The sequence below is a fragment of the Pelobates fuscus genome, chromosome 4, assembly GCF_036172605.1.
Source record: "Pelobates fuscus isolate aPelFus1 chromosome 4, aPelFus1.pri, whole genome shotgun sequence".
Taxonomy (NCBI): Eukaryota; Metazoa; Chordata; class Amphibia; order Anura; family Pelobatidae; genus Pelobates; species Pelobates fuscus.
In genome coordinates this window covers 107,050,776-107,122,864 of record NC_086320.1, presented here as the reverse complement: position 1 = coordinate 107,122,864, position 72,089 = coordinate 107,050,776, and positions in this window count along the sequence as shown.

Here is a 72,089-nt window from a genome sequence, read left to right as displayed (position 1 = left end):
ACCTTTTTTCTTTGAAAAAGCACGCTATAGAGACACCAGATATGAGTGGCAATTGTCAAAGTACGCTGGCAGGGTTGTGCAGGGCACACGCTGAAGGAAGGCCTGACAGAGCCGCTTGAAGGACACTGACTGGCTGCTATTAGCTTACACTGGAAACCTTTTTTCTTTGTAAAAGCACGCTATAGAGACACCAGATATGAGTGGCAATTGTCAAAGTACGCTGGCAGGGTTGTGCAGGGCACACGCTGAAAGAAGGCCTGACAGAGCCGCTTGAAGGACACTGACTGGCTGCTATTAGCTTATACTGGAAACCTTTTTTCTCTGTAAAAGCACGCTAAAGAGACACCAGATATGATTGGCAACTGTCAAAGCACGCTGGCACAGGTCTGCAGAGCACACGCTGAAGTAGGCCTGACACCCAGACGCTTGCAGACAACTAACTGATCTTCTATTACAGTGAAAAAAAATGATTTCTTTAAAATCTAAAGCTTAAGCTATTGTTAAAACAGATATGAGTGGTGGCACTGACTGTGAAAATGGGCAAGGCATCCAACCTGACACAGAAGCTGGCAGGCAGGCAACTGCTCTTCTATTACAGTGAAAAAAAATGATTTCTTTAAAATCTAAAGCTTAAGCTATTGTTAAAACAGATATGAGTGGTGGCACTGACTGTGCAAATGGGCAAGGCATCCAACCTGACACAGAAGCTGGCAGGCAGGCAACTGCTCTTCTATTACAGTGAAAAAAAAATGATTTCTTTAAAATCTAAAGCTTAAGCTATTGTTAAAACAGATATGAGTGGTGGCACTGACTGTGCAAATGGGCAAGGCATCCAACCTGACACAGAAGCTGGCAGGCAGGCAACTGCTCTTCTATTACAGTGAACAAAAATGATTTATTTAAAATCTAAAGCTTAAGCTATTGTTAAAACAGATATGAGTGGTGGCACTGACTGTGCAAATGGGCAAGGCATCCAACCTGACACAGAAGCTGGCAGGCAGGCAACTGCTCTTCTATTACAGTGAAAAAAAATGATTTCTTTAAAATCTAAAGCTTAAGCTATTGTTAAAACAGATATGAGTGGTGGCACTGACTGTGCAAATGGGCAAGGCATCCAACCTGACACAGAAGCTGACAGGCAGGCAACTGCTCTTCTATTACAGTGAAAACAAATTATTTATTTAAAATCTAAAGCTTAACCAATTGTTAAAACAGATATGAGTGGTGGCACTGGGTAAGTAGGCACAGTATCCAATGTGAACCTCACACAGAAGCTGGCAGGCAGGCACCTGCAATTACATTACACAGGAAAAAAAAAAAAAAAAGCAGCCTGATGTTATAGCCCTAAAAAGAGAGATCAGATGAGTCCTTCAGGATTGTAGTGGACACTGAATACCCTAGCCTAGCTATCAATTTCCCTATCTAATCAGCAGCAGCTAAACTTTCCCTCCTCTCACTAAGCATGCAGCTTCAGAATTAATCGAAAATGGATGCTGGGAGGGAGGTTGGAGGGTGTGGAAGGGAGTGCTGCTGATTGGCTGGAATGTGTCTGCTGACCGAGAGGCACAGGGTCAAAGTTTGCCCAATGATGACGAATAGGGGGCGGATCGAACCGCCCATGTGTTCGCCCGCGGCGGCGAACGCGAACACGCTAAGTTCGCCGGGAACTGTTCGCCGGCGGACAGTTCGGTACATCACTAATGATGGCTATTACTGAATAACTATCTTTAGATGTTTATAATAATACTAATTTTGTTATCATATAATACGGGCAGAATGTGCATTCTATTTTTTCCATTTACTATTTATTTATCCTGCAGTTATGTATATTTTTTATAAAATAAATTTTCACTTGCTATGCATTAGCATTTAACCTTTGATCTTCACATGTTAAAAACTCTGGGAACATAAACCTTCATTTTGGCTATTCAAGTAAAAAAAAAATCTGTGCATAAATAATAGATTTGGCCCTTACTAAATGCATATTTTATATTAATAAATTTAAAGGGGAACTGTCACTTCTATGGAAATTTCTAATAAAATTCCTAACTGACATACAGATTCTATTAAAAGATCTATGAGATTTGCTGGTCTGAATGTATTAATATTGGAAATAAGCAGAAATGTACAACTCAAGTGTAATAAAGCATATAGAAATGCCAGAGTAGACCTATGATAATTAAAGGGAATGGACAATCCTCGATTCCTCCTTTACTAAATTATACATGCCTTACCAATAAGCAAATTAAAAGGTTTAGCGAAAATTGTTGAAGCCATACATTAAGTTCATCCCATGCTGAATAATGTAAACTGATAGCTACTGGTTTTTTTTGGCGCTACAAAGGATTTTAAAGGAGCTCATCAAGCACCATAGCCACTATTGTGCTTTGTAGTATTGCAATAAGTACCCTTGTGCTCCCCCCAATGTAAGTGTCAGAATTACAAGTTGATCCAACACGCAGTACTGTATCACACCTAGGACTAAGGATAACGTATAACCGGACCTTAGAATGGCCGGATTTAACATCTCCAAGAATAGTCAAAATACTAGCCAAGGTCAGGGACACAAATCACACAAAAACATGAGGGAAAGCCAAAAGTCAAGGATACCAGATATCAAGTCAAAACAAAGCCAAAGTGAAATACCAGAAAAATCAAGATCAAGAGAAGAACTGGGCCTAAATACCCCTCCTGTGGATCTGATAGGCTATAATCGGCCTTTGACCCCAAATGCAATTACCAGGTTTCCATTTGCATGATTGCTGCTCAGCACAAACCCTCCTGTGGATTTGGATGCTGTCCGGCACAACTTTTCCTGTCAGGACAGTAATGTTGCTCAGCACAACCTTTCCTGTCAGGACAGTAATGTTGCTCGGCATAACTTTTCCTGTCAGAACAGTAATGCTGCTTAGCACAACTTTTCCTGTCAGGACAGTAAATGCCATTAACCACATTTTTATGTGTGGATGAATACGTGACAGTAAGCAGTCAAACTGTTTAACAGTTTACTTTCTTACCTGGGGTCCATTGGGTGCCCTACCTGTTTTTTCCCTTACAGTGAAAGCTGAAAGTTTTAGGCCCAGCTCTTTGAACCAGTACTTAGTATCACAACAGAAGAATCATATCAGGTGCCCGGTGGACCCCAGGTAAGATGTCAATAATTAACAAATGGCTTAAATATTTACATTGTGGGGCCTAGGGCCTTAAACATTTTAAGAAACAGTGAGCAAACTTGGATCCAATTAGATACTATATTTGTAGATAATTTGCACTAGATAGTGCCCTGTATAATTTATATTTTACATGCTTTCTGGCTGCCTGCTAGAGTGAAAACAGTGAAGGAAACACAAAGGACTGATTCCATTAAAAGAGACAGGATGTACAAACCTGCAAATGGTGCTAAGTTATGCAGTTTTGGGGCTTTTCTTCCTAAGATTGGTCAGATAGCCAATATTTTATTTTTATTAATAGGGTTAAGAGGGGTTTAAAGGGACATGCATTAATTGACTTTTTTTTTTTTAAACTAACAAGCAAACACTTTTAAACATATATACAAAGCAAAATAAAGCAAGAAAACATTTATAAAGAATGTAATAAACAAATGTAAACTTCAGATTGCATTGTTGGAAAAATGTTCTCAGCTAGGGGATGACTTTACCCCTGTTTTCCACTTTCTGCCTCTACACACTGCTTACTGTGTCACTGTGAACCTTATCTCCTGGAAAGATTATAGAAAAGTTAACTGGTAACTTCTTACTTCTAAACACTTTGTGTTTATTTTGTAGTGCACCTATCACTAACATATGTGCTGCCTTTCTGGCTGGTTACTTGCAGGGAGCATGACCAATCATGAGCAGGACCTCCTTATTTAAATAGAGCTCTCTGATTACTCTGGGCCCAGAGGATGATCAGCAAGATGAGAGTAAGCAGTCCTAACAAGACAAAGAATGAAACAGTAGAGGTACTGCTCCAAAGACTGATTAGAACATTTGGTGGCACCATTAGTCTGGGGTTGATACGCAGATGAGAAGGAGAGACTGATACCCATCCCATCACAAAAGCTCTTCTAAAAACAAGACATGAACTAACTTCCTCTGTCGAAGACAATTTCAGAGGGCAACTTGTGGAGCCTAATAACCTATTTGGAAAAGATTTGAGCAAGCTCAGCAGCAGAAGGAAACTTGGACAACAGAATAAAGTATGCTATGTCTGACATCATGACCTCCTGCCATGGAGTTCACCAGGAGCAATGCTAGTCATAATTTCTCAGGGCACACTTCATTCCATTGGCAGCCAGTTCATGTCTCGTTTCTGGAAGAGCTTTTATCATGGGTTGGTTATCAGTCTTTCCTTCTCATCTGCGCATCACCCCAGACTAATGGTGGTGCCAAATATTCCAACCAGTCTCTGGAGCAGTACCTCTGCTGTTTCATTCTTTGCCTTGTTAGGATTGTTGACTCACATCTTGCTGAGGATACTCTAACCAACCCTGAAAGGCAGTTTAGTCTTATACAACCTTCTCAGTTTCAGACCAGAATAAACAAACAGGGCATCATTCTGCAGCAGGAGATAGAAATCCAGCACCAGAGCTTGCCCTGCATGAACCACATTCCCTATCTTCTCCCCTTGTCAGGTTGTTGATAAATGAAGATATATTCCTTCTGCACATATGTAGATCTGTCAGGCATGCCCAATGCACTTTTCTAGAATTTCCTAAGGAGAGGACACTGATTGGTTAGATCAATGTCTCTCCTGGAGTGGGTGTGAAAAGCAAAAGAAAGAAGAAGGTAAATGGTAAAAACAAAATCATATTTACAAGCTTTTTTTCAATCTTTTTAATCTACTTGATAAAGCCTTGCAAGGCGAAACGCGTTGTAGATATATTTTTTTTACTTGTACCAATACAGAATGTTTTAATATCTTTTAATCCTGGCATCCTGATTCTACTATTTCAAGAAAGGACCAAAAGAATCCTAGGTGGGGTATATACCACTAGCGCCCTATCCATCAAGCAGTGATTCTGCTCAGAAAAATGTGAGTACAATTCCTCAATTTTTTAAGTATTTTAATATTATCTGCTACAGAGAGCACTATTTTTGCCATTTCTTTATCTTTCCGGTTTTGTAATTACCATAATTGAAAATATCTGTGGAAAATTACATACTACATATATCCTAGAAGTGAGGCTAATTTCACTTCACGCTATACACACCAGAGCTGGATTAAGCTCTGTTAAATGTGGGTAGTATATATTCCATCTATTTTCATATTCATCTCTGTATTATTTACTACACCATTGGAGTTCCCTTGTTTTCCCTTGTGTCTTGCATATACCGCTGGAACGATAAGAAACCCTTCAGGAACGCTTTTATCACATCAAGATTGGCTGTTCCTTGCAAAGACTTTTTTATTACCTTCTATCTGTTTCTTATACATTTACTGGATATTTTATTATTTATTTGACATATTTTTGTATATTTTACATATTTTGGGTGCAACCTTATTCTCTTTCTCTTTTTTCAACTTGCAGACTGAGCTAAAGCTTTTAAATTAGACAGTTTTCTCAAAGTGAGGCCTATCCCTCTAAAAGGGAACCAACACTGCATTATTGATGTATTAATTTATTCATAATTTATTTGTTTGTTTGTTTATTTATTCATTTACATATTTATTTATTTACAGCCTCCAGGAATATAGCCACTGTGGAACTTTATAACGTTTTTAAAACTCATAATACCTTTGGGGCAATGCAAGTAGTTCACCAACAGATATTTTATTAAGCTTTCAATTTTTCTTTCAGCATATACATACATTCGAGAAAAAGGTGACACAAATAGATGAATGTTGAGTTTATGTAAGCAACAAGCTTATTGTATAACCACTTTCATTTTACCTGAATTTAGATTTTTAATCTAAAAAGTGAATAGCAAAACAACAAACGAATAGAAAGTCGGTGCTACACGGATGTTTATCATACTGAACTGTTCTCTGTATCCTTTCTGTCTATTTGTAATTCTTTATTTGAATGTCATGTTCAGAATCAGAATTTCAAGGTCTTCAAAACTGTATATCTTTGAGACAGACATTTGTTAATCTGACACCAATTTTTATTGATATACAGAAGACATGAAAGTGGTTTTATTTGATGTACAAAACAGATAGAAATCAGGGTAGGTTTCATATTAAAATGTTATCACTTAAGGATTTCTTACAGGCATGACAGCAACATTGATTAGAATTTCTCTCTATAGTAACTGCATTCATCTTTTTCTTTTATAAACGTATAATAAGCCAATACCATCAATACATGATTCAGTTTCTAATACATCCTTTCATGTGTATATTTCTTGGATAAGATTCTTAATTAATCATGAGTAGAACATTTTAGAGAATAAAAAATGATCATCGGTATACTGTTTTATTAATTCTTTTTGAATATTTAGTGATCAATAATCTTTAAAAAAAAATGCACGAATAAGCTGAGCGAAATTGCAAGCTAGATCCTCTCCCTTCACTATGTGTTAATTAACCCATTCACAATCATGTCTATTTACAAATGACAGATATTACGTAAGTCGAACACTTATGTTTTTCATTTAACCAAATCTAATTTTCACATTTCTCATGGAGTGTTAGGCAAAATTTCACACTGCTTCTTTTCATCCTACTTGTCAGCCTTGGATCCTGATAATTAAAAATCATTTATAAATGTAACTACTTCATTTGGAAAAGAACTGCATTCGAAGCCTATCATTTATTCCACATACAAACTCTTCAATGTTAGTTGCTAAAATACAATGGTAGGATTTTGACTGACATGCACATAATGCAGTAGTCACCCTTTCTAATTCTGCAGATGTGTTTGTTAAAGCTGTACTTGTTCTTAAATCATTAAAGAGATCTGTCTGTTAAAATGTCTGGTAAAAAAGTACACAATAGCATTAGTAGAATACTGAGCCCACACCAATATAAAACTCTACTATGAAATATAAAATTATGATGATTAATAGTTTGGAGTGTGTCTGAACACAGAGCTGCAGCTCTGACCATATATGGGGCAAATCTTGCCCATGTACTTTGTACTACAAGTAATGGCAATAGAAAGTAAGACTTTATGACTTTGCATGCTAAGACTTCCTTGGGGCCCCAATAACAACCTCTGAATTACTACAGAGACAAATTCAGACAGAGATCTTAGGGATTCCTAATCTAATATGGTGCCATGTGCACCATCTCCTATGACCTTGATTGTGGCACTAGACTCCTCCCCCATGGAGCCATGTCTTTTTTCTAAAATTACTGGGGACCTGAACTTCAATCCACTGACACATATGTATTTAATTCTTAGAAACATAGAAACATAGAATGTGATAAGAACCATTCTGCCCATTTTTTTCTCTTTACAAGACACGTTGTGCCTGGGATAATCTCTCCAAGTTATTAAGTTATCACTTGTGTTGTTATTATTTAATATCATAATGATATTTGTTGTGTAAAGTATATAACATATGTAGCCACTCACCATTTATTTAAATAAAATAATGCCTTTGGGATGATACTACTGGGAGACCCTCCGCTTGCGGTCCTTTCATCACTAATTATTATTATTGTTTTTCATGAAGATGTCTACTGTGGTTTCCCTGAATATCAGGGGGCTTAATGTCCCAGAGAGCTAACATCTTATATTTTCTAACTTAAATTGGATGGAGGTCAACAGAGCAATGCTGCAGGAAACTTACTACTGCAAGTAAATGGTAAGGTTAGAGGGGTAGCAATTTTGTTCACTTTGTACATTCTTTTCACTCTCTCCGTTCAAATGACTAATTCCCAATATAGATGTTGTTTTTGTCAGAGGGATGATAGGATCCCTAGAATGTCCATTTGCAAGCATATATATATATACCACAAACTTGAAGCAAGGCTTTTTCTTAACCCCTTAAGGACACATGACATGTGTGACATGTCATGATTCCCTTTTATTCCAGAAGTTTGGTCCTTAAGGGGTTAAAGAAAACTTTGTCCAACTTATTTGGACTTGCTAGTGGAAATATAATTAAGAGGAGACTTGTGTTCATCTGGATTCCTTTCTGCAACAAAACCTGGCTTCGGTCCAGACTATCTCTGTTCAGATAAATCATTATTGAAAGGGACATGCATTATTTGACATTTTTTTAAACGAGCAAGCACTTTTAAACTGTGGCAGACCACCCGGTCAACAAGTACATGGCTCCCAGTCACCACCTCCTCCCAACCGGACTATTGTCACACTTAATCCCCCTCCAGACCATAGCTTCAAGCTCAGTGCTCTTATCCAGTTGCCCAGAGAACATCGGAGACTGGTGGGCAACTCAAAGAGGCATGGCATCCTGACCGTGAGCAAACCACAAACCTTCTGAAACTCCAGATTGCAGAGTTGTCAAAATCCATTAAAATTTCCTTGAGGTCGCTCTCGATCTCAGGACCTGAAAAAAGAACACTAGTTAGAGGTGTGATAGAGGAGGTGGTGAGGCATCAAAGGACACCAAGAACCCGAGGGTGTTCAATATACCGATGGAAAGCACAGTTGTCGAAAGTGATCAGGGCTTTCCACCCAGCATTCTAGAACTCTCCACAGGATAGGAGACTACTCACAGCCAGGTCAAAACTCAGCATCCAGACTGTGTGGGCTATGCACCTCCAATCCGAGTGCTTTTTGGACTAGATTTCTGTCTTGGGAGGGCTATGTGAGGTGGCACTGTTTCTGGGATGTAGACATGGGAACTCAGGTTTTCAGGGTAGAATATTCTTCAGCCCAAAGGTGCTGTTAATAAAATTAGCCTGTCAGGTACATATACTTAGGTGCCAGGTGTTGAACAATGCCATTGTTCTCCTGGTGATCCCCTGTTGGTGATCCAGGCATAAAAATAAGCCACCACATATATACAAACCAAAATAAAGCAAAAAAAAAAACTTTGAAAGTATGTATTAATGTATATCACACTATATACTTGGTCAGATTGCATTGTTGGGGACACCTTTCAGCTAGAGGAGTTCATCAGCCTCTCCCTACCTCCCTCTTATGCACCCACTATTCTTGACCAGGCAATGCCACTAATGATAGAAACAGGAATTCCAATAACCAGACTCCCTCTCTTCTCCCCTGTCAGGATTGAAGTTAAGAGACCTTCCAATTGCACATGTGTGACTCTGACAGGCGTGCCCAATGCACTTTTGAAGCATTACTAGGGATAGGAGAAGGGATAGGATTGGTTAGATCAGTTTCCTCCCTGAAGTGGGTGTGGAAAGTATAACAAAGAAGAAGGTAAATAATAAACAAAACATTATATTTACCAGTTCTTGTGAAGCCTGCAGAGTGAGGCAACCATAATCTGAACCAATCATGCTCCGGTTAGTGTATATATCTCTACCCACATTGCCATAAGGAGACTGAAACTGAAAACTAAATCCCATTTTCAATTATCAGACTGTTAATATGCAAGAAGGGATTACTACTTATTTTAATGATATCCCCCTCCCCCCCCCCCCCCCCCCTCAGATACTTCTATCTTGAATACTGGGAGATTCATAAATATATTATAAGATTTTTTTTTTCTAATTAGCTGGGTTCTCATCTTTAGAGAAATAGAGATAAAAAAAGTAAAACAATCTATATAGTCTGTAATTGATGACCTATAAACAATGCAAAAAAGCTGATCACAGTGCTACAACTCTTCAACAGTGTAGCCAACGTAGAACAGAGTTATCACACTTATTAGAATACAAGGTGAGGCGGATATTGTTGCTCACTCAACACTCCTTCATTGCACATTATATTAAAAATGGTACACTCCTAATTAGAACCCTTAAGCAGAGATTACAAAAACCACACAAAGCAAAAATTAGGGATGGGGAGAATAGGTTTAGTCTTCTAACTGCTTTCACAGGTGATTAATTTTGACAATATTACTCCACACTTTATGGTTTCTCTGCCTTCTTTGTTTCAAATGAAGACTTTAATATTTAAGCTGATTTCTTACATAAAGCCTTACCACTGATGCAAGAGCTAGTTTGGATGAACCATTAACAAGGTTTTCTTCCCTCAATTAGCCACACACATAACTTAACTCTTTTCACTTCATTTCCTCTGATATTTTTAATTCCCAAACAAAATAAAGAACACACTTTTTGTGGACGTTACAGACCTATATCATTGATATTAAGATATTCTTGCCACCCTGATCAGGCCAGATTTCTTTCACATAAAAAATGCATAAGACAACACCAATAAAGTGATGCTATACATACACTTTTATATGTAGAACTCATGTTCATCATAGTCCTACTCTTTTGAATAGCATTGATGCAGAAAAGGCATTTGAAAGGGTGGACTAGCCCCTGCCTTTTGATACTCTACTCATTTTGGGTTTTGGATCTAGTTGCTTGCATGGGCAAGAGCTCTGTATTCACACTCAAGCTAGAATATGAGTAAATGACAACAATATCCAGTGCATATTAAAATGAGGCAGGGGTATCTGCTTTCACGGCTCCTATTCATACCTTTCTTAAAGCACTTTATAAATGCCATTTAATGAATCATGAGATAAAAAGGAGTTATCCTCACACTTGAAAACTTTAGCAGACTCTAATGATTTCCTATTTTTCATTATGGACCCTTACTGCATTTGATGACTGAATTTACTACATGTTCCAAATTGTCCAATTTTAGTGTTAATTATAAGAGTGACATTCTCCCTCGGTAACCATTCCATTACTCTACATCTTAAAATCTTCTTTCTCCTTTAAATTTGCCACTTTACTGTGAGGTTTAATATGAAACTTACTAACACTCCATCCCTAAAAGAGTTAATGTGAAACTGGGTTAACTTTTTTTGGGCTGAACCATAACACTTACAGCCTTGTACATTGCAAGGGCGTACGTAGTTTAGCCCATAACCACGTAGCAATGTCGCATACATAATCATGGCACATGACTACCTTTAATTTCTCCTAACCTAAAAAACCCTACCTCTATATTCTCCTATTATAAGAAAATCCCACCTAGAAAAGTTTAATATCAATTAATTGTTGTATGCTTTTATCATGTTATTTGCACACACTTTACATGCTATTATTTAATAATGAGACTGCCCCTTAGTAAAATTACTTAAAACCTTTGTAATGTCTAATAAACAATGAACATTCTTTGCATTTACCATCAGATATGGTAGGAGACCTCAATTTGATTTCCACATTTTAACCAAACCATAACAGATAATAATGAGCCACACTGTTCATTGGAGTTAAATCTTGGTGTGGAGGAAATGCTGGCAAGCTGTGGTTGGCTCTAGAACAGGGTTAGGTCGCAGTTCCCTTCACTTTATTCCTTGGCAGCCTGGCCCATTACATTAGTGATGTTCTTCACCCTGTTATAACTCCATTGCGTCAATTGTAGAGGAAATGTGCTCCCAAGTAGGCCCTCCCACTTTCACTGGTGTTCCACCATCCCTCTTTTTCTCCAGGATATGTGGGCTGGCATTGACCTATTAAAATACAACATTACTTTCAAGTCTACCACTAGGCTTGAAGGCATGTGTTTGCTTAGTGTACATTTAAGTCTCTTGCTATATTCTTTGCTGAAATAAAGAAAACATTGGGGATACAGGTGATAATCCACAAAAAATGAGAGCAATAGAATGTGTAATACAGTATAATATAATAATAGACTGCACAGATAGAGATATACTCACAAAATAAATGATAATATCACCTCTGGGCCTTCCTCTTAAATATCTGAAGGGTAAATACTTCCTGCACCTAACGTTGAACTCCTCACCAAGGATGATTTCCAGGACTCAGGATGGTGTGTAAAATACGGCTTTATTTATACACTGCTGAAAAAAATAAAGGGAACACTTAAACAACACAATGTAACTCCAAGTCAATCACACTTCTGTGAAATCAAACTGTTCACTTAGGAAGCAACACTGAGTGACAATCAATTTCACATGCTGCTGTGCAAATGGGATAGACAACAGGTGTAAATTATAGGCAATTAGCAAGACACCCCCAATAAAGGAGTGGTTCTGCAGGTGGTGACCACAGACCACTTCTCAGTTCCTATGCTTCCTGGCTAATGTTTTGGTCACTTTTGAATGCTGGCGGTGCTTTCACTCTAGTGGTAGCATGAGACGGAGTCTACAACCCACACAAGTGGCTCAGGTAGTGCAGCTCATCCAGGATGGCACATCAATGCGAGCTGTGGCAAGAAGGTTTGCTGTGTCTGTCAGAGTAGTGTCCAGAGCATGGAGGCGCTACCAGGAGACAGGCCAGTACATCAGGAGATGTGGAGGAGGCCGTAGGAGGGCAACAACCCAGCAGCAGGACCGCTGCCTCCACCTTTGTGCAAGGAGGAACAGGAGGAGCACTGCCAGAGCCCTGCAAAATGACCTTCAGCAGGCCACAAATGTGCATGTGTCTGCTCAAACGGTCAGAAACAGACTCCATGGTATGAGGGCCCGACGTCCAGATGAGATCCTCAGACCCCTTGTGAGATCATATGCTGGTGCGGTTGGCCCTGGGTTCCTCCTAATGCAAGACAATGCTAGACCTCATGTGTCTGGAGTATGTCAGCAGTTCCTGCAAGATGAAGGCATTGATGCTATGGACTGGCCCGTCCGTTCCCTAGACCTGAATCCAATTGAGCACATCTGGGACATCATGTCTCGCTCCATCCACCTACGTCACGTTGCATCACAGACTGTCCAGGAGTTGGCAGATGCTTTAGTCCAGGTCTGGGAGGAGATCCCTCAGGAGACCATCCGCCACCTCATCAGGAGCATGCACAGGCATTGTAGGGAGGTGATACAGGCACGTGGAGGCCACACACACACTACTGAGCTTCCTTTTGACTTGTTTTAAGGATATTACATCAAATTTGGATCAGTCTGTAGTGTGTTTTTCAACTTTAATTTTGAGTGTGACTCCAAATCCAGACCTCCATGGGTTGAAAAATTTGATTTCCATTTTAAATATTTTATGTAATTTTGTTGACAGCACATTCAACTATGTAAAGAACAAAGTATATCAGAAACATATTTAATTCATTCAGATCTAAGATGTGTTATTTTTGTGTTCCCTTTATTTTTTTGAGCAGTGTATAGTGTAATCTAATACACATAGTGTTGAAATTTCTAAAGTTCAATCTCCCAAATATTTTTCTGATTTTTTTTTTCCAACCCTCCCTTAAGTTTAAAAGAAAATATGCATATTTCATAGAATTTCATTTACTTTAGACTATTAAACCACTTGTCCTCAGTATTTGTGCATAACTGTCTCTCTTTTGGGATGGGTTTCTACAGTTGAGCAGATTAGATCCGCGGAGGGAATTAGATACTCCCTAAACAACCACTGTGCGGATTATATGCAACTGTGGAATCCATGTATACTGCATCTTCATAGATTATCCCAGACACCCTACATAACTCTGGCAATTTGTAGTATTTTTTTATTGTTTCTATTATTTTGCAAGGTTAAGTACTTTCAGCGTGATTAGTTTTGACTTACTGTTTTAGTTCAATATTATTCATTACCTTCTGTTAACCCAACACTGCTTATACTAGACAGTGTCATTGTACGTATTCCAATATGGACCATCACAGTCTCTGACTATAAATCTTTAGAGCCGAGTATGATGCATGCTGTTTAATGATGTATGTTTAAAAAACATAATAAGAATGTAAAATTATTTTTAAAAAGATATGAAAGAATAAAAGCCAAAATGTAGTATAAATGGAAGTTTGTCTTGTACAGTTTTGATGAACAATTGATACAGTATGAATATAGTTATGAAAAAGATAAGCTACTATCATTATTCTTATTACATAGTTTACTTTTTTTTTAAGTATCATGGTGAAGTAATCACATCATTTCAGAATGTTGCTTCCACGTTTAATTTTCATGAAACCTAATACAGTAGGCACCTAGCCATTATATTGTTTTATTGTAATTCACAAATTTAGAATGGACCTACACGATTTAATGTGCAGGATGTGAGTCATAGCAAACTGTAGACTTATCTAATGATATAGGCAAATGTGACGAAACGCCTTTGTCACCGGATTTTCCCCTGGCTGTTGGAGGAGCCTGATTGCCAGCCTCCTGCCTCATGACTATGGCCCTGGGTTTTATGGGCCTTTACAAACATTCTTTGGGCTAATGGATTTAGGGGAGGGATTGTATGTTGGTGCTGGGTGTGTTTTACGGTTTGAATGTAAATGATTGGTTGTACTGTGTCCCACCCTGTGGGATGTCCCCTTGCATGGGGACTTGCATAAAAGCCAGTGCATGGTCATTAAAAGTTCAGATCATCTTGGACCTTCATGAAGTTTTGGCTCATGTTTGGGGGATTGGAGAACTACACTCTGGGGATTGCTATAATCACTATACTCCCCAGGGTATAATCACTAAGCTCTGCTAAGAGCTTGTTTTTGTTCCTTCTCTCTGGAATTCGGAGAGGTCCACCTACTGGAAGCTGGACCCTGGTCTTGGGCCCAGAGTGGGTGGAGACGGCGAGACCCCAACCAAGCTGCGGCGTTTTGTGGGGTCTGCAGTGGTTATGGTGTCGGGCAGAGTGCTTGGAGACCTCGGAAAGCACTAGGCGCATCCGTCAGCGGAAGGTACCCGGTCGGGGTGCCAGCTGTTCCGTTACAGCAAATCATTGCCTTCATTCTTTTAATAATATATCAGCTGAAATTTTATGATATCCTTTGATGACTACTAATGTAGATCATATAAAACAAATAGATGTGTTATATTAGCTAAGGAATGAGCCAAGCTCATAAAGGGGAGTTAGCACATAAAGTCAAATTTTCCCTTTGCACACAACAGAGAAAACATGTAAAATGACTTCATTTAGTGCATCTTCATCTCTGCAGAGAGACTGAAATAACAGCATTTCTGCTGCTATCCATTGTAGATCTGATTTGCAGATAGATATCTAGTGCTCCTGGCAACAATTGTACAATTTATTTTGTTTTTGTCAAACTGATTATTTTGCCTAATAGAGCAGAATATTGTTGAAGGCCAGCATTTGCTTGTGCTATTCAGAGATACGTCTGCTTAGATTCTCATTTTAAATCATTCTCACATGGGTTTTATCATTTGCCCATCAAAACAGACAACCTCAGAAAGAAATAAAACTGTCTACATAATAACAAAGTATTTAACCAGTAAAGGAACATTCAATTTACTTTGGTTTTCCAATAAGTCCTGGGGATGTTACCTTAGCCCAACATCCAGGGATAGTTACTATTACCCAATCTAATGATACTCATTTTATCTACCTCGCAAGGATGAAGGGCTGAGTCAACCCTGCCAGGATTTGAACCTGCAATCCAAGGGTTGAACAGATTCTACTGATGATGCTTTACCCCTCTGAGCAATCTCACCAGCTTTAGATGCAGGGAGCATATACATTGTCACAGTATCTGTGGGTGCTTCTCTAACTCCATCACCATACGGCATAGTATTAAGCTGTAAAACATTCTAGTATTATGACAAATGCTACAGAACTACCAGAGGTTCAATTACGACTCTTGAACTATTAATTTAATCCTTCACTACAAACAAACCATTGCTCTGTTGAGGTTTTCATATTGGTTGTCTGTATTTATTGTCCCTTAGTTTGTATTCTTTTTTTTTATGATAATCTACTTCCCATTTACTTCAGTTAATTCTTGTTTACTCTTTGCCTATTTACAAGGCACTGTGCCTAAAAAAGAAGCCAATTCAGTGTCTCTACAAACCAGAAATATGCAACTGTCCTTTTTATTCTATTTTCTTGTGGTAGAGTTGACCTTCATTAGGGTAAGCTAACACTCATAACTTACTGTAACATCAGAGAACAAGACATTATATAACCAATAGTACAAATGGCACACTCATGATGAAAATAATGTGGTTACTTGCATCGAGACTGAAAATGCTCTTTGCTGCATAAGAACCACAAATCCTTACCTCTTAGGACAACTAAAATTGTCCAGTGGTGATCTTTCAGTTAAAAATGTAGGTTCTAGAACAAAAAGGTTCTAATTTAGTATCGATATAAAGAATAATCAGACATACTCTACATACAGTATCTCACAAAAGTGAGTACACCCCTTACATTTTTGTAAATATTTTATTATATCTTTTCATGTCACAACACTGAAGAAATGACACTCTGCTACAATGCAAGGTAGTAAGTGTACAGCCTGTATAACAGTGTAAATTTGCTGCCACCTCAAAATAACTCAACACACAGCCATTCATGTCTAAACCGAGTGGAACAAAAGTGAGTACACTTCTCAGTGGAAATGTCCAAATTGGGCCCAATTAGCCATTTTCCCTCTCTGGTGTCATGTGACTCATTAGTGTTACAAGGCCTCAGGTGTGAATGGGGAGCAGGTGTGATAAATTTGGTGTTATCGCTCTCACACTCTCTCATACTGGCCACTAGAAGTTCAACATGGCACCACATGGCAAAGAACTCTCTGAGGATCTGAAAAAAAGAATTGTTGCTCTACATAAAGATGGCCTAGGCTATAAGAATATTGCCAAGACCCATGAACTGAGCTGCAGCACGGTGTCCAAGACCATATAGCAGTTTCAAAGGACAGGTTCCACTCAGAACAGGTCTCGCCATGGTCGACCAAAGAAGTTGAGTGCACGTGCTCAGCTTCATATCCAGAGGTTGTCTTTGGGAAATAGGAATATGAGTGCTGCCAGCATTGCTGCAGAGGTTTAAGGGGTAGGGGGTCATCCTGTCAGTGCTCAGACCATATGCTGCATACTGCATCAAATTGGTCTGCATGGTTGTTGTCCCAGAAGAAAGCCTCTTCTAAAGATGATGCACAAGAAAGCCTGCAAACTGTTTGCTGAAGACAAGCAGAATAAGGACATGGATTACTGGAACCATGCCCTGTGGTCCGATGAGACCAAGATAAACTTATTTGGTTCAGATGGTGTCAAGCGTGTGTGGTGGTAACCAGGTGAGGAGTACAAAGACAAGTGTGTCTTGCCTACAGTCAAGCATGGTGGTGGGAGTATCATGGTCTGGGCCTGCATGAGTGCTGCCGGAACTGGGGAGTTCATTGAGGGAACCATGAATGCCAACATGTACTGTGACATACTGAAGCAGAGCATGATCCCCTCCCTTCGGAGACTGGGCTGCAGCATGCCTCCAGACCTAAACCCTATTGAGCATCTGTGGGGCATCCTCAAATGAAAGGTGGGGGAGCGCAAGGTCTCTAACATCCACACGCTCTGTGATATTGTCATGGAGGAGTGGAAGAGGACTCCAGTGGCAGCCTGTGAAGCTCTGGTGAACTCCATGCCCATAAGGTTTAAGGCAGTTCTGGAAAATAATGGTGGCCCCAAAAATTATTGACACTTTGGGTCCAATTTGGACATTTCCACTTAGGGGTGTACTCACGTTTGTTGACAACGGTTTAGACACTAATGGCTGTTTGTTGAGTTATTTTGAGGAGACAGCAGACACAGCAGAGTGTCATTTCCTCAGTGTTGTCACATGAAAAGGTATAATAAAATATTTACAAAAATATGAGGGTGTACTTTCATTTAAATTATTGCAGATATTGTTTTTTTTTAGAAAAATGTGTTTTAATCTGTGTGCATGTGTGTATCTTTTAGTATTAATCTGTGAGCCTGAATCTGTGTGTGGGTGAATCTGTTAGTGTGTGAATATGTGTCTCTAAAACTGTGATTATATATTAGTCTGTGTGTCTATGAATCTGTGAGTGGCAAGTGTATAATTGGTGATACCAAACTTAATTTAAAATATATTTCAATGTTAAGCTCAAAAAGTAGTAGCCAAACTGTAAGCATAGTTGACTTAGAGAATATTTACAGTTTGGCATTGAATTTGAAATTCAGTTTGATTTCCTGATACTTAAAGGAATAACCCTTTCCAAGTCAGCTACCTTGGCCTAGATATTGCAATATCCTTAGCAATTCACATAAGTTCACTTTTTCAATTTTTAATGAATATACTATTTTAGTATACTCTGTCATATAAAGCAAATATTATGGTATGAAATAAATGGGATATAAATATTATTATTAATATTAAAAACCTCAGTCAGGGAACTGCAGTCTCTCAGTGACTTGGAACTGGTTTGAGGGGGTGATTTGCAAATAAAAAAACTTGCCCCCAGGCATCTCATGACCTCGCTACACCTCTAGACCAAGTCAAGCCTTAGGCCTTCAGACACCCAGTGCAAAACATAGAAGTGACAACTTTTTCTACACTTAATGTGATGCTTAGCCAAGTCTTAGGACTACCAAAGTGTCATGGGAATAGCAGCTTTCCAATATAAAGACCAAGCACTGCATTGATTTGCAAACGGTAACTCTCATGATGTTCAACCAGACCTATGAAGATCATGTGACTTGTAGATCACATATATTATGAAATATCAGACATACCCCTTTGTGTCTCTCTCCTCCCAGACAAACCTCTTTTAGGGGCTGAAATATTGATGCTCTTAATCCAATAAATCTGCCTGAACTTTAGACCTGTGCCCAGTCCTTTTATTTATTGTTTAATAGTACTGTTGGAGTTTGGTTATCTCTGAACTCAAGACATGTTCTAACATGTGCTTACCCATCCCTTGTAAGTAAGTTCTGAATATGCTTGCTAAATATGCTTAGATCTGTATACATTTATGTGAAAAAAAAAAAAAAGTTTGGGTCAGCTACAATGTATATAAATATAAGGCTATTTTAAGAATTATACACAGAATCTGGCTCATGATTATTATTTATTTTAAGAGAAACAAAATATGCTATAGAATCATAGATATGAAATTTGACCTTATTAATGTAAATCTTTTCAGCCAATTTTAATTGTTTAACTATTACTTTCAAAGCAATTAACTTTAAAATATGTTTGATTTGTTTGTCAATATTAATATTATAAAATCAGCAAGTGAATTGTTTTAAATGCCATGATGTGATATTTAAATTTAACTGATTTCACATTAATTCTGTTTGTGATTATTTTGTCATTGTCTATGTTATGATTAACCATTTTGACAATTACTTTGTTTTCTGTACATGACATCCTGAAGACACAATTGTCTCAGAATGTTTAATGTTGTGTGATAACCAAGGAATAAAGATCAGTAAAATAAATAGTGGAATGGTCTTCTTGAAAAAGAAAGAAAGAAAGAAAGAAAGAGAGAAAGAAAGAAAGAAGGAAAGAAAGAAGGAAAGAAAGAAAGAAAGAAAGAAAGAAAGAAGGAAAGAAGGAAAGAAAGAAAGAAAGAAAGAAAGAAAGAAAGAGGAGAAAATAGACAGATGACAGAGGGATGGAGCAGCTGGAGGAAGATAGATAGATAGATAGATAGTTGGATAGATAGATAGATAGATAGATAGATAGATAGATAGATAGATAGATAGAAAATTGAAAAACATTTTTCCACTAGAATTTGCTTCATTCCACAAATCCAAATTTAATTAAGTTTTTTATTGCTCACTATATAGCTGTAATGTAGACATCCATTCAATATAACATTATGAACATGATTTTTTTTTAACATAAACCTTCTGTGTCTCCTGTGATTAATGAAACTTTGAGAGACACTTCCCTAACATGCTGATATTCAGTTTCTTAAAATGTTACATGCAACTCTGCCTTTTCAAAATTACATCAATCTCTGTTCGTCTTTGCTTTGATTAGCAGAACATTTGTGTAAGATGCTTTTATTTTGCCACTGGCTGAAGTATTAATGTTATATGCTGTAGATAAATGACCCAGTTTTTTAAGGGTTTTTTTTTTTTTCAAGCGTTTTCAATTCTGAATTACTGTCAGAAGGAAAAAGTGTAGTGACATGCTACATCAGAAACCAATTATTAATTTTCTTTTAAGTAAATATCTCAAGTTCATATTCAGCATTGTTTTACTTGGAAAATTGTTATATAAAAAGGCCAATGGCATTAATGAAAACTAATTTCTGAATGAACATAGTCTACATATTGCTACAGCTCTTCAGCAATGTTCATTCTTTTAAAGTTTAACAAACACAGAATAGCTTCAACAATAAATTGTTCATTTCAGATAACTACCCATCAATCCATCAAAATCCAGAATTTTCATAGTTGCTGTGCTTATTATTATTATTATTATTATTATATTTATATAGCAGTCCTGGCCTCTCTGGTACTGAAGGTCTACCAGTTCAGGTATGCTATCATCAGTGTTATTCTTTTACCTATCCTGCATTACTAACTGCTCCACTAAATGCTAGGACTCAGCTTTGGTAGTCTATCCACTGACAATGGAGGATATATTGCACTAGTATCTGGTTAATATAGAATATTCTATCTAGCCATCTGGCAATACTCTTATTAGTAATTACTCTATAGAGGATAATGAATAGCAATATACCTGTGAGACCTCAAGGAAGAGACAACCAGATTCTTCTAGGCAACTCAAAGAACAGTTTATTGCAGAAACAGCCAGCACATATAGATCACAGCATACAATAAAACATATTGTACATATATTTACACCAGTGAGAATACAGAACTAGGTAAACAGAACACAAAGAAAATAACTGCTTACAAAGGGATTCATTACACTTGTTCTTCCTCCTCTGTGCAAGTCCACCCCGATAACAAAATAGTATCTTGATTGGCAAGGTAGATATCTGGGCCTATTGTCCCTTCAGATAAATCTCTGCTTACACTAACACAGCCCTTTGCTGTTGTAAATAACATGCAATTAGAAGTGTAGATTTGCAGGCTCCAACATCAGGTGATCACTTACAGTACATAATTTAACCCACAAAATACATTGCAAACAGTATATCATATTATCCATTCTCTTAGTCTGACAAAACATCATGAGCACCAAAATGGGGCTGTGAACTTATGGCTTGTGCAAAACAAATCAGGCGGATCAGGCCATCCATCACAGTTACATAGTTATATAGGCTGAAAAGAGATATGTGTCCATTAAGTTCAGCCTTTCTCACATCTGCTTTGCTGTTGATGTAAAAGAAGGCAAAAAAACAAGTTTGGGGGGCATGGCCTGCGGAGCATGGTGCAGGACATGTGCTAAAGGAGCTCTGTACACCTGGTCATTTAAACAGGATTTTTAGCCCCTTAATTTGAGGTTATGGTGCACACAAAAAGCCTACCAGACCAGGTGCAGGGGTTGCCATCAGGGCCGTCTTTAACGCGGGGCAAACGGGGCAGCTGCCCGGGCCCTGTCCCTGCTAGGGGGCCCAAGACAGTTGCTCCGTTTGCCCTCTGCCCGCAAACTATGGGGGCCCATCGGGTGGCCCATGCACTTAGGGCCACCCGGTGGGCCTGTGTCAGCAGGAGCCCGGTCGGGCGCTGTGGCTGCATTGCATTGTTGAGGGGGATGTCTTCACTCCTATCCTCTTTTTTCTCTCCTCCTTTTCTTAAACACAAAGGTATGTCGGATGGTTGGGATACTTAGGGTTGGTCTAGCTACAAATACAAGGTCAAGCAAGAAAGATAATTCACAGGCTCATGGATCTGCCTCAAAACTGACGTGCCAGGTATTATTTATTTCAACCAGTTATTGACATACCTGTTTAATGCGCAAAATTCAGGATGTACAGTTGTGCTCAGACGTTTGCATACCCTGGCAGAAATTGTGGAATTTTGGCATTGATTTTGAAAATATGACTAATCATGGAAAAAAAAATATATATTTTATCAAAGGATAGTGATCATATTAAGCCATTTATTATCACATAGTTGTTTGGATCCTTTTAAAATCATAATGATAACAGAAATCACCCAAATGGCTCAGATTAAAAGTTTACATACCCATAAATGTTTGGCCTTGTTACAGACATACAAGGAGGCACACACAGGTTAGAATGGCAATAAAAGGTTAATTTCGCACACCCATGGCTTTTTAAATTGCAATTAGTGTCTCTGTATAAATAGTCAATGAGTTAGTTAGCTCTCACTTGGATGCACTGAGCAGGCTAGATACTGAGCCATGGGAGCAGAAAGGAACTGTCAAAAGACCTGCATAACAAAGTAATGCAACTTTATAAAAATGGAAAATGATATAAAAAGATATAAAAAGCCTTGAAAATGACAGTCAATACTGTTCAATCCCTCTCCCCTTCATGTAGCTCTCCAGACACACAAGGTACTTGTGAATTGAATCTCCTATTAACACAGTTGTCCTTTAACCTATGATGAGGGGGGCTGTGGTGGGTTTGGCGTAGGCATATTTCATAGTCAAACTTGGTTTTCACCACTGTATATACATATCAATTTTCAAAATGTGCGTGTACTGTAATTTAGTAGAGTGGCTGTAAATAGATATGTGCCGACATATACTGACTATGTCAGATATATGTGATGTAATATACTTTTCACTACTTTCACAACTTAACCCCATAGTGACCGCGGACATACAGGGTATGTCAGACAAAAACGGTCCTTAACACAATAGTCGACGTTTCAGTCTAGGCAGACTTTTTTCTGCATAGGTCTTGAAAAAAGTCTGCATAGACTGAAACGTCGACTATTGTTTTGGTTGGAGATTGTGCACCGGAGCACAAAAAGACCGGGACATTGAGTGCTGTGACCTGGAAATAAATAAATATATATATATATATATATATATATATATATCGTATATGTAATTGCATACTAAGTTTATTTTTTTATTAATATATGCAAGTGAGTGTACTATATTGGCGTGTCACTAAGTGTTTCAAAGGATACTATACTATGTTATTTTGTTTGTTTGTATTATATTTTTAGGTTTACAGCTGTATCACAGTTTTTTTCTACATTCTATATACAGCACTATATTTAACCCTGTAAAAGATATATATATATATATATATATATATATATATATATATATATATATATATAGAAAAGAGAATTGACAGCACTCCAAGGACTTCTTCATAAAAAATAACCTTTATTGTTCCAAGTAAAATATCAACGTTTCAGTCTAGCGATTCTAGACTTTCATCAGGACCTGATGAAAGTCTAGAATCGCTAGACTGAAACGTTGATATTTTACTTGGAACAATAAAGGTTATTTTTTATGAAGAAGTCCTTGGAGTGCTGTCAATTCTCTTTTCTATATTTCTGCCGATCAAGCACCGGGCATTCAATTGGAGCAAACAGTGAGTGCAGCACTTTTTGAATTTTTTTTTTATATATATATATATATAAATATATATATATATATAAAATATTGCACTTAGGGCCACCCGGTGGGCCTGTGTCAGCAGGAGCCCGGTCGGGCGCTGTGGCTGCATTGCATTGTTGAGGGGGATGTCTTCACTCCTATCCTCTTTTTTCTCTCCTCCTTTTCTTAAACACAAAGGTATATAAATATTTATATATATATATATATATATATATATATATATATATATAAATATATATATATATATATATATATATATAAAACCCTGTTATTTTTTTTTTTTATTATTATTTAGCATAGATCATTGAACCTTTAGAAATGCGAAATACTACAAGTTTCGACCCCGACACCGGAATGGGACCAGATCAAACGGAACTTCCCCTTCAAATGTTGCGAAGTTCAGATGAAATACCTTGGAATATGGATCCCACACAGACCAACAGAGATATACACAAGGAATTACACACCGCTCCTTCAACAAATTCAAAGAGATCTGAAATCGTGGACTCATGATTACATATTCTGGCAGGGACGAATAGCGGTGGTGAAGATAAATATACTGCCAAGACTCCTGTATTATTTCAACACCATACCTTGGCATATCCCACCAGACTTCTTTGCGACAATAACATCAGCGATCGTCAGATATGTCTGGAAAGGGTGCAAAGCGAGACTCAGCCATGATAAACTCTGCCTACCCAAATCATGGGGCGGACTAGCCCTACCCGACGTATGGAAATACTATCATGCAGCTGTTCTGCAGCGGATAAGGGACTGGCACGCAGCCCCGAACCACAAAAGGTGGGCGGACCTAGACAGGGAAAGCATGAACGGTACCCTTCACTCACTAGTGTGGCACCAAGCTCGAGGAGAATTGCCGACTATGAGTAGGACCTCACCCATAACACAAACACTAAAAACATGGGCTACAGTGAGAAAAGAATCCTATATATCCCCACAACCGAGCCCATTGATGCCACTGACACACAACACAGCTCTGGGAGGCGGCCTACCGAGAGGCGCATGGCCAGGGGCGAATGGAGAAGAATGTCTCCCTCTGAAGGAGGCGCTAACAACGCAGGGTTAAAGACCCTACAAGAATGGACCGGGACCGAAACCCCCTCTCTCATGCATAGATTCCGCTATGCGCTGCTAAGGCATTTCTACTACAATATCCTAAACAGACAGGCAGTACATAGAGATATAACTTGGTTCGAAAGCCTGTGCGTCGACACACCTGAAGCGGATGGGAGAGTTTCCATACTATACCAGAGAATACTAATGGGCGACCGGGTCAGAAATATAGCGTATAAGAGACAATGGGAAGACCTCACAGGCAGGACATACAGTGACGCACAATGGGAACAGATCCTCATACTACAACACAAGAGTTCGATCAGCTCAAAATACCAGGAGGTCAATTTTAAACTGCTATCCCACTGGTACCGCACACCGCGTTGCTACACAGGATATTCCCGGGGACTCCTGACACATGCTGGAGATGTGAAGCCCACACGGGAACAATACGACACATCTGGTGGGACTGCACTAAAATACAACCATACTGGGACCAAATCCGACATGAACTGAACGAGATCTTGGGCGACACACCAGAACTTAGCATAGAAACCGCCCTACTCCACTTCACGGACCAATCCGTAGCACAATACAAGAGATCCATTCTGAGACATCTACTCAATGTGGCTAAAGCCCTAATCCCAACACTGTGGAAAAGTACACAACCACCCACGATTGCGCAATGGCAACAGAAAACTGAAGAAATTCACACGGCGGAGGCAAAGAATGCAGACTTACAGGGGAGAAGCACCAAACACGCAGAACTATGGAGGCCGTGGTACATATACTTAACAAGACCACAAGCACAGAGAGGGAGGAGGGTAGATACAGGGGACACGAGGAGCACACATGAACATTACATAACTTACACAAACAACCCCCCTCGGAACTCCCCCCCACCCCTTGCTGCTGCCCCGACCTGCCTCAGAGCTCGCGCGGGAGAGACTGGCGCCTGCATATCCTACCCCTGGCCCCCCCTGGGATGTAAGGCTATGACAGCACCGAATAAGATCCAATTCACACAGGGACTGGTGACACAGGTGAAAGGGAAAGAAGGTAACTTACCCATGGGGGCGTACCCCGCGACCTCCTAACAAACCTTGACCACTGCTACACTACCTACACTACTCTCACCACAGAAGGTAAAGACAAAAAAGTAAACCGCATACACGGAAACATGACATTTGAGACAACCCCCTACTACACTCACAAACAAGACAAAGCCAGACCACGCAATGAATCACACACAAACAGCCTGAACCTAGACGAGGTCGATCAGGCCCAATTTGGAGTAATAAGGACCAAAAGAGGGACAACACACCCTTCCCCCATCCCCACCAGTACCCTAAGACCCTTAACTTGAACTATATACAGCCATACGATACGTGAGAATTGACTGCATCGACAATCATCGAGACTGAGACGATAGCAAAACCTAGAAAAACAACCCTAGACCTATAGAAGAGCATATTACAACACACATCTGCACATAGTTAATTGAACGGTAAACGACTAAAGTCAATCATCCTGACACTGGTATTGGTGACTTACAAACTCGCACCTGAAGGACGTAAACAAGATATGCACCTTGCTAAGAGACCTGCGAGTTTCCTTATTACTGAAGCTTACCCAGAGATTTGCATATCTCACTGTATAATATGTTCCTACAATCATCAGAAACCTGCGAGTTTCACAATGTTTACCTCTTAAATGCTTTTTACAACAGGAAAAAAAAAACCTCAATAAAAAGATTTACAAAAAAAACTAAATTATTTAGCACAGATTAATGGTAAAATTATTGCAGAAAAAGAGTCAAAATACCCCTAGTTTAATACCTTAGGTTGTCTTCTTTTAAAAAATATATACATGTGAAGAATTATTCAGGGATACCTGATAGATATCAATGTTACAATGTAACTATGGTTAATTTTGAAAAACAAAATTGGTTTGGAAATAGCAAAGTGCTACTAGTACTTATAGCCCTATAATTTGCAAAACCAGCTAAGAACATGCTAACATTGAGTATTTCTAAACTCAGGACAAAATGTAGAAACTATTTAGCACTGTCAAACACTTTGGCCAGTGTTTGTGACTAAGTGGCTACTAAAAAAACTGGACATACCCCATATTGAATACCCTGGATTGTCTACTTTAAAAAAATATGTACATGTGTGGTGTGATTCAGAGATTTATGACAGATAACAGTGTTACAATGTCACTCTATATTTTGAAACAGTCCTACTTGTACTTATAGCCCTATAACTTTACAAAAAAAAAGCTAAGAACATGTTTATTTCTAAACTCAGTCAGGACAAAATTTAGAAACTATTTAGCATGGGTCTTGTTTGGCGGTTGTAGATGCGTAACAGATTTTGGGGGTCAAAGTTAGAAAAAGTGTTTTTTTTTTTTTTCATCATGTTTTATAATTTTTTAATAGTAAATTATATGATATGATGAAAATAATTTGTTTTTAGAAAGACCATTTTATGGTGAGTAAAAACGGTATATAATATGTGTGGGTACAGTAAATGAGTAAGAGGAACATTACAGCTAAACACAAACACTGCAGAAATTTAAAAACAGCCTTGGTCACTAGGGGGTTAAACAGAACAAACTTGTTGCAAAAGCCACGTCGCACCAGAGAGTTCCTTCTCAATGTTTCCACTATGCCTTCACCCACTGTGGTCTGGTCCTCCATGGTAAGGCTCCAGCCGGGAAGATGGTATTTACTCCAGTAGGGCCTATTTCTGCAGCAACACAGTTCCCTCCTCCAGGCTAACCAATTTCAACATTTATTTGCCATTCAAAACGGGTGCCACGGGAGGCCTTATTTATTCTCATTTTCTTGTTTTCTTTTTTACTCTTCTAGTCTGATTGTATGCAATTCTTTCTCATATTCAATTTTAGAAATGCTAATGAGACTAATATTACCCTTTTATGATGGTGCTATGTCTGAAAGGAATGATGTTATTAAATGATACAGCTTATTTCAATTATAGAGATCGGAAAGTGTGGAGTGTGAGTGCTCACTGAACGGACTGTGTCTCCAGGCAGGAAGTATCAAGAATCCCTAGGTGGGGATTGTACCACCCATACGCTACTCATCGCTACACATTCAATCAAATGTCAAACTTAAAAAAAACACTCTATTCATGATAATCATTACAGCTTGTTGCTGCATTTATGATACAAAGACTAAATAGAAGTTGCCCCCCATTTCTTTTAAAGGTTTCAATATGACAATGAAAGACATTTTAAATTCAAAATTTTATTGTTCATTTTCACAGAATCTTTACAAAGAGTCATGTCTAAAATGCTCGCAGTTTAGGGAATAAGATCCATGAACTTGTGGCAATAATGGAAACTGATCATGTAGATTTAGTCGCTGTTACTGAGACATGGTATAATGAGAAAAATGACTGGGACTTAGCAATACCAGGGTGCTCTTTACATAGAAAAGACAGGGAAGGCAAGAAAGGAAAATACCCACTTTCAACTCTCAGATACGGGCCAAACCCACCTTGAGAAGACCCCAACACCTACCAGCACCCAATGGGGCGAAAAACTAAAAAATCTAAGTCTGAAAAACCCAGGTTGGGCATGCACATCGATGAGCTCTGGCGGCAGGCCCAAGACGCCTCGGACTCTAAGATGGCGTCCCTCCATGGTGGATGCTCCGATTTCTACGACAAGATGTCAGATGATGCGGAGGGGGGCTTCTCCCCGACCCCGTCAAAGCCACCGCCGGATCAGATGCAGCCTCCGCCACCCGTTACAACCTCCACACCGGTGAGCATGGAGGCCATAAGGGAACTGATGGCAGACCATCACAAAAAAATATCGGCCGACGTGGTCTCGATCCGAGAAGCCCTGCAGGGCTTAAATGGATGGCTGAGAGCTGTGGAGAGCACCACAGACACCCATAATGGCCAAGTAACGGAATTGGAACAAGTGGTTCGGGAACTCAGGCAGCAATATCAGCTCAGGTTTGCCACGCTGGAGGACAAACGCCGCCTGAAACATCTGAAGATCAGGGGTGTTGCCAACAGCATACCAGACGCTGAACTGCCTCACTTTGCATGACGGCTCCTCGCAGCACTACTCAACCTGAAACCGGCCAAGGCGGTAGCTCTGGATGGAAGATTCTGAATACCAAAGCCTACTAAGGCCCCATCCACAGCCACAAGGGATATAATACTGCAGTTCCAGACCCAGAAGGATTGATCCACAGTCCTGGCGGCCTCCAGGGAACACCGACCTACCTTTTTGAAGATATGACGCTCTTGTTCTACTCGGACCTCTCTGGTGCAACGATGGCGTGGAGGAGAACATGCAAGAGGCTACAAAGCTCCTGATGCGACTTGACCTCCCCCCGAACTCACTTACCTCGTCTGTACCTCCAATGAGGCCCACGAACCCCCCAAACTGGGACACTTCTGGTGCTCTGGAATTCGCCCCCTATTTGGGAACGCTGATACCCCACTTTGACGGCAAATACACGTTCTTAACTACTGACGGGTAGGCCCCCCCACGCTCGCGTAGAGCTCCCTGACCTTCTGGAGGCAGTTAACCCCCCCCCCTTGTGCCCCAGGGTAATACAGGCATCCTTAACCATGAGACCACCTGTGGTTTATGAAGAGAAAGCTGACCCAGGCACCTCCCCTCATAGGGACTAAATCCGCCATAGACCGACTGACTCACTGCCATAGCACGGCAATTACAAAACCTTTACCAGTAAGCGCTCCATCAGAGACAGCCATGGGTCATAACATCGGTGACAGAGCACCCCACCTGACCTTTAGATCAACATGGAGCCAATAATATTTGACTCCCCCACCTACACTATGGGTGATATCTTCCGGCCACATTGCTTATTATGGCTCACCTTACCTATTAGATTGAAATATACATCACATAACCAGGAAATGTTTAAACTGCACACTGCCCATCCTTGCCTTAGATATGGCAAAGTCGTGCAGGGGCCCACACCTACTCACCACTCATAAACCCTCGTCAAGCGAGCGAGTGGAGTTACACATGCAGGTCCTCACATTAGCCAAGACTCACTATTAATGTTTTCTCAGTTATTTGTTATATTTTACTGCTTTTTATTTTCAATGACTATGTCCGACTTTACCTTCAGAATGGCTACACATACTCGGACATCTCTTATAGACACACCTGCTTAGCGCATCTTACCCAACAAAAATAAAATGTGTGCACGTCATATAAATGCCATGCCAATGTTATAATGTATATGACAATGCAATGTTTGTTCTGATGTCGTGGCGGTACAAGCTGACTGTGTATATTCCCTGCGCATAAAAAATAAAGAATTTCTCTCTCAAAAAAAAAATAATAATATCAGGAAGTATTACTTCATTGAGAGGGTAGTGGATGCATGGAATATCCTTCCAGCAGAAGTGGTAGAGGTTAACACCAGTGATGTGACGAACATAAAATTTCGAACGAACATAAAACTTCCGCAAATGTTCGCGAACGGGCGAACCGGGCGAACCGCTATAGACTTCAATAGGCAGGCGAATTTTAAAACCCACAGGGACTCTTTCTGGCCACAATAGTGATGGAAAAGTTGTTTCAAGGGGACTAACACCTGGACTGTGGCATGCCGGAGGGGAATCCATGGCAAAACTCCCATGGAAAATTACATAGTTGATGCAGAGTCTGGTTTTTAGTCTGGTTTTAATCCATCAAGGGCATAAATCACCTAACATTCCTAAATTGTTTGGAATAACGTGCTCTCGTCTCTGAGGAAGTGGGGCTGACACCCACGAAACGCGTTAGACCACAAAGAATCAAGCAGGGTACGGACGCAGATCAAAGATCCAGCCTCAGTGTTTTTTCTTCCATCCAACGAAGAGTGTTCCGAGATCTGGGCACCGGCCGGCCGGTAGCGTGCATCACACAGAGTGAGGTCTGGGACGCACGCCAACCTCACGAACAGCCGGCAGAGAGTATAACAAACTATCCACATCCATCCTGATCGGTCCCTATAACAAACACGGAACAGTATACACAGATGTGCTGGTAACAATCTTGCAAAACGTCCCTGACTTATATTTATTTATTTTATAAGCAATTTTATATTTTTTATATATTTTTTGTATCTTATCATTTTGAATGCCTTGGCATAGTCGTTTTTTCCAAATAAATTTTGAACTAATTTTAATTTCATTGGATTTCATTGGATTTTACTAATTTTTACTTTTTACTACATTGTGGAACACAGTCATCTATACTGTATTTCCACCTTATAAGGAACATATCTTTGTATTACAAAGTATACTATTTGGTATATACCCTGCTCACTCTGTGACTACAGATTTAAAGACGTATACACCATATACTTTTGTGTCATTGCATACTAATGTCATACTAACTTATCACAACATAGGAAACAGTTCTTTATACTGATTTCCTATGCATGTAAGTGATCCCAATTTTTTATTTTTGCACAAAGTATAGCATTCGGTGTGTACCTAATTTATTCTACCTTTAACAGATTTAAAGGTACACACACCATATATACAAATATTGTGTTTTTACTGTGTTTTTACCCTGAATTTTAACCAAGCCTTTTTTAAGTGAACCAGCTCCTGGATCCATCACACTGGACTTACAGTGTTAACCACAATATTTCGAACATCGCATATGTTCGCCATCCGTGGCAAACGCGAACAAGCTATGTTCGCCAGGAACTATTCGCCAGCAAACAATTCGGGACATCTCTAGTCAGGATAGATGCCTCTGGAATTAGAGGTACAGGTTAAGATGGTACGCATACCAGTGTCTCAGGGGCCAAATAAGCATTTCTGGACAAAAGTGACTGATGGGCCTGGGCAATCTGGTCCATACGGTGATCCTGTTCTTAAAATCTTGCCTCATAGGAGGCCATTTGCTGTCCTAAACCTGCAGGGCCCATGGTCCTATCATAATGTCATGATGTAATACCCCAACACGCAGAGTTTAGGATAGCAAGGGACAAGACTAGGATATAACTTATTACCTGGACTTAGAATGGCCAGACTAAACATCAGACCAAGATAAAGCGTAATCAGAAACGAGACGAGGTCATGGTAACAGAGAGACTACGAAAACGAGAACAAGCCAGAGTCAGGTAGATGGTAATCAGTCACACGGGCAAACAAGACAGGAAAGGGTTAAAGATAAATTCAGAGTCAAGAACAAAGCCATGGTCAATACCAAAATAAACAAAATAGATCAAGGAATGCACTAAAGGGTACTGACACAGAAACCACGATAGGACAAAGTGGATAGGGCTAGGGAAGTTTAAATATCCTTTAACATTTGATTGGCCCACATCATGCCTACGCCCCCAAAACGTTTGTGTGTCACAACCACTTATCCCAATCACACACCTTTCCTAACGTCCTATCCCATTAAAAGCATATTACCGCTTATTTAATAAAACAGATAGACCCCCTACTTCATCCAGGTTACCGATCGATGGTTCGATATTCTGAGCCCTCTCTGATTTACTGTACACGACTTTTCGATATTCCCACAAATTTTATATAGCATTTTATGTTTGTTTGAGACCACCTTAAAACTATTGGATATCGCTAAAAATCATGATCACTATATACTTTCTCTTCAAACCTCTAAAACGAACCAAACTACTCATCCATCCGCTATACCACTTTATCCCACCTAGAACTAGTGCCCAGTTAAAATACTTGACTCTTACTTACCCACACTCAGTCATGCCACACACATTTCACCACTACTCTCACTGAAATCATCTGACTATGGCTAAATTGATCTTCTACATCAGAACACTACTCCTAAGATTGGGTTGTATCCATGTCTCGGGTCTTTCATTTAGAATAGGGGCAGCTTTGGTCTCCTTCAACACTGACACTCCAGTGCATATTATTAAAAGATTGGGCAGATGGAAATCCTCAGTCTACAACCGATATATTCCTCATCCCGAGAAAGAAATGAGGAAAGCTTTTAAAAGTTTGGCTTTGTAAATTTGATGCAATAAGTGTGTTTTTCTTTAATACTTTTTCACCCTCTTTGCATGAATCCGATTTAAATATATTACTAATATGTTTCTGAATATATATATTATATTATTCACTCACTCACTCACTCTCTGGGCCGGCCTAAGACATCATGCTGCCCAGGTCCAACGATAAATGACTATGGAGGATAATGTATAATAAACACAGGCTACTGGCTATGGGGGGGATAATGTATAATAAACACAGGTTACTGGCTATGGGAGGGATAATGTATAATAAACACAGGTTACTGGCTATAGGAGGATAATGTATAATAAGCACAGGTTACTGGCTATGGGAGGATAATGTATAATAAACACAGGTTACTGGCTATAGGAGGATAATGTATATTAAACACAGGTTACTGGCTATGGGGGGGATAATGTATAATAAGCACAGGTTACTGGCTATGGGAGGATAATGTATATTAAACACAGGTTACTGGCTATGGGAGGGATAATGTATAATGAACACAGGTTACTGGCTATGGGAGGATAATGTATATTAAACACAGTTTACTGGCTATGGGGGGGATAATGTATAATAAGCACAGGTTACTGGCTATGGGGGGATAATGTATAATAAACACAGGTTACTGGCTGTTGTGGAAATGAAATATTATCCTGATTTCTTTAAACTAGTAAAATGTATGTTTACTTTATATAGTTCTCAATCAGCATTTATCGTTTTATATGATTTACTTAAAATGGCCGCTAGGGCCAGGGAGTTTCCCTTAGTCATCGAATAACACCCTCACTAACAAGATGGCGCTGGAATCTGGGGGAGACCCGCAAGATGCCAGTGACATCACACCCGGTAGGACGAGCAACAAATCAACCACTTAACCCCTAACCAATTATTGATGTATAAATCAATGTTATCTCTGACAATGCCTATGATGTAATTTTGCTTTATAAGGGGCATGCCACCCCCTTCTAATAAACATTCCTCAAGTTCTTCATTAACCTGAAACTTGTGTCTGGTGTGAATTACTTCAGGGAGCGTGCACGCACTGTTTCTTTAATTTGGCCAGGGGCAGATACACAAAATAGTCAATTTATTGATTGATTTCCACTTCACTGGCTATGGGAGGGATAATGTATAATAAACACAGGTTACTGGCTATGGGGGGGATAATGTATAATAAACACAGGTTACTGGCTATGGAGGGATAATGTATAATAAACACAGGTTACTGGCTATGGGGGGATAATGTATAATAAACACAGTTTACTGGCTATGGAGGGATAATGTATAATAAACACAGGTTACTGGCTATGGGAGGATAATGTATAATAAACACAGGTTACTGGCTATGGGAGGATAATGTATAATAAACACAGGTTACTGGCTATGGGGGGATAATGTATAATAAACACAGGTTACTGACTATGGGGAGGATAATGTATAATAAACACAGGTCATTGGTGTGGGGATAATGTATAATAAACACAGGTTACTGGTTGTGGGGGATAATGTATAATAAACACAGGTTACTGGCATGGGGGAGATAATGTATAATAAGCACAGGTGACTGGCTATGGGGGGTAATGTATAATAAACACAGGTTACTGGCTATGGGAGGATAATGTATAATAAACACAGGTTATTGGCTATGGGAGGATAATGTATAATAAACACAGGTTACTGGCTATGGGAGGATAATGTATAATAAACACAGGTTACTGGCTATGGAGAGGATAATGTATAATAAACACAGGTTACTGGCTATGGGAAGATAATGTATAATAAACACAGGTTACTGGCTATGGGGGATAATGTATAATAAACACAGGTTACGTGCTATGGGGATAATGTATAATAAACACAGGTTACTGGCTATGGGGGATAATGTATAATAGACACAGGTTACTGACTATGGGGGATAATGTATAATAAACACAAACGCAAAAAAAATTTATACAACAAAAAAAAGAATGCAGCTTCAAAATGTATCTAAATTGTATGCTGTCTAGGAGGTGGGAGGGTCTAGGAGGGAGGGTCTGCTGCTGATTGGCTGGAATGTGTCTGCTGACTGTGAGGTACAGGGTCAAAGTTTACTCAATGATGACGAATAGGGGGTGGACCAAACAACGCATATGTTCGCCATCAGTGGCGAACGCAAACAAGCTATGTTCGCCAGGAACTATTCACCAGCGAACCATTTGGGACATCACTAGTTAACACAGTGAAGGAGTTTAAGCATGTGTGGGATAAGCATAAAGCTATCCTAACTATAAGATAAGGCCAGGGACTAAAGAAAGTATTTAAAAAATTGGGCAGACTAGATGGGCCGAATGGTTCTTATCTGCCGCCACATTTTATGTTTCTATGTTTCTATAAATCCATCCAGCCCTGAATGGCAATGATAGGCAAGTGCCAGTGGTGGCTTATCCATTTATTTTTGCTAGGAAACAAAACTTGAGCTGGGAGATATACACAGAGAGATAATTACACGGACTGCCAGCAGGTGGAAGATGGCGTTTATATTTGGAATCATAGAGACACATATAGAAGAAATTAACTACACTCATAAGGACTCCCTGATCCCATGTACATTTCTACCATTTTTGTAATACAATCATTTTTTTCTGAACATTAATATTCCCTTTTCCAGTGTTATAACATTTCTATTTTATTCCTTTATTCATCAAATTTCAACTTTCCTAAGCTCTTCAGCCTTAAGGAAAACATTTGTTTACATTTTTATGCATGTCACATATCAACATTTTTCATTTCACTGATTTTCAGTAATCACTTGAACTTGTGAAATCTGATGGAACTTGTCCAAAATGTTACTCGTACATACAAAAAAAAAATCCTGGTAAATTAGCAAGGACACAAAGAAAGACCCAACAACATTCATTTGCATAATTATATAGAGCATTCAAACTAATTTTTATTCATTATTTAAATTCAAATACAATTTCCAGGGAGAAATGTGTAGCAGTTCCAATCACACCACTGATTTTGTTCACCTATTCCTAATTTAATTCAAACATTTATGACCTAACCTTTATCTAATTAAATGGATTACTTATAGGAGGAAAAAATGCAAAATATAAACTTCTTCTTACAAGATTTGTTATTAAAAATGATAAGTAAGATAATGTTGCTTGAATCACATTATATGTCATGCTATATTTGTGGTCCCCAAGGGAAATGTTGAACAATATGCATTTACTGCATTTACTAGTTACATTCCTTCACTAATGTATTTGCTGGCTTCACCTTTGCCTATAGGTAGTTCCATTAACTACCCATTAGGGCCATTAATACTGGCCAATATGTACAAACAAGACATTCAGCATTTGAAGTGATCGAGTTAAGGTTGAGAATGAAGTGATCAGTCTGCTACTGTAGTATAGAAAAGCATGACTATTCCAGTCCTTACTTTGCTGAATTAATGAGGAATATAATTTCTAATTAGTGCGGTAATAGCTGCTTGATCCAAGGAGACATCTGACTGCTATTTTAGGGTCAAGCAGGATTTTTTCCTAGTTTGTGGCAAAATTGGAAGCGCTTTAGATTAGGTTTTTTGCCTTCTTTTGGATCAACAGCAACAACATATGTATGGAAGGCTGAACTTGATGGACGCAAGTCTCTTTTCGGCTATGTAACTATGTAACTATGTAACTATGTAATTGCAAGTGATGCAACCGTATGCCTTAACTATCCAGTTTTATATTTAAATTGCTTTATACAGAGCTCCATGGACCCTTAGATGAAGAGAGTGGAGCTATCTCAAGTTTTCACTGTTAATGTTGATATTATTGTAGTTTTTATTGTAAAATTGTTCAAATATGTAAAAAAAAATCTCAATTCAGTTAAAGACAGATGACAAATGGTATGCAGTACTTTCTTTACTGATCCCAATATAGCAGCAAAACTATAACATAAATGAGAACAAAAGAAAGTTAATATTTAAATGAACAGAACATAGATATGCAGCTATAATCTCTCTTAGGTTATGTAAGTCCCTGTATAGAATTCTTGTCTTATCTTAAAAGCATTTTCAAATATCCAATGTCATGAAGGAGGAAACTCTAACACATTTTCAATTGGTAACTGTCTGAGAAGACTTGTTGAAATCCAAGAAAAGCTTAATATTTCAGCTTTTCTGAAACAATAAGAATAAACAGAGCACAAAAAGTGGTTGATAGGGAGAGAGAATTTTCACCTCCTATCATTAATGAAATTAAGAATTTCTTATACAATATATTTGGAAAATCTTGGGTTTTCATTACAGACATGAGGCTTCACACTATGCTAGTTCAAAGCTTATTAATTATTCTATAGAAAAATATGATTATTGGGTTTAAAATAAAATCTTTTAAAAGTAGGATCATTAGACCAGTCAGCTGCCCTGATGACATCTTCTAATCCATCTGCTAACATAAAAGCTTTACAAGATGGTGCACATCTAATTGAATGAACCACAAATTTACATAAGTCAATAGCTGATATAGATAAAAATCCATCTCTCCAAAGTGGATGATGATACTGACAGGTAAAGCCTTTAGAACAATATTAATAATTGTTAGTCATTAACATTTCTCGAAGATTCATTCAATGTGATATTTAAGGCATTATATTATGCACATTTGAGGAACTTCTAGAAATTCAGTATAAAATATAATTTTGGAAGAAGATTAAGTTTGTTCAGTGATAGAAAACAATACCCCATCAGGTAAGATGTGTTAGTCACATCTAATGCTTTCATATCAGAAACACATCTACATGAAATGACACACAATAAAGCAGTTAATTTTAAAGGTTTAGCAGTTAAAGGTTTATTTATTAACTAAAACCTTTAGTACTATATTAACATCCCATATTTCAAAATATTTAGCACATGGAGGTCATTTCATGTTCATCCTGCTTGCAGATCAATGGATATTTACCAATGGGGAAACCATCAACATAGATATTGTGGATCTGTATAAATTCTAGGGCCTATAAGCTTTTCCATTGTCATACATTCTAATATGAACAACAGTTAAATGAACACTATAGACCCCCAGACCACTTCAGCTCATTGAAATGGTCTGGGTGCAGTGACATTGTGCCCTTAACCCTGCAATGTCAATTCATTGTTTAGTTCTGAGAAACTGCAATAATTACCTTGCAGGGTTAAGACTGCCAATAGTGCAGGGATCCGGAACTTATGGCATGTGTACCATGCATGGCACTCAAGGTGCCTTTGCATGGCATTCAAGGGTGCCAGAGTCAAACAGACTCTGGCCTATCAGGAATTCAAGTGGGACTTCAGATATACTCCTGTACTATAGTCCGTACTCCCACCTCTGATGCTCGCCTTCAAGACTTCTCGAGAGTTGCACCATTCCTGTGGAACTCACTTCCCTCCTCCATTAGATGCTCACCCAGTCTCCACTCAAAAAATCATTAAAAACCCACTTCTTCATAAAAGCGTATCAATTAAACTGTTAATAGCTCCCGACTGATTCCTCTTTTGCAACTGTCATTAGTCTAACACTATCCTTACCTTTTGTGTCACTTTACCCCACTCCCTCTAGCATGTAAGCTCATTGAGCAGGACCCTCAAACCCTCTGTTCCTGTGTGTCCAACTTGTCTGGTTACGACTACATGTAGTCGACCCACTGTAAAGCCCTTGCAGCCAAACCCTTCAGTCGATGTCGTAGGGGGTGAACCACCAACCCAGCGCAGAGAGACATAGGCGTTGGAGTGTGGGGAGGGGGCGCGAGGGAGGAGAGGTGGCGCAAGGGAGCTGCAGTGCTAGGAATACAATATTGTTTACCTCTTGTTTTTCAAGAACCAGACTTATAATAGTATAATTGAATAAGAAACTTTCGAATTTTATGTTTTGGGTTAAATGTCACCATTTTTAGTGTCAACAGTTTCATATCACCTACACTTTTAGAATCAGTATCCATAAGACATTACCTTTAGACTATAACTGAGCATCCCACTTTAAAGGACTCATTCTTGGTTAAAGCCAGTCTTGTAATTAAGCCTATCTAATATCTGCTCTATCAGTATATAATATCCCTCAAACCGCTTTTATTCATTTCTCAAGGCAAGAGTGATTGCAACAGAATGACATATAGCAAATCTGATCATCAAAGCTGATACAATTTATTAAATCAGGAAACTGGTTGATAACTTGGAGAGGATTTACATCTGATATTTTCATACTGTTCACATCAAATAATCCCAATCTCCCATGCTTACCTCATAATCTGTCCTTGTGCATGTATACAGTCAGGAAGGGGCAAGTCTCTTTCGTGTATTACCAGGTCAATGCATCTTGCTGTTACATGACATTGTACCAGGGAGACAATAGTATATTTTTTCAAACATTCTGTTTTGCTATTTTATGCATTTTCAATGTTACTATTTTATTGTTAGGAAATGGATTGCATGTCAAACTTTGAAGCCATTTGACCTTAAGGAACATATTTGTTTTCTTTTCATTTTTATGCATGTCAAGTTGTTGTTGAGCTTTGCACCTGTCCATAGATGTAAGATTTGTTTAGGATGAATGCCTGGTCAGAACACCTTTTGCATTTTGTTGATGTGGTAGTACTTAACCTTACAACCGCACTATTGGACTTGGCATGGGTGCTACTTCCAATGGAGAAATCAGGAGAATAAATGTATTGCTCCTATTGATATTAGCTTTTAGTGTTCAGTACTGTAAGTTTCCACACGAGTCACTGCAACTAAGTTTTGATGTACAAAATATCTGCTGATACCATTGCTGTCATATGAAAATGCATTATAACAAATATTTAACTTATTTTTTTTTGTTTAAATTAGTTAATTATGCAAATACTTCATGTGTTGATAAGACCCCACAGTCAAACAATGCTGGTTTGGACACATGGACAATGCTGGTTTGGATACATTTTTAGATCCTGGAAGTACATTATACAGTTATGGGGAAAAGAAAGTACATCATCTTTGAATTCTATGGTTTTACAAATAATGACAAAATAACAATCAAATGCTTCTTAGCAGGTCTTAAAATTAGGTACAACCTCAGATGAAAAACAACACATGACATATTACACTGTGTCATGATTTATTTAACAAAAATAAAGCTAAAATGGAGAAGCCATGTATGAAAAATTAAATACAGTGTTACTGCTTCCATAGGAATAAAGAGGCTAAGTAGCAGACAGGTGTTGCTAATCAAATGCCCTTGATTAATTGATCATCAGAAGGTGTGTCCACCTCTATACAAGCTGATGTTTTAGCAGTTTGCTGGTCTAGAGCTAGTAGGCGTGTATTAACACAATGCCAAAAAGGACAACATCAGCAATGATCTTACATAAGCAATTATTGCTGCCCTTCAAACTGGGAAGGGTTATAAGGCTGTTTACAAACAATTTAAAGTCTTTATTTCTACAGTGAGAAAGATTATTAAAAAGTGGAACATATTCAAGACAGTTGACAATCTTCCCAGGAGTGGACACCCCAGCAAATTCACCCAAAGGACAGGTCGTGCAATGCTCAGATAAATTGCAAAATCCCAGGAGCTGCATCTCAAACTCTACAGGCCTCATTTAGCATGTTAAATGTTAGAATTCATGACAGCACAATTAGAAAAAAGATTGAATAAGTATGGTTCGTTCGGAAGGAACGCAGGGAGAAAGTCTATTCTCGCTAAAAAGAAAATGGCAACACTGTTTAAGTTTGCAAAGTTGCATCTGAACAAACCATAAGACCTCTGGAACAATGCCCTTTGGACAGAAGAGACCAAAGTGGGGATGTTTTGACATAATGCACAGCACCATGTTTGGCAAAAAACATACAAATCTTATCAGCACAAACACCTCATCCCAACTGTCAAGCACGGTAGTGGAGGGGTGATTATTTGGGCTTGTTTTGCAGCCACAGGGCCTAGGAACCTTGCAGTTATTGAGTCAACCATGAACTCCTCTGCATACCAAAGAATTTTAGAGTCAAATGTGAGGCCATCTGTCCTACAGCTAAAGCTTGGCCGACATTGGGTCATGCAAGAGGACAGTGATCACAAGCACACCAGCATCTATCACAAAATGGCTGAAAAACTAAACAATCAAGATGTTGTAATGGCCCAGTCAAAGTCCAGACTTTAACCTGAATGAAATGCTGTGGGTGGACCATAAGATAGCCGTGCACAGGGCGGTCTTTAAAACTTTGCAAACAAGGCAACTACCCTGGGCTCAGTTACTCTGAGGGGGCCCAAAGCAGCTGCCCCATGGGCCTATTACATGAAAAAAGATCACTTCAGTAACAGCACTACCCCCGGTGCATCCAGAGCCAGCACACTGAGGGGACCCATCGGAGATGGGTGGCCCATGAACTTGGACAATCCGATGGCAATGTATCCTCAGGAACTCAGTCAGTGCTGTGGCCCTTTAATATTACAACCGGGCCACTTTCATGTCAGAGATGGGTAGAAGTGAAAGCTGGAGGGTGGCTAAAAAATTTTTTATTTTTCATTTGTGCATCTGTGTGTCTGTATGTGTATTTGTGTGTCTGTGTATGTAAATATTCGTACAATCTGTCTGTATGTGTGTCTGTGCATCTGCATGGTGTCTTTATGCGTGTCTGTGTATGCAGCGGTTTGTCTGTATGTATGTTTATCTATCTGTGTGTCTGTATATATGTCTGTGTATCTATCTGTTTGTGTGTGTTTGTGTGTGTATCTATATGTATGTATGTGAATCTGTGTGTCAGCGTTTGTATCTGTATGTCTGTGAATCAACCTGTGTGTTTGTGTATCTAGCTTTTTGTCTATATGTATGTGTATCTATCTGTTTGTGTGTATCTATGTGTCTGTATGTGTATCTGTTTGTCTGTATGTGCATATCTGTGTGTCTGTGTATGTATATGTGTTTCTATATGTGTACCTGTGTGTCGCCATTTGTATGTATGAGTATATGTGTGTCTGTGTATCTGCATATGTGTCTGTGTATAAGCATGTGTGTCAGTGTGTGCCCCAGTGTATTTGTGTGTCAGTGTTTGTATCTCTATGAGTGTTAATCTGTGTATCTGAATATGTCATTCTGAATATCTTTGCATCTGCATGTGTGTCAGTGTGTATCTGTCTGCGTATCTATATGTGTGTTAGTGTGTGTGTCTGTGTATTTGCAACACCAACACTACACACAAATAAACCCTTGCATTCAAATGTCAACAATGCATACAGACACACCTCCTACATTCAAAGGCAAACACTACACACACGTGTTTGCCTTTCAGTGTAGGGGTTTGTCTGCATGCTCTTAAGTGGCAACAGTACATAAAAACACACAACACTACACACAAGTACACCCCTACATACAAAAACAAACTTACACTGAAAGTGGGTGGAGTGGCAGGGTCGAGGGGGCCCAAGCAAATAATTGCCCAGGGTCCAATCAATATTAAAAATGGACCTGGATGTGCATAAGCAAATAAAGAAGAGTGGAACAAAATTCCTCCAAAACAATGTGAGAGACTGAAAAAGTCATACAGAAAACAATTGCTTTAAGTTATTGCTGCTAAAGGTGGTTCTACAAGCTACTGAATCATAAGGTGTACTTAGTTTTTTTTACACATGGCTTCTCTATTTTGGCTTTATTTTCGTTAAATAAATCATGACATGGTGTAATAATGTCCTAAGTTGTTGTTCATCTGAGGTTGTATATACCTAATTTTAGGACCTGCTAAAAACAAATGATTGTTATTATGTCCTGATATGTAAAACCATATAATTTAAAAAGAGTGTACTTTCTTTCCCCCATGACTATATAATATATATTTTATATACAAACAGAGATTTTTACAGATTTAAAGATTTCAATATATGGAATTAATGAGAACATTTGTAATACAGAGTAACTATGTGTTCAGATTTTACTTTAATGTGAGCCGTGTCTATGTACAGGTACAAAATAAATAAATAAAATAGAGAAGGTTGTAAAACTTATTGTGTATACTGTTTAAAATATTCCATATACAATATTGAAAAATAATGAAAGCCATAAAAGAACAGGGGTCACAAATACTGCATATAATCACAGTAGGAGAGATCCCCATTTAACACAGCAGGAGCGCTTAGTGTCCTCAGACTGATGCTTACAACAGTGAAGGAGCTTTTTCAAGCAAAATATCAGTAGGATACATTCTCTGAGCTTTAGACATTCACAATGATTTTTATTTTTTTTATGATATAAGAATATGCTGTAGATATTGTATTTGTATATATATCCTGAATTAATGTAAGTTTTTTTTAAAAAAGTTTAAAAATACAGAAATAAGAATGTGCTAAACCTTAAAACCAAAATGATCAATAAATATACTGATTTGTACATTTCATCTAATTATATCATTTTGGCAAAATTTGGCAAATATACTTACTAGATGTGCTTTTTTGTTTTTTGTTGTCCACTAATATTTGTGTATTTCATTTAAAATGGATTCTAATTTTAGATTGCAAGTACTTTTATTTCTTCATTTATATTTAATACAATGTTAACGTTTTTCCACATTAACCCCTTAATTCACAGTTCTGTTCAAAAAAAAAACCTAGAATTTGAGCTATATGTCTGCTCAACCATAATTTCCCTCTTTCATGTTTAGTGTACCAACACTTATTATATACCATTTTGTTCAGAAAAAGGTTTTTTTTAACATGAAAACTGTTTACCTGAAACATAATTCAATATGAATGAAATGTAAAAAAAAAAGGTTTTAGAATTTAAGACATTTTGTTATTTTCCAAGGTCTGGATTGCATTTTAACTGTGAATTTTATAATAATGCTAGCTTTTACTGTAAAATATTCTGCAACGTCTCACAAATACAACAGTATCCCTCATGTACAAGTTTTATGGGATTTTGGAAAGTTACATAGTCAAATACAAGGCTTGTCAATTTCAGTTTTTACTCATTGAAATTTGCCAGATTGGTTTACTGGGTCTATGTTGCATTTGAAACTGTATCACAGCCCAGCAATAATAAATTACTCCTACCATGGCATATTGTTTGCAAAAGTAGACAAGCCAGGATATTTAAAATGGGCTATGTCCAGTACTTTGTAGCCACTTAGCCACAAACCCTGGCTAAAGTTAGTGTTCATATTTTTTATTTATTTTGAAAGAACATGGCACACTAAGAAAGAAAATTGACCCCATGATGGAATAGCATTTGAACAAGTTTTCTAAATGTAGTATTTTGAGTTGTTTGGTGTAGTTTGGTGTATCAACTTTATAAATGGCTTTGCTTAACGTAAACAGGCACAAGCCAAAGTCAGCGGAATCCAGAAGTCAAAGTAAAACAAGCCAATAAGTCGGTACAGGGATTTAACAAAGTGTAGTCAGGACAATCCAATGTCAGAAATCCAGAAAAATCAAACAAACACATTGACGAAGTCCCATACATAGTGATTCAGTAGTTCAGCTATATGGTAGACTTGGAAACAGTTTGTTATGCAGAGCAGTGTTACTTTTGTCGACTAACAATTTAATTAATATTTTAGTCAACTAAAATTTTGGAGATTTAGTCGACTAAAACACTTATTATATACCATTTTGTTCAGAAAAAGGGGTTTTATTTAACATGAAAACTGTTTACCTGAAACATAATTCAATATGAATGAAATTTAAAAAAAAAAGAAAAAAGGTTTTAGAATTTAAGACATTTTGTTATTTTCCAAGGTCTGGATTGCATTTTAATTGTGAATTTTATAATAATGCTAGCTTTTACTGTAAAATATTCTGCAACGTCTCACAAATACAACAGTATCCCTCATGTACAAGTTTTATGGGATTTTGGAAAGTTACATAGTCAAAAACAAGGCTTGTCAATTTCAGTTTTTACACATTGAAATTTGCCAGATTGGTTTACTGGGTCTATGTTGCATTTGAAAATGTATCACAGCCCAGCAATAATAAATTACTCCTACCATGGCATATTGTTTGCAAAAGTAGACAAGCCATGATATTTAAAATGGGCTATGTCCAGTACTTTGTAGCCACTTAGCCACAAACCCTGGCTAAAGTTAGTGTTCATATTTTTTATTTATTTTTGTTTGCATTTTTCACACAAAAACACACTTTCACTAATGATATCATCACCATTACATTTTACAGCTTTAAAATACTCATATTTCTGTTCTGCAATGTCACACAAGTACAACAACACCTCCCATGTACAGGTTTTATGGGGGTTTGGAAAGTTACAGAGTCAAATGGTCAAATAGAGTGCTTGCCTATTTCAGTTTTTACACATTGAAATTTGCCAGATTGGTTTGCTGGGCCTATGTTGCCTTTGAGACCGGATGGCAGCCCAGAAATGAGAATTACCCTCATCATGGCATACCATTGCAAACGTAGACAACCCAGGGTATTCAAAATGGGGTTTGTCCAGTCTATACCTAGAAATTTGACAAAGTGATTTTCTGGGCCTATGTCACCTTTGAGAGAGTATGGCAACCTTTTTAACACACATGAACTCAATCTCCACTGGAAATGTCATAATCCTGAGATTAGTTATTGCAATAAAGCCTTAGTATTTTTATTACACACTGTCTCACGAATATAAGAGTGCCCACATTTACCAGTTTTTTGGGGGTAAGTTACAGGGTCATATATATTAGTTGCCCTTTTCAACTTGTAAATTTGACAAAGTGATTTTCTGGGCCTATGTCGCCTTTGAGACAGTATGACAACATAGGGTATTCTAGATGGTGTAATTTAAGTTGTTTGGTCTAACTACGTCATCACAAATGTTGGCTCTTTGTAGTGGTCATATTTTCTTTTGTGTTTTTTCATACACATGAATTCCATTTTCACAGGAATTTTGATAATCCTGATAAGCCCCAGTATTTTTATTACACATTATCTCATGAATATAAGAGTACCTCCACATATTGTTTATTTTAGTTTTTTTTGGGGGGTAAGTCAGTGAGATGAATATATTAGATGCCCTTTTCAACTTGTAAAACTGACAAAGTGATTTTCTTAGCACATGTCACCTTTGAAAGAACATGGCACACTAAGAAAAAAAATTGACCCCATAATGGAATAGCATTTGAACAAGTTTTCTAAATGTAGTATTTGAGTTGTTTGGTGTAGTTTGGTGTATCAACTTTATAAATGGCTTTGCTTAACGTAAACAGGCACAAGCCAAAGTCAGCGGAATCCAGAAGTCAAAGTAAAACAAGCCAATAAGTCGGTACAGGGATTTAACAAAGTGTAGTCAGGACAATCCAATGTCAGAAATCCAGAAAAATCAAACAAACACATTGACGAAGTCCCTTACATAGTGATTCAGTAGTTCAGCTATATGGTAGACTTGGAAACAGTTTGTTATGCAGAGCAGTGTTACTTTTGTCGACTAACAATTTAATTAATATTTTAGTCAACTAAAATTTTGGAGATTTAGTCGACTAAAACTAGGCTAAAACTAAAACAACTCAGATGACTAAAATACGACTAAAACTCAAATGGCATTTTAGTCAAAAGACTATGACTAAAACAAAATAGAAATTTGCCACCAAAATTAATATTGCACTGAGGGGCTGTGGAAGGGGCAAATGAGACAGACTAGGGCTTAGGAGAGAGACACCTGGAGGGGCTGGGGGCACACAGAGAGGCTGGGGAAGGGGCAAGAGACACATATAAAGGCTTAGATTTAAGTTGTCGACTAAAATCTACTGGAGATTTAGTTGACAAAAACTAGACTAAAACTAAAACAATTCAGATGACTAAAATCCGACTAAAACCAAAATGGCTTTTTAGTCAAAACACTATGACTAAAACTAAACTGAAATTCACTGCCAAAATTAACACTGATGCAGAGGGCAGGTAGAGATGGGTAGGAAGGGCAGTAATAACTGGATTCCTTTTAGAATCCTTTCTTCCCGCAAACACCGCACTCTTTCAAGGTTGACTTTTTACAGGAAGTGGGGAGGATTCAGGAAGGAAGGTGTTTGCCAAAAAGGTTTTGGGCATCTGATTCCAAAGTGAAAGTATTGGGATCTGGGCAAATAAGATATCAGACAAACATGAATATGAAATCTAGAAATTGGTAGTGCCTACTAATGGCTTATTTTTGTAAAGCACATACGAATTGAAGATTGCAATCTGGCTTAAGGATAGTGCAATCTTATTGTACCAGGTCCTACCTTTTAAGTTGCCCAGATAAAGCTGTATACATTGGTCAGTCAAGTCTACGCCCTCATATACTTCCTGTAGTCTACTATGCACTTCAGTTTTTCCAGATGCTTAGATGTTCCCCTCATAGACACTGGCACTGTACTTTTTTTTTTATTTTTACAATTTAATTTGTATTCGTTTTTCAATTAAAATAGGAAGACAGCCTGTTATACAGTACATGACATCAACATTAAAATGACAATTTGAGGAGACAAAAACCAAACAGAAAAAAAAACACAACAAGTCCTTTAGATATTACCTAAGGCAGAATGTTGGTTTGTACAACATTGTATAAATTACCTTAGTAGGTGGTACTTAACTGTATACAAGAAATTATTGTGCTAATATGATCAAACTCATATGGTATTACTCTGCCTTGAATATATTTATTCTAGTCTAATATTGACCATAAGTAAGCTAAACTATTTCTTTAATTCTGCCTTAACTGACATAATGTTTGTGTATTAAACTCTCATAAAAATACAGAATAAACAATATTAACATTAAAAAAAAAGGAAAAACTTGTACGCTGGGGGTGCCCGTGTGAGGTTATTGAAGGGAGTCACCATAACTGTTCTTAATTATCATTCTAACCGTTATCATTATACTCAGAGACAAATAAGCCACTTGCAAATCTTAAAATAAGCCAAGCAATAGATCCATGCCAATATGGACAACTTATATATCAATATCTCGTATTGTAAAACTCATACCACTTAGACCAGATTTTGTTATATTTCATAATATTTCCATTGTTAAAGTACACCACTTTTTCCATGGTCCCTTGATGATTGATTTGGGACATAATTTCAGTTAAAGAATGAATTTCCTCACACCTCCAGTACCTGGAAATACGATCTTCATAGCCATTAATATATGGGTTGTCAAGTTTTTTTCAGATTTAAGTAAGCTAGTAAGATCTATATGAAACAGGAACCTTTCAGGAGTCAATTCCAAAGTTTTTAAGTTTAGATCTTTGAAAAGTTGTAACGTAAACTCTTTAATCTCATTCAGTATAGGGCAATCCCACCAGATGTGTTTCAAAGTTCCAAGTTCTTTATTACATCTCCAACATTGGTTGGAGTATTCATCTTTAAATTTACATAATCTGGTGGGAACCAAATACCACCTATTGACAATTATTTTTAAATGTTCTAGTATATTTATGCAGATCTTCTTGTCAACTTATTATAGTTTTTATTGTATCTTCATGAATAGATCTATTAATAATCTGTCTAATCTTGAAAGGTTGGGGGTTGATCCAAGGAGAAGTATATCTAAATGACATTGATCAACAAGATGGATTTTTTTTTAGAAAACTAGATATTCTCAAATAAGTAAAAAATGTTGTTACCTGGCAAATCTTATTTCTGCTGCATTTCCAAAACGGTATTAGGTGATGGATTAGATCCCAATTGACCAATTTTAACTATGCTCTTTTTCACCCAGTTAGTTAAGTTGAGATCTTGAATAAACATTCTAACCACTACCAATGGGGCTTTACAAGAAATCTGATCTTGACAAAAAAATAACTTCTTAGTTGAGAAATTATTAAATTATCAATCATTTTAAATGTTTTACAGTTTACCCCAAAGAATAATAAAGGGTCCAGATTATAACAAAGTTTCCTTTCAATTCTATACCACATTTTGTTTTGGAGAATTTATAGTTTCCCACTCTAAAAAATGGGAGAACATCACTGTATTGTGAATCAAATGGACATTAGGGAAAGGTAATCCCCCCTCTCCTAATCTTGCTGTCATTGTTTTACAAGATCCTTGCTTTTTTACCCATACAAAGGAGGGAAATAACCTATCAAAAAGATTAAATAATGTATTTGGAACTCTCAATGGTATCATATGAAAAATATATTCCAATTTGGGTATTATATATGTGTGGCGTTTTGCCGTATTTTGTTTTTAATACTGGGGGATGCTTTTGGCTAACTTAATAATGGGGGAAGCCTGCTAATGTTTTGGACTGGGTGACTGGGCTTCGACCAGAGTGATAAGCAATCTCTCAATCAGCAACAGCAATATCCAGTCCTGGCAGTGCATTGTACTAGGGGGCTTTGCAGTTTATGCCTTCATATATATATTTAGACGACCTTTGAGGCAGTTCATATCTCCTTAGTCAGTCAGACAGTGGGGACTATTTAACGCTAGGCTGCCTCGAAGCAGCAGTTTATTGTAATCAAATATACTCATGAGTCAGACCGGAGGGTGAGGATATTTTAGCTAGCTGGAATGCTTATTTGCACAATTTAGTGGCAGGCTGCCTCGAAGCAGCAGTTTAACTAAGTGTACATAAACACTGGACCGGCTGTGTTACATATCTTCTACTATTGTACATATGTATATATACTTTAATTGCCAAATATTATTGCTGACCTCCTTGGAGGAGACTGTATATAGATGTGCTCCATATAAGCTGCCCAGGCATACCCTGTAGCATCAGCTGTTCAGCAGGGTTCACAATCTGTGTTCCGATCTGAACAACTATAAAGGCTAGTGGGGACCAGGTTACTCCTCTACCATCCGGAGGCTACTAGACAATACATGACGTCTGCCTCTGTGACACTCTAAACCTGACTTAATTCGATACCAAGGCTCCTATTGTGTACCCATTAGAGATATATATAAACTAATGGATTCTGACTCTTGTCCCCATCGACTGAACAGTTCCGTACGCACTACCATACTGCTGTACACTTAGAGTAGCATTTCTGGACGGACACGTCCACACAGAGACTCTGTGGGTCCGTTCTTAATTATATGTATCTCTAAACAGAGTCAAAAATAGGAACTGTCATTTTAAGTTTAAAAAGCCAGGATATCTACTAAACCCTACGTGCATGTATGGGTGAGGGGGTTATAAATATCTGATCGAATATAGAACATACGGTATACCGCATCTACCTAATACTATATCTCAGATATCCCTCTCTACTAACTTTACTGCTACTGGGCAATATCCAATACCGCATCCACCTAGTTTTTAATTCACTTCTAGTTTACACGAGTGTTTCACCATCACTGTGTGTCTGTTTTGTCCGCAAGCGGCTTAATAAAGGGTATATCCCACAATTTATTATTTTTACCTTATATTTAGAGATATCATCTAGTGGAATAGACACCCTACTGCTTCGGCTGTAGTTGTGTTACTGTTCCACTTTAGTCTTTTCTCCCCCCCTCTATGTGTGGCAAACTCCCCTTTTTAACCGAGTTTACCACGAGCTCCTGGAGAAGCCTGCTTGCCAGCCTCCTGCCCACAGACTATGGACCCTGCAGGGAAACCTGTAAAAGACTACCAAACTTGACCGACTGTTAGCACTGATTTCCCTGGAACTGTTTTGGGCATAGGACCATGTGCACGGTCGGTCAAAACTAGGACTTCCAGAAAATTCCTGAACCCCTGAACTGATCTGGGTGATATTTCAATATGTTGTTCACCCAGATCAGGGATCAGATAATGTAACAGGGGGTTTTATGTGTTTTTAAGGTACTTTTGGGGGTTTCATTAAATTGTATGTTTTTCTGTGCTTGGAGATACTTGGGTTAGATTAGTACAGTTCCTGATTAGATTATCTCCCAAGCACAGAGGAGGGATTCTATTGTTTGTGTATGGGAGTGTCTCACTGTATGACTCTGTTTTTATTGGTTTATACACTTTGTGTCCCTGTGCCCAACAAGTTCCACCTGGGTCCCTGTGCCCAACAAGTTCCACCTTGTTGGGAAACTTGCATAAAAGGCCAGTGTACCTCCATTAAAATCTATTACACTCCAAAACTGTGTGTTGTCCTGTTATTGGAGGGAAATAAGATTTACTCCTCTGTCTGCTGTCCCAGCTTGCAGGGGATTAAACAGGGAAAATCCTTGTAAATACTAGAGCTAATTCCCCATTCGGCTCCTGGAAGGAGCGGTCCCAGGGCCCCTGTCAAGCCACGACGACTGTGGGCAGAAGTGCTGTGGTGTGTCCCCTGTTCCAGCTAGGAAGCGGTATTGGCGGAGGTACCCAGCCAGGGGTACAGGGAGCTCCATTACAGTATGCCTTTAGCATGTTTAATCTTCCCATCCAGGATAATGTTGTATTTCCCCAACTCTTAATTTGATCTTTCAGATCTTGAAGAAGTTTTGGATAATTTAGGTTTACCCAAGTGTTTAAATTGAAGTTAATTGTAGTTCCAAGACATTGAACTGTTTGAATAGCCCAGTTGCATCTATATTTTAATTGTAGATTAACTTTATAGTTGGTATAATGCATAAACTCGTCAATACAGTCCATCACAAAAGGGATAGAGATCTCTGGGTGAGTTAGAGTTAGAATTATGTCATCTGTGAATAACATTATTATTTGTTCGCTTTCTCCCATTGGAATTCCTGAGATTTTGATAGATTGTCTTATGTATGCTAGAGGTTCAATAGAAACAACGTACATCAAAGGCGCCAATGGGCACCCCTGACGAGTTCTGTTACTAATATTGAACCAATGTGAGTTCAAACCATTACCATATACTTTTGCTTTTGGAAGTGTGTATAGTGGCATTGCTAGATCTTGAAAAGTCCCTTTTCTTCTGAATGCTGTTAAAGTTTCAGCTAGAAACTTCCAACTCACTCTGTCGAATGCCTTTTTGGCGTTGACAGCAATGAAAACAGTTGGTAAGTGTTCTTTGTTTATCTTCAGTGTCTTGTTGAAAATCTTTTGGTGATTATCATCACCCAATCTCGCTCTTACAAAACCCAATTGATCATTACTTACTAACTCAGGATGCCTTTACTTAGTCTGTTTGCAAGAAGATTTTAATGCTCAACAACTCTGAAGATATTCTCTGAACATAACATACAATTTGCATAGCAAAGGAGATATTACAGGTTCGAATATATTATAGAAAAGGGCAGTGTAGCCATCTGGACCAGGAGCTTTCCCATTCTCTAGATTGTTAATTACTGTCTTGATTCTTGATTTCTTCAGTTGTTTTAACTTTATTTAATTATATTAGTGTTTCTGGCTTAATTAAAGGGAGAGTGGTTTTATTAAATTATTTTAACTCCGCTTTAGAGGTTTTAGTTTCTGATAAATTGGTTATTCCTCCCTCCTCCCCCCTCCGCTCCCCCATAAGCGTTTTAGATAGTAGTTTCCCTGCTTAATTACTACTACTATACCATTTTTGTTCACAAGACAAGTTAATTTTATTCACTCTATCAGTAAGTGGAAGGTTTATCTGTAGTTGGATTGTTTTAATTTGATTAGCATTTATCTTAGAGTAATGTTTTTTTTAAATTTGTTAGATTTTTTTTGTTAGATTTTTGCAAGCTTTATATATAACTCTGATAGTTCAGCGCCCTTTTTCCCCCCAAGATCTAGCTTCTAATTGAATTAAATCACCCCTCATTACACACTTAAATGTTGACCATATGTTTCATTAGTGTAATAAACTCCTTAGCTAGGAGATCCAAGTGATCTCTATTTTCCTTAGTAAGTAAAATTGTGTCCTCCAATCTCCATTGATGACTAGTTTTATAGGCTAAATCGTTTTTTCATTGTGACGTTGATTGGAGCATGATCAGTCCAAGTAATAGGACCTATGTCTGAATATGTAAAATTACTTGAATCAGTCAAGAAAAAATCAATTCTAGAATAGCTGTTATGAATTTTAGAATAAAAAGTGAAATACTTTTCATTTGGGTGCTGCGTCCTCCAAATGTCAAAGAGATCATACTCATTTAAAGTATCCTGCAGCCATTCACCTCTTTATTTTATAGACTTTCAACCTTTTACATATTATATCTGATTTTCTGTCCCATGTTTCATTTATAACAGTGTTCCAATCTATGCCTACAAGAAGAATACCTTTTTTAATTTTGTCCATTTTACTAAATATCTTTTATAGAATTTTTGTGAAAATTCATTAGGGGCATATAAGTTTACCAATGTGTAAAGCTTGTCATTTAATTTACAAACGGCTACTATTTTGATCTCTCTCTATGTATATTGATTCAACTTTAATTTTTGCTGAACAGATAATAGCCATACCTCTTTTTTTTTCCCCTTAGGTTTGCGCTGAAGACAATTGGAAATCTAGAAAATTTCCACTGATCCTGACTATTGTCTTTCCAGTGTGATTCTTGTTTAAAACAGATCAATTTTATCTTAATAATTGGATTGTTTAGGCCCTGGGCATTTATGGATGCTATTTTAATTGACATTATCAATTTTTTTTAATAATTTGCAAAATAACTTTCTCTGTAACTCACAAACAGCTATTTCCTTCAACAACCCCAGTGTACCATGCTACCCAAAAGATAAATACCACATGCTTAAAGAAAAAACACAAAACATAAAAACAAATACTAAATACAATACTCTGCCGTTGACAGTTTCCTATCAGGCGGTTTTGCCTCAAGTTCAAACATACACATTTGTTAAATTCAGGGATAAAGAAATGCTGGTGGTGATAGTGACAAGAAGTTTATACTGCATACTATTACATTTTCTCAATGAATCAAATATACTTAAATATTATCCTAACCTAACCTGAACATTCCTGATAGAATAATTACATTTGTAGAGAATGCCATCATGTTAAAGTTTCAAATATCTTTTCTTTATTGGGTTGTTGCCTCGAATAAATAGATTTTTACAGTATTATTCATAAGAGTATATATTTAAGATAATACATTTATTCAAATAGATGTAATTTAGATCTCAATAGCACCTTATTTAATCTATATTTATTAATTTAGGCAACTCCCGAGTACTCACTATTTATCATTCACTTATTACTCTTCTGGTGGTTAGCAATAAAATATTGTTTCTTTTTTTCCCTTTTTTTCTAATTAAATTTGTAATATCTTTATATTATTAAGGTAGTCCCTTTAATGAGTATGCTCTAGCTTTGTTGTTCAAAAAGAATAATGTGCATTAAACTACACAAATATAAATAAATCAAATTGAAAGCTCAAGGGTACCTATTTGATCTGTAGTATTAAGTTTGGTAACTCCAGAGTGATCAGTATATTATTTATTTATAAAATATTTTACCAGGAGAGATACATTGAGATTTCTCTTGTTTTCAAGTATGTCCTGGGACAACAAAACATTGCATTGATACATTATGGTACAATAAAATACAAAAACAATATTAATACACAAAATATACAAAATGTAACATAGAAAAGGTAAGAAAAATATAATCAACCATGGGAGGTACATTCTGTTTTGAGGTATGTAGAGAGGGACTTTAGGCTTGGGGAAGATTTGAAAGTGTGCGGGGGGGGGGGGGGGGTCGTTCCAAAAATGCAGCGCTCTGTAGGAGAAGGAGGATCGGGATGCTTTCTTTTTGTATTGAGGTAGACTAAATAAAGTGCTGGTACTGGATCGGAGGTTATAGGAGGTGGGGACAGCAGAGGAGAGCATTTTGTTCAGATAGGGTGGGAGTTTCCCAGAAAAGCTCTTAAGCACAAGGCTGGAAAGATGAAGGGTGTGTCTGGATTCCAGCGACAGCCAGTTTAGTTCTTTTAGGATGGTGGGTCCTGTAATTACATTGTAGCACAAATCGGCATAATCAATGATTGGCATCAGCATTTGCTGTACAATCTTTTCCTTTACTGTAGGGCTTAGGCAGGATTTGTTTCTGTACAGGGCACCTAGTTTTGGATGAAGTTTAGATGCAAGTTTTTCTATGTGGAGGCCAAAAGATAGATTAGGGTCTAACAACATACCCAGGTATTTGAAAGAGTGGAATGCGGTCAGTGTGCTATTTGAATTTGTTTTGATGGATAGGTGGGAATTGTGTAATTTGGGTACAGTTCAAGATCATTGTGACAGTTTTGTCAGTGTTTAGGAAGAGTTTGTTTTTTTTGATCCACTTTTCTATCTCTGTAAACTGGTCTTGGAGCACAGCCTCAAGCAGCGGTAGATTTGATTTGCTTGCATAGATTACTGTGTCATCTGCGTACATGTGCACATTTGAGGATTTGCAGACATTAGGCAGATCATTTATAAATAATGTAAATAGTAGGGGGCCGAAAATGGAACCTTAGGGAACACCACAAGTGACTGCGAGATTGAGGGAGTCGCTGTCAGAAATGGACACATATTGCGAGTGATCTGATACATATGATCGAAACCAGGTTAACGAACAATCACCAATACCTGAGCCTTTGCAAAATCAAGGAAAATAGCTCCAGTTAGGTCTCCTTGTTCCATGCCAGTTTGGATGTCATTGCAAACGTTTAAGAGGGCAGTTGTAGTGGAGTGATTCAGGTGAAAACCAAATTGATCACTGTTCACATTTTTCTTTTAAATATTTTTACAAATTTAATGCAACTAAAGCAAAAGGACTCAAAATAGATTCACGTATCATTCCTGATTGTTAAATGCCTCATATTTCTAGGATATAAATTCATTTTTGATAGTTAATGCTAATCCTACACAAAACCCCCGTAACACTATCCTTACCCTACCCATAACCTTATGCTTACACTAAATCTAGCCATATACCTATCCTAACCATAACCCTTTCACTATCCCTAACCCAGCATTAACCCTTGTATTACCCTAACACTACACAAACCCTAACCCTACAGCTAACTGTAACCATACCGTAACACTAACCCTACCTTAACACTACCTCTATCTCTACTACCTAATCCAAACCTTAACACTAAGGAAAACCTTAACGAATATCTGTCCTAAAATCATTAGATGGATGTCCTAATAAAAGCAACGAAGAGCAGTATGTTGCTGGGATCTACTGGTTGTATTCAGCTTCACAGACATACCCCTGTAATGCTAAAAAATCAGGCATGCCAATTAACCAGCAAAACCAGCACCAATCACTATTGGCATTGGGGCATAGTGGGAGATCCAAACTTTAGTTTAATAGCCAAATTGTCTGCCATTTAGGAGTTTATATACCTTTTGTTTCTGTTCAACCAGGCCTAGCTACTCTGGCTGTGACTCACATAAGTAGTTTAGTGTTTAAAACAGATCTTACTGCAAAGTGTGTTAACTTTATAAGTTCTTGTCTCTGCTAATTGACCTTTAATCACACACAAAGAGCCTGTAGGCTCTACAAAATAACTTCCCATTTGGTTAGTCCCCACTCATGTCTCAACATGTTTTTGCTCACTTGTGCCATTACAAAGGGAACCTATACTATTTGCATATCTGACTGATTCCATCCATAATGACAGTCCAGAACCAAAATGCCGGCAAGTTCCCTCTGCACAAGAGATACAGCAACCCAGGATGATTGTTTCTGCCTTCTTTAGGCCTCATCAGTGACATATAGTTCACTCTAGTCTCCTGAAGGTTCTAGCAGGCAATTAAATAAGCAAGAGATGTGATATTCTAATCTAGAGCATAAAGGAAGTTTAAAATTTATATCTTTCTTTACAGGAAGTGTGTAAGGATGAATAAATTAAATAGTTATAGTAAGGTATAACAGTATATCCCTTAAAGCAGTGTCTCAGTCGTATAGTAAGCAACCCAACAATCTCAGCAAGGAAAGTACATTGATGCTGCAAAGGAAAATAGCGGGGAAAGGAAATGAAGGCAAATAATGAAAACTTTTCCTCTTTTCTGGCTGAAAAGGTTAATTTCTGTTAAGGTGAATCATAAGACTAACAGCTTTGAACATTGCAAGGACATCACGTAGTTGGTTTTGCACATGACTCTCTTCTCAAACCCTCACCCCCTTTATTAGCCACCCAACCTAGTAATGCCCCCTACATAAGTTTAGGAACTATGAATGGCTGTATGCTTATTTCATGCTGCTTGCACAAGCTTTTCATGCTGTTAGTTAATAGATGTTAATATTTGATTGGCAATTAATGATACTCACCCTAGACCTCCCCTTACTGCATTTTTTCTTTAAAGTTTGTTCTGTATAATAAACTTTGAACATATATGAAATGACTCCTTTGTATGATCTCTCTTTGAGTGTCCCCAAGTACTTGGGGTGTGGTACGGTCTGGATAGAACTTTAGGTCCATGGGAGCAGAGGTCATGTGATCACATAGGAGCAGTTCCAACATTGGCTAACAATAAAAACATCACCATTGTTAATATCCAAGCAACAACCTCTCCAGGGAAAATGGCTAATAGGAGATCATATAAACAAAAAGCAATTTTTATTGACAACAATCAGAAGAAGGTAATTTCTGCCAAAACTGGTCCTTTTCAGCAGAGGATATGCTCTATTGCGTGCATGAGGTAATGGCCACATCACTGCTCTAAAATGAAAATATGAAGGGTAATCTGCCATAGCTGCCTGGTACACATAGAAAGCATTGGTTGATGTTATGTGCTTTTTCTTCAGCTGAGATGAAAATAGTTTTTTTCCTTTTTCATTTAACAAAGAAACCACTTAATGGGTTAGTTCATGCACCATGACCATGTCAGTGTTTTGAAGTGGTAATGGTGCCTGAATCTGAATACACATTGCTGCTTTTTCTGCCAGAGTCACAATGCTACCATTTATTAAGAGGGCATCATTAGCCAGTCTAAAATAGGTGCACAGGTTGCCTAATCATATCTGTGCATATTGGACATCGGATATCAGCACGCACAGCATGCTGGCAACAGGTATCCAATCGCAACACAGCCTTTCTCTCTGATCCACCCATGTACTTCCCTCAGCCATTCTCACTTTCTCCAGTGGAGAAGGACTGGGCTGAGGAGAGAACTTGGCACTGAAATAGAGGAATGTTTTTAGCTTAAGTTGTTGGAGATTTTTAAGTTTGGTGGGGAGTGGGGACTAGGATGAAAGAAGGGTTACTCTAGCCAAAAGCAATTTTTTATTGAAACACTTTTTTGGTTGGCATAACCATTTTTAATGTTGGCATAACCACTTTATATTTCATGAAAAAAGCAGGTTATAATTAAATATCTTTTTTGAAATATTATATAGTAATTGCATGGGTGAGAGGCATCTCTGAAATATAAATATCTAAAATATAACACTATGGTGTTATATCACCTATAGTGATGTCGCGAACATAAAATTTTCGGTTCGCGAACATTGAACGCGAATTTCCGCAAATGTTCGTGAACTGGGCGAACCGCCATAGACTTCAATAGGCAGGCGAATTTTAAAACCCACAGGGACTCTTTCTGGCCACAATAGTGATGGAAAAGTTGTTTCAAGGGGACTAACACCTGGACTGTAGCATGCCGGAGGGGGATCCATGGCAAAACTCCCATGGAAAATTACATAGTTGCAGAGTCTGGTTTTAATCCATAAAGGGCATAAATCACCTAACATTCCTAAATTGTTTGGAATAACGTGCTTTAAAACACCAGGTATGATGTTGTATCGATCAGGTAGTGTAAGGGTTATGCCCGCTTCACAGTGACAGCCCAAACTCCCCGTTTAAAGCACCGCAAACAACCGCAAACAGTCCATTTGCACAACCGCAAAGTCCCCATTTGCACAAGGTTGGATAACAAGCTAGCCATGTCCCGTTCCTTGTCCTCACTGATGTCATTGAAGGTTTCTTCCTCCACCCAGCCACATACAACACCAAGGGTCCCCGAAAGGTGACAACAAGCCCCCTGTATTTTTTTTTTTTAAATGTACACTACTGTTACACCAGATATGAGTTGCACTGGTGTGACACTGTGCCCTGGCAGGCCCTGAAACGCACATGTGTGAAGGAAACTGACTGCTATTATTTCACAGTCAAATTTCTAGTTTTTTTTTTTTTTAATGTACACTACTGTTACACCAGTGATTGGCCCACGTCATGCCTACGCCCCCAAAACGTACGTGTGTGGGGGTGCTGGAATGATGTGGGCCAATGGGAGCCTTTTAGCGGAGCGGCAGGGGTTAATCCAAGGGCTCTTCGCTGGTACTCAGGATTCATCATACAGAAGGCAGGACACACAGCATAATTCCCATTCCCAAGGACCACACGACACATAGCCTGGGAGTCAACTGACAATTTTTATTCACGGCTCCAGGAGTTAGCTGTCAACTGTCAACTGTCAACTTTTAAATGTTCTGCAATGCCGTAATAGCAAGACATACACAAGGGAAAACCATCACAGTACATATTGGAGACACAAAATATAAAACCAAACCTCTGAATACTCAGGGGACATGGCACTTAGTGGCGATGTCCTGCCACATATCTACCCCTTGTCCACTCCCTGACTCACACGGGTCACCTGGCTGCTGCCCGGAGTGTACACAGTCTTTTAGTGCCATGTCCCTCTCCATGTCTTCCTCCATTAATTCTATTATATTACATTTACTGCCCCCCTCTCCATGTCTTCCTCCCTTAATTCTATTACCCCCCTCTCCATGTCTTCCTCACTTAATTCTATTATATTACATTTACTGCCCCTCTCCAATAGTTCTTGTATCTCTGTATTACACACTGTATCTCTGTATTACACACAGTATCCCTGTATTACACACGATATCCCTGTATTACACACTGTAACCCTATATTACACTCAGCATCTCTGTATTACACACAGTATCCCTGTATTACACACAGTATCCCGGTATTACACTCAGTATCTCTGTATTGTACACTGTATCCCTGTATAACACTGTGTCCCTGTATTACACTCAGTATCTCTGTATTACACACAGTATATCTAAATTACACACAGTATCCCTGTATTACACTCAGTGTCTCTGTATTACACACAGTATCCCTGTATTACACTCAGTATCTCTGTATTGCACACTGTATCCCTGTATTACACACAATATCTCTATATTACACACAGTATCCCTGTATTACACTCAGTATCTCTGTATTACCCATAATATCTCTATATTACACACAGTATCCCTGTATTACACTCAGTATCTCTGTATTACACACAGTATCTCTATATTACACTCATTATCCCTGTATTACACACAGTATCTCTATATTACACACAGTATCCCTGTATTACACTCAGTATATCTGTATTACACATAGTATCTCTATATTACACACTGTATCCCTGTATTACACTCAGTATCTCTGTATTACACACAGTATCTCTATATTACACTCAGTATCCCTGTATTACACACAGTATCCCTGTATTACACTCAGTATCTCTATATTACACACAGTATCCCTGTATTACACTCAATATATCTATATTACACACATGATCCCTGTATTACACTCAGTATCTCTATATTACACACAGTAACCCTATATTACACTCAGCATCTCTGTATTACACACAGTATCCCTGTATTACACACAGTATCCCTGTATTACACCCAGTATCTCTGTATTGTACACTGTATCCCTGTATAACACTGTGTCCCTGTATTACACTCAGTATCTCTGTATTACACACAGTATATCTAAATTACACACAGTATCCCTGTATTACACTCAGTATCTCTGTATTACACACATTATCCCTGTATTACACTCAGTATCTCTGTATTGCACACTGTATCCCTGTATTACACACAATATCTCTATATTACACACAGTATCCCTGTATTACACTCAGTATCTCTGTATTACCCATAATATCTCTATATTACACACAGTATCCCTGTATTACACTCAGTATCTCAGTATTACACACAGTATCTCTATATTACACTCATTATCCCTGTATTACACACAGTATCTCTGTATTACACACAGTATCTCTATATTACACACAGTATCCCTGTATTACACTCAGTATATCTGTATTACACACAGTATCTCTATATTACACTCAGTATCCCTGTATTACACACAGTATCCCTGTATTACACTCAATATCTCTATATTACACACAGTATCCCTGTATTACACTCAGTATATCTGTATTACACACAGTATCTCTATATTACACACAGTATCTCTATATTACACACAGTATCCCTGTATTACACTCAGTATATCTGTATTACACACAGTATCTCTATATTACACTCAGTATCCCTGTATTACACACAGTATCCCTGTATTACACTCAGTATCTCTATATTACACACAGTATCCCTGTATTACACTCAATATCTCTATATTACACACATAATCCCTGTATTACACTCAGTATCTCTATATTACACACAGTATCCCTGTATTACACTCAGTATCTCTGTATAACACACTGTATCCCTGTATTACACACTGTATCCCTGTATTACACACTGTATCCCTGTATTACACTCAGTATCTCTATATTACACACAGTATCCCTGTATTACACTCAGTATCTCTGTATAACACACTGTATCCCTGTATTACACACTGTATCCCTGTATTACACTCAGTATCTCTGTATTACACAGAGTGTCTCTATATTACACACAGTATCCCTGTATTACACTCAGTATCTCTGTATTACACACAGTATCTCTATATTACACACTGTATCCCTGTATCACACTCAGTATCTCTGTATTACACACAGTATCACTATATTACACTCAGTATCCCTGTATTACCCACAGCATCCCTGTATTACACTCAGTATCTCTATATTACACACAGTATCCCTGCATTACACTCAGTATCTCTATATTACACACAGTATCCCTGTATTACACTCAGTATCTCTGTATAACACACTGCATCCCTGTATTACACACTGTATCCCCGTATTACACTCAGTATCTCTGTATTACACACTGTATCCATGTATTACACACTGTATCCATGTATTACACACTGTATCCCTGTCTTACACTCAGTATCTCTGTATTACACAGAGTATATCTATATTACACACAGTATCCCTGTATTACACTCAGTATCTCTGTATTACACACAGTATCTCTATGTTACACACAGTATCCCTGTATTACACTCAGTATCTCTGTATTACACACAGTATCTCTATATTACACTCAGGTTACTTGCTATGGGAGGATAATGCATAATAAACACAGGTTACTGGCTATGGGGGATAATGTATAATAAACACAGGTTACTGGCTATGGGGGGGGGATAATGTATAATAAACACAGGTTACTGGCTATGGGGGATAATGTATAATAAACACAGGTTACTGGCTATGGGGGATAATGTATAATAAACTCAGGTTACTGGCTATGGAGGATAATGTATAATAAACACAGACACAAAAAAAAAAATAATTAAAAAAAAAGAATGCAGCTTCAGAATTAATCTAAATTGTATGCTGTCTAGGAGGTGGGAGGGTCTAGGAGGGAGGGTCTGCTGCTGATTGGCTGGAATGTGTCTGCTGACTGTGAGGTACAGGGTTAAAGTTTACTCAATGATGACGAATAGGGGCCGGACCGAACATCGCATATGTTCGCCATCAGTGGCGAACGCGAACAAGCTATGTTCGCCAGGAACTATTCGCCAGCGAACCGTTCGGGACATCACTAATCACCTATCATGATGCAACACATGATGCAAAACTAAGGCTGTTGTTTCTCTTAAAAAGGGCACACAGGTTAATAAACATTGAATTTCAGCCTCAGAAAACAAACAAAAAGTAGGACAAAAAAAACTAGAAAAAACAACAACACATTCACTGAAAATGGAACATGTAACAAGATTATCTACTCACTAGAGGAGTTTAATGTCAGGCAGAGATCAAAGAAATAATGGCAACTGAGTTTAGCATTAGAATCAGTTTGCGGATGTCAGCAATGAAATCAGTGTGTGTTGTTGCTAGGAAACAATGCTCTCTTCTACAGCATGTAAGGAAAAAACAGAAACTCTATAGAATGCCAAGAGCACAGATGATAAGGCAACAAAGCAAATTCTACATGAAAATTATATCCAGTACAATACAATAGTCATAATAAACTGAGTGTATATATATTTTATACATACAGAGAGATAAATAAGGGGGGAGTGAGGGAGAGTCATTTTGCAAGGCTCAGGATAACCTACAATATATCCCACTTAAAATATAAGACAAGTAGCAAGTAAACAAAGTTGCATTCCTATATATTTGTAACCTTTATCAAGATGAAATTCAGTTAACCAGATTTTACAAATAAGAAATACATTGTAAAACTCCAATTCTTATTTAAATTTAAAAAACACAGAAATATGTATTAGGCTTCTTAAGTCCTAGCAGGGCCGTCTTTAAGGAGGGGGGGGGGGGGGCCTAAGGCAGCTGCCCCATGGGGCCTCTGCAGCACCTGAGATAATCAGGGGCCCCGGCCCTTTAATACTGCTCTGGACCGGGGCCCTGTAATATTGGGGGTGGCTGACTGGGCATGCTGGGAGGAAGTGCTTCCTCCCAGTAAGAACAGATCCCTTCCTTCTGAGTGCCGCTGGGGAGGAGGCACACTTCACACAGAGGATGCAAGCATTGTGGGGGGAGAGGGACTGGGGCAGCTGAATGCAGACTCCCATCAGCCAGGGCCAGCAAGCTCCCACTGGACCCCAGGGAAGCCACCCCACTGTACCCAAGAGGTAAGGAGACAGGAGGGTGGCTATTTTTTTTTCCTGTTTGTTTTGCTAATTTCTGATTTCACTTTTATTTATCAGACATTACAAACACCCATGTGTGTGTGTTTGTAATGAAACACACTGGGGATAACTACATGTTAAAATTTCTAGATGAACCTAACAGTGCCCTATTAAATATAAATAAATAAAACATTGACAAATATTTATTTTAACTATGTAAGAACAGAGGTGAGGCATTATATTGGCCAAGGTTGTTGGGAGTTGCTATCCAGAAGCTGCTAGAGGGCAGAGATTAAAATATGTAAATTGACACTAATATATGTGTGTGTACATGGGTCTCATAAGTGTGTGTATCTGGCTGTGTGTGCGTGTGTGTGTGTGTGTGTGTGTATCTGGCTGTGTTTATGTCAGTGTATGTATCTGGGTGTGTGAGTATCTGGCTGTGTTTATGTCAGTGTGTATCTCGCTCTGTGTGTGTGTGTGTGTGTGTGTATCTGGCTGTGTTTATGTCAGTGTGTGTATATGGAAGTGTGTGTGTGTGTATGTCAGGGTTCTCACCTGTGAGACAGACGGCCAGACGTGGTCGCTCCTGGAATTCCCAACAGGGGACTTGAACTGGTGAACTTATCGATCCCAGTCCTGCTTTTTGCCTCTGAGCCACAGCAGCTTTACACAGAGACTACTGATTCCGGTCTTGTTCATCCTGGCATGGCTACTACACCGGGGGCTGCACCTTGACTTGTCTGTGTCTCACCTGACTCTGATCGATCATCAGCAGGGTATTTAAACCCAGCCTCGCCCTGTGCTCAGTGTCAAGTCTTTGATCTAGTGTTCCTGTGTCGTACCAGTGTTCCAGTTTATCTGCTTCGTATATTTGACCTCGGCTTCTGACTACGTTTATTCTGACCTCTGGCATCCCTTGACTTCGGCTACTCCTCGTTGTTCCTGACCTCTGGCATCCTTTGACCTCGGCTATCCCTCGACTATCCTGCTGGTTCTGTCCTTGCCTGTCCTGCGTATTTGGTACTGCATCCTGCACAGACCCACAGGCCAGGTGAATTCTTACCTGACCACCTCGGCCTGTGGCTATCTGCAAGGGTGAGCAACATATCTGCGCTACAGACTCCCAACTCCGGTAAGACCCTGACAAAAGACTTGACCAATATGGAGTCCGCAGAAATGTGCTCACCCTCACTCCAGCAAGTGTCCAGCCTGGCCCAGACTGTTTCGGAGTTGCAGCAAGAATTTTTTTCTCTTAAAGGCGCAGTACATCCAGCTCCGGAACCCTTTGTCATCATGCCCGACAGATTTGATGGTAACTACACGTCCTTTCAGTCATTCAGGATGGATTGCGAGGTATTGTTTTCTTTAAAGCCTCGAACTTACGCCACGGATTTCATCAGGGTCAGAGCGGCTATCAACCTGTTGTCTGGACGCATCAAAGTTTGGTCTTACCAAATGTTGCAGAGGAAGAGTCCTGTCCTTGTCAGCTGGGAATCCTTTATTATTGCTATGGACTCACAGTGCAGGACCACTAAGCCCAAGCCAGCTCCACCTACTAAAAAATCGCGGAGTCTACGTAACCAAGGAACCGAGTACTATCACCACACCCCAGTGATGCCCTCTTATGATCCAGTTCCCAGGAAAACTCCAGAGGTATCCTGTGTTCCACTTGACCCTGAGGAACCTATGCAAATTGGACTTGTCCACTGCAAAGTCACACGTAGGGAGAGGGACCGAAGGAGAAGCCATGGTCTGTGTTTCTACTGTGGAGAAAGAGGGCACTTCATCACGCTTTGTCCTGTTCGCCCTCCTAGACCTCCAACTCTCCGACTGGGTAATAATATCCTTCGTCCAGTGTACACCGCATATCAGCCTAAAGAGCTACAAGGGAGCCGTTATTCCTGCCCAGGCTTGGCTTCCATGGAAAATACTACACCTCCTGCTCCAGAGTCGTCTGCATCTACTACCAAAGTTACTTCCTGTAGTACCACCACTACTTCCTGCCCACTTGAAAAGGATTTACCTATGGATTGTGTCATTGCTTCTAATGGCACTACGGTCTGTAAAAAAAGACCTAGAAGTGTTCGAAAAAGCACTGCTAGCTACGAGCCCTGTTCCTGCCGAAGTTGTGGAAGTTCTTGCCACCTGTACCCGGAACCTAAAAAACCTGGACAGATCGTCAGCCGTACCAGAAGCTGGTACTGGGAAATCCCGAGCTAATAAGGGATTCCATACTGAGGACTTTCACTATGGGGACTCAATGGATTCTGATAGTGACTCTGGAGATGCGGATTATTTCGATGGAGAACCTACTTACGCCCAGAGGTCGTTTTTAAAGGGGGGGGGGGGTACTGTCAGGGTTCTCACCTGTGAGACAGACGGCCAGACGTGGTCGCTCCTGGAATTCCCAACAGGGGACTTGAACCGGGGAACTTATCTATCCTAGTCCTGCTTTCTGCCTCTGAGCCACAGCAGCTTTACACAGAGACTACTGATTCCGGTCTTGTTCATCCTGGCATGGCTACTACACCGGGGGCTGCACCTTGACTTGTCTGTGTCTCATCTGACTCTGATCGATCATCAGCAGGGTATTTAAACCCAGCCTCGCCCTGTGCTCAGTGTCAAGTCTTTGATCTAGTGTTCCTGTGTCGTACCAGTGTTCCAGTTTATCTGCTTCGTATATTTGACCTCGGCTTCTGACTACGTTTATTCTGACCTCTGGCATCCCTTGACTTCGGCTACTCCTCGTTGTTCCTGACCTCTGGCATCCTTTGACCTCGGCTATCCCTCGACTATCCTGCTGGTTCTGTCCTTGCCTGTCCTGCGTATTTGGTACTGCATCCTGCACAGCCCCCGTGCACAGACCCACAGGCCAGGTGAATTCTTACCTGACCACCTCGGCCTGTGGCTATCTGCAAGGGTGAGCAACATATCTGCGCTACAGACTCCCAACTCAGGTAAGACCCTGACAGTATATGGCTGTGTTTATGTCAGTGTGTGTATCTGGCTGTGTGTGTGTGTGTGTATCTGGCTGCATTTGTGTCAGTGTGTGTGTATCTGGCTGTGTGTATGTGTACTTGTGGGTCAGTGTGTATGTTTACCTGTGTGTGTGTATGTATGTGTCGGTGTGTAAGTGTCCATCTGAGTGTGTGGTAATGCATACATCCCAGCATTTTAATGCCAACACTGCACACAAATACACTCCTACATTCCATTACTAGTATTGTACACAAATACACCCCTGCATGTGTACCTGTGTATATCTGAGTGTGTAAATATCTGTGATGTGTGTGTGTGTGTCTCTGTGTGGCTGTGCCAGTGTGTGTATGTCGGTGTGTGTATCAAAGTGCATGTATCTGTGTGCCAAAGGGTGAGTATCTGTGTATGTGCCAGTATGTGTCAAGGTGTTTATGTGTGTATCTGCGTGTTAATGTGTATGTTTATATGTGTTAATATGTATGTACATACATCCCAGAAATCAAACAGAACATGGAAACACACCATTGCAAATACAAACATTACATATACACAAACCCCTTTGCTGAAATACCAATACTTCACACAAATGTACATATGCATTTAAAAGACAACACTACATCCAAACACACCCATGCATGCAAATGCAAACATTACATACAAACACACCCCTGTATTAAAACGCTAAAATTATATACAAACATCAACTCTACAGACAAAAGCACGCCTGCATTTAAAAGCCAACACTACAGACAAACACACACCCCTGCATTCAAACGCAAACACTACACACAAGTACACCACTGCATTCCAATGGTAACAGTAAATACAAATACACCCCTACATGCACACATACACTCTATACAAAAACATGCTTACCTTCAAATGCACAAACACTGCTCACAAATACAACCCTGCAAGGATAGTAGATCCCCAGCTGGCATAGCATCGCATGACTTATATGAAAGATGGGGATTTCTCTTTTCTTCCCTCTTACGATACAGGGAAGGCCTGAAAAATATTCTTGCAACAGGGCACTCTATACATTAGTTCTGCCGCTTAGTGGGAGTTGAGGTTGTGATTGCATGCCCGGGAGGTGGGGGTCCAGGGTCCAGGGGGCCCAGGCAAATGTTTGCCCAGGGTCCAATCAATATTGAAAATGGCCCTGAGTCCTAGCAGTGTGTTGTTTGACTTTGTGTAATGGCATGACATAGAGACACGAATAAATAATTTCATGACTATAATTACAGTATGGATCTGTTATTCAGTCAAATAAATGACTCATCATTGATTTGACCCATTGATGGTCTCTGTAAATTCAGGATTTGCAGTGTTCTATCATAACCTAAAGTGACACTATAGTCACCAGAACAATTACAGCTTATTGAATTTGTTCTGGTGAGTAGAATCATTACCTTCAGGCTTTTTGCTGTGAACACTGTCTTTTCAGAGAAAATGCAGTGTTTACATTACAGCCTAGTGATAACGTCACTGGCCACTCCTCAGATAGCAGTTAGAGATCCTTCCTGGGTCATGGCTGCCTAAAATGCATCCAAACATTCAGTGTCTCCTCCCTCTGCATGCAGACACTGAACTTTCCTCATAGAGATTCATTGATTCAACGCATCTCTATGAGGAGATGCTGATTGGCCAGGGCTGTGTTTGCTGGCTCTGCCCCTGATCTGCCTCCTTGTCAGTCTCAGCCAATCCTATGGGGAAGCATTGTGATTGGATCAGGCCACCACTTCTGATGATGTCCGAGGTCAGAGGAAGTTCAGAGGCAGCAGCTTCAGACTTGAATTCAAGTAAGATGTTACTATCTTTATGGAGGCAAAGGCGGTCAAAGGGGGCTAGATAGTGATTTTAACACTATAGGGTTAGGAATGCATGTTTATGTTCCTGACCCTATAGTGCTACTTTAAATAGTGTTAGAAAATTATCACAGCAATAGCAGGTTTGTTTAATTCACAATAAAACAGTGGCATGGTATAAACAGATGGTATAACAGATGATGATATATAGTCATTTATTAAAATAAAAATCTAAAATAAAGTGATCACAGAAAACATGGAGCAAAGTAAGTGATACCTTCATTCAACAATACATAAATGAAAAAGGAATGAGTGCTAGTAAAAGTATTTAATGTATATAGACAAGAGATGAAAATGGAAAAGCTACAACAATTATTTACTAGTAATATATGAGATCTTCTTTTAAAAAGAACGGGATTAATTTCTTAATCAAATAACCAAAACAATATACATTTTCTGAAACAGTGAAAAAATGTCAGATGTCAGGTGTAAGAATAAATGCATAAATCAATATGGTTGAACAATAGTTCAGGTGAATAATAAATCAAATCATCTTAAATGTTAACTTAGAGAGAATTACAATACCAGAAGAAACAGCAAGTAAAGGTTATTTTTACTTTTTTTATTTACTGAATATATTTTGGGGGAAAAGTTTGCAACAAAACATTGATCATGTCAAAGCAAAGCAAGCCAATATTTCATCTGAACTTACAATAAAAGTCAAAACGATTTAGTGAATTGATGGCTTTGGAAGAACAGACTGTAGAAGTGAGATAACTAGTTTAATTCTTGTTAAGGTCATAAAGATATTGATCTATGGCAGTCAGAAGTCTGCAGCTGCAGTATAAAAATGAAAAACTAAGCAAGCAAGAAAGTTAGAGTAAGAAGGGAGGGGGCAGCGTTGGTTGTATGGCAGACTTGAAGGACAACAAAAGTTATAATATTATAGCATAATAGTTATCATATGAGAAAGGGCCATGTATGTCTGACAAGTCTATATGTAAACATTTTTCAGCTAAGACATTGAAAAGCTTTAGAAAATGTATTTATTTACCAGAGCTTAAAATGTCTACTAGAATAGAATCAATTTGTCCAAAAACAAAAAATATTTGGGTGGTCCAAAATTCATCCATTTGCATAATGGATCAAGGGCACCTATTGTGACCCTCACATATACAAGTACCACCTTTAATGAAATGCCACATGGACGTAGGTCTAACACAGGGGGTAGTCCTCTCCGGTAGGTATCCTGCCATCTCCCAGGTAAGTATCAACCCCTCTGCCTCCATCTCCCAGGGAGGTATCAACCGCTCTGCCTCCATCTCCCAGGCAAGTATCAAACCCTCTGCCTATGTCTCCTTTTTCCAGGCAGGTATCAACCCCCTCTGCCTCTGCTACCTCCTTTACAAAGGTACATGAGGCTCTCAGACTCAGCTCTTCTTAATATGTCCCTGGGATTAGGGACTAATGCAGTCAACATGTTGGTTCAAAAACTCTGCTACTGGCATCCCCAAACCAACCAGACAGGACACACAGGTCCCAACGGAATTACCATGCAATAATGTATGTCTTGGTCAAGGAGCAGCCTTTGATGACTTGTCCTTAAACATGTGGTGAAATGAGGAGTAACATAATAACTACTACATTGTTGAGACAACAGATAATAAAAACATAATAATCATATTAACACAAAAATATATTCATGCATGGGTTCGGCAAGACAAACACTAGCAAGGAATATGTTTTCTACACAATATGCAAATTAATGAGTCTTGTTTTCCAATGAATGCATGTAACCAACAGGTGGCACTGCACATAACTGTTGCAGACTCATTTACAACCAACAGAAAGTGATGCACAGGGCCCACAGCCAGATTGGAAATTACACAAGACATTCCAATACACACCACGCACCTATAATGTGCACAGGGTGACTTAAACATAAGTGACATCTTCGGACCTACATGGAGTACACACCATGCACCTATAATGTGCACAGGGTGACTTAAACATAAGTGACATCTTCGGACCTACATGGAGTACACACCATGCACCTATAATGTGCACAGGGTGACTTAAACATAAGTGACATCTTTGGACCTACACGGAGTGTTAAACATATGATCCCAGTGACACCACCCATGTACAAACACTGCCACAGTCAAGCATTGCCCATGAAGAGGGGGACTGTATGCATGTTGATGACAGATGCCCAATATGCACAGTTTTAACATTACAGCCTAGAACGCTTGTTGCGGGAAGTTTAATGTGTGTTTGTATGTGTATAAATATACACACATGTTTGCACACATGTTCTCAAACAACCACACGCACAAATACATATATTCATAAATATTCACAGACATAACCACACACATACTCTTACAAACATTCTCAAACACACAAATACACACATAATTTTTGTAAGAAACCCTTCCTGCTTCCCTGCCTGTGCCTGGGATAGCTTAAAGGTATTCTCTCCATAAGGTCGAGCAGGCCTTCTGGGATCAAAATGATCTGTGCCCATTCACTTCTTGTAGTGATGCCAGAGCTTCATTGATGTCATATCCTCGCTCCTGGCACTACTACCATGCTGTACAAATACTGTTACTCAGCAATAAATGAGTGAAAGGGTTTTAGAACTCCACACAAATAGGAATATCAATCATTTACTTACATAAATGCTTTGTTTTTAAGTAAAGAAAATGTTTTTCGTATTCAAGTAAATTGCTCTTCACAGGAATAAAGAATGTAATTTCAAGGCAAAGTCTCATAGTAAAAACATTAGTTTTTCCAATTTCTGCTAATGCAATTACACCCAATATAATGAAGAGCAAGCATGCTTTCACACATTTGATAAATGAAAGCAATTCTTCAACTTCCAAAGAAGATGTCATTGTTGCTGCTTAGGACAGTTCTAGCTCTCAGACTATGTAGAATAAAAGACTACACATGGATTCATATGATGGAGAACCATTGCCTCTGCCAGTTACTTCTGAAAAGCTGAACAATAAATTGGCATTTGCTGTGGGTGATCTAGCTTTCTGTACCTGCAGCAGAATTTACAGGCAATAGGAAAAACAGTAAATTGTTCAATGAAAACTACAAATATTTATTTTAATGTTTATAATAGGTATCAGCAGAGTCAAATAATATAACTTGATGTTTTAAATCCTCAATATAATTTAGTGATAGATAGTAAAAAAATGTTCATGTGAAAAGTGATCAACACATGTATTAAAACCTTGTCAAACACAAAGCCTAACACAGCATCAGAAAGACACTCTTTCAAGTAAAACAGGAGTGAAATTATCCAATAATAGAGTGAAGTGTAATAGGCTAATTGTATGCCATAACCAACAGTATAATTGCATACATGGGTGCAAAATAACTTGTTCTGCACAAATATAAACCTCAGCATTACACTCAGTAAAAACTGATACCCTAATCAAAAAGGTGTATCCAAATGTGTCGCCATCAGATTCTCCCAGAAAACATTGCATTTGCTTACAAACAAAAAAAGGCCAGTCAATGCCGTTGGAAACTTCAACTGTATTCTTTGGTTCATTTCTCAGATAATGAAGTTACCTGGGTTCACTATCTTCTCAACTAGGATAAATGTTACGTACTAATTAAATTAAAGAAATGTTTGCATGGAACATAAGACACTTGTGAGAAAATCCCTATTTTGTGTGTGCCTTTGTGTACTGGTATGGCAACACTCTGAACTTTCGAGCTACCAAAGCCATCTGAAGTGCCCTTCGACCACGTGGTGGCGGCAATCTTAAGCAGCTAGTATAATGAGCGGTGTTTGGTCGTTAAGTGCATGGAACTCAAATCAGACACTCGACGGCGCAAACACCACTAAAACTTTACCTTCCGTGGAGGTTCGGCTATTCGAACGGGAGTCGAACGGCATTCAGTAAAAACAATCTCACGAACAAGAGACACATAGTGAATATATCCATAGATGGCTACATTTGTTATTTCAAATGGTGCAAACAAACCGTAGAAGGTACAGGGCGCCACAGTCACTATATGGGTGATCTCATAAACAGGGTTAAGAAAGAGTAAAAAGTAGAGTAGATAAAATAAAAATTTATTGAAAGTATTGAACAATATCAGCACACAATATGTGCAATGGATAAAAGATAAAAAAGCCACAATGGGCTATAGGTCCCTTAAGTATAGCAGCTCGATGCAATAAAGTACAATGGTGTATATAATTTATGAAAAGGTGCAAATGCTAAAGTGCAAAATCAACATAAGTGGAGAGGCAAAAAAGCCAAATCACTAGTGAAGATTAAAAACAGCACTAGATAAAATACAAATGCAACACAACCAATAATAACCAAAGTACAAAAAAGAGACTGCTACTACCAAAGTACAGGGTCCCAGCTGTTGCTCAACGCGTTTCGTCTGTATGACTTCGT